This window comes from Chenopodium album, chromosome 17 (genome assembly GCF_948465745.1).
Source record: "Chenopodium album chromosome 17, dcCheAlbu1.1, whole genome shotgun sequence".
NCBI lineage: Eukaryota > Viridiplantae > Streptophyta > Magnoliopsida > Caryophyllales > Amaranthaceae > Chenopodium > Chenopodium album.
This window is the reverse complement of record NC_137850.1, coordinates 30,852,211-30,924,299: the sequence shown is the minus strand read 5'-3', so window position 1 is coordinate 30,924,299 and position 72,089 is coordinate 30,852,211. Positions and strand designations below refer to the sequence as shown.

The 72,089-nt window shown below is 35.0% G+C and overlaps 1 long non-coding RNA gene and 1 pseudogene across 1 annotated transcript; both read left to right on the top strand.

Annotated features, from left to right (window-relative positions):
* The first annotated feature begins 5,946 nt into the window (after positions 1 to 5,946).
* LOC145590388 (small nucleolar RNA R71) lies at positions 5,947 to 6,044 on the top strand (annotated as a pseudogene).
* A 10,148-nt stretch (positions 6,045 to 16,192) lies between these two features.
* Positions 16,193 to 35,806, top strand: LOC145587773 (uncharacterized). Its single transcript, XR_014101429.1, has 4 exons — positions 16,193 to 16,824; positions 16,968 to 17,141; positions 17,792 to 17,976; positions 35,422 to 35,806. It is a non-coding gene; the product is annotated as an uncharacterized LOC145587773 (long non-coding RNA).
* The last annotated feature ends 36,283 nt before the right edge of the window (positions 35,807 to 72,089 follow it).

Genomic DNA, 72,089 nt, shown 5'->3' with positions numbered 1-72,089 from the left:
ATTCCATCAGTACTTAAAATAACCCTCTAGATTATTCTAGAAGATTAAAGTTAATCCTAATAACTTTAGGAATAACAATTAATAAGCCCTCCACTTGATCATTGGGCCATATAAAATCATTTTGGGCCCATTTTGGTATTTTGGCAATAACTTCCTCATTATTCATTGGAATTGGGCTTATAATTTATCGTTGGAAAGCTCTTTTCAAGCCCCATCCAACTACACTATTATTGAACCCATATTATGGACCAAACTAAATTGGACTGGACATTTTCCATAAATAAGGTGCGAAAAGAAATATTTTCGAAAATAGAAAGAAATATTTTTTATTAAAAACAGATGCACACGAGACTTTTTCACATTTCACCTCGTTCGATAATCAATGACATTAAAGATAATCATCACTGGATTTCATTTTTGGGGAGAAACAATCCGGTGTCTACAGCTGCGCACCCGCGCCAGCCCTGTGCGCGCCCGTGCAGGCCTCACACGCGGCCACGCAACTCGAGGTTGCTCATGCTCTTTTCAATTTTCGTGCGCACACCAGTGCACACAACACCTATGATGATAAACACGAATATAGGCAGTTTCTATACCCCTTGGCAATGGGCTCAACATCCACATTTCATGAACCCACCATCTTGCACCCACCAAACTTCAATTCTTACTTAAAACTTCAAATAAGCACAAAAACACTTCACCTTCAAAATTTGTTACCAAGATTGTTGGCAAACTAACCTCCATCATATTAAAACTACCTAAAATAACAACAAACAAAGAAAATTGGTTAGTCCATAAACATCAAGAAGAAAGATAAAATCAAAAGAAAAATGACAAGAAGGTTAGAAAGTCGGGTTCCCTCCCGAGAAGCGCTTGTTTAACGTCATTAGCTTGACGTTCTCCACCCTTTCTTGAGATCATAAAGAGTCATTTTGTGAATAAGGCCAACAAAAACTCCATCGAATAACTTCTTGAGCCGATGACCATTGACTTTGAAAGGAGATGATGAATCCAACGAAGAAATTTCCACAACTCCATTAGGAAAAACACCATGCACCATGAAAGAACCACTCCATCTAGACATGAGTTTTCCGGGGAACAACTTCATCTTGGAATTGTAGAGGAGGACCTTGTCACCAACACAAAACTCCTTTTTTTCGATAAGCTTGTCATGAGCTTCAATAGAACGCGCCTTGTAAGTGCTAGCACAATCATATGCATCAAGCCTAAGCTCCTCTAACTCATTAAGATCTAGCCACCTTTGCTCTCCCGCACTTGCTAAATCAAAATTAATCTTCTTGATCACCCAAGAGCATGGTGCTCAAGTTCCACCGGAAGATGGCATGATTTGCCATAGACAAGACGATAGGGAGTGGTGCTGATAGGAGTCTTAAAAACCGTTCGATATGCCCACAAGGCATCATCAAGCTTTTTCGCCCAATTTTTCCTATTTCTAGCAACCGTTTTCTCAAGAATTAACTTGATTTGACGATTTGACACCTCAACTTGTCCACTTGTTTGAGGATGATAAGGAAGGCCAAAATTTTAATGAACCCCATGCTTTTTCAACATCTTTCGAAAGGCATTATGCACAAAATGTGAGCCGTTGTCGCTTATCACCGCCTTGGGAACACCGAATCTTGGGAAAATGATCTTTTTGAACAATTTCCTCACCACCTTTTGGTCATTTGTTGGGGAGGCAATGGCTTGAACCCACTTCGACACATAATTCACCGCCACAAGAATGTATTGGTTCCCAAAAGAAGAAGGAAACGGTCCCATGAAATCAATTCCCCATACATCAAATACTTTCAACTCAAGGATGGGTTGTTGAGGCATCTCATTTCGCTTTGAGATGTTCCCGGTTTGTTGACATCGATCACATGACTTGACAAAACCCCACGTATCCTTGAAGAGATAAGGCCACCATAAACCACTTTGAACAATGTTAGTAACGGTTTAAGAAACACCCATATGACCACCACTAGGATTTGAGTGGCACATCTTCAAAACATTTGGCACCTCCTCATTTGGAACATAATGCCTTAGTAAGCCATCAACTCCTCGTTTGTACAAGATGGGATCATCCCACAAATAGTGCCTATACTCTCTCTTGAGCTTCTTTCTTTGATTCTTGGAGAATGAAGCTGGAAACTCCCCACATGCAAGGTCATTTACCAAATCGGCAAACCATGGAAGCTCCTTCACATCGATAGCATACAAGGAGTCATCAAGCATCTTATCCTCAATTGGAGAACTATCATCATGGATTTAGGAATCTTCAAGGCGAGAAAGATGGACCGCCACAACATTTTTCGCTCCTTTTTTATCTATAATCTCTATATCAAAAGTTTGAAGCTCGAGCACCCAACGGATCAACCTAGGCTTGGATTCCTTTTTGGCAAAAAGGTATTTGAGAGCCGCATGATTCGTGAAGACAATGGTCTTAGAACCTTAAAAGTAACAATGGAACTTTTCAAAAGCATGCACAATTGCCAAGAATTCCTTTTCCGTTGTTGTGTAGTTCTTTTGAGCTCCATTTAGGGTTTTTGACATGTAGTAGATGACATGGAGCTTTTTATCCACCCTTTGACCTAGCACTCCCCCAATGGCCTTGTCACTAGTATCGCACATCAACTCAAAAGGCAAATCCCATCTTGGGGATTGGACAATGGGAGTAGAAATCAAAGCTTTTTTCAACCTATTAAAAGCTTTCAATTATCTATCATCAAATACAAATACGGCATCTTTTTAAAAAAGATCATTGAGAGGTTTTGCAATAAGAGAGAAATCCTTAATAAATCGTCTATAGAACCCGGCATGCCCTAAGAAAGACCTCAATCCTTTCACATTAACCGAGGTGGAAGCTTTTCAGTCACTTCAATCTTTGCCTTGTCCACCTTTATGCCTTTGTGAGAGATCTTGTGACCAAGGACAATGCCCTCCTTAACCATGAAATGACATTTCTCCTAATTCAAAACCAAATTCCCCCTCTCACATCAAGCCAAACATTTCTCAAGATTCTATAGGCAAGCTTCAAATGAAACACTACCTACCGAAAAATCATCCATGAACACCTCCATTTCTTCCAACATATCTCCAAATATGCTCATCATACATCGTTGGAAAGTGGTGGGGGCATTGCAAAGCCCAAATGGCATTCTCCTATAGGAAAAAGTTCCATATGGACAAGTAAAAGTTGTTTTCTCTTGGTCATCTAGGTGAATAGGAATTTGGAAAAACCCAAAATATCCATTATGAAAACAATAATACTTTGCCTTGTTAGTCTTTCAAGCATTTGATCAATGAAGGGAAGGGGAAAATGATACCTTTTGGTGGATGTGTTTAGACGTCGATAACCTATACACATTCGCCATCACGTGACCGTCCTTGTAGGAATGAGCTCACCTCTCTCATTCTCTACAACGGTTATGCCTCATTTCATTGGGATAACGTGATCCGGGGAGACCCATCTAGAGCTAGAGATGGGGAATATGATTCCTGCATCCAATAGTTTAGTGATTTCCTTCTTAACTACCTCCCCCATTTAAAGGTGTAGCTTTCGTTGCCTTTCAATGCTAGGTAAGGCGCCCTCCTCAAGAGTGACATGGTGTGAACATAAAGTCGGGCTTATACCTTTGAGGTCATCAATTGTATAACCCAAAGCACCTTGGTGCCTTCTCAAAACACCACATAGCTCTTGATCTTGACTCTCACTCAAGGAGGAGCTAACAATAACGGGATAAGTAGTATTGGGGCCCAAGAATTCATACCTAAGGTGTGATGGTAGAGGTTTAAGCTCTACAATTGGAACACCTTTACCTTCCTTGGTTGAGGCCACTTGCAATGTCTCTTGACTTGAAATTCCTATGAAAATGTGAGCATCACTCTCTTCCATGCTCTCATCAATGACTCTTTCGAAGAAAGCCATTTCCTTGTCGTGCTCACCTATCTTTTTTCTTATTCAAAAAAACACACTCAAGTGGATCATTAAAAGTGAGCAAGTGCTCATGCATAGAATTCACAATATCATACAAGATTTCAACTCTCATGCAATTTTCAAGTGAAGAAGAAGGATATTTCATGCTTTCATTCAAATCAAATCCAATGACTTCTACTCCAACTTTGAGAGAAATCTTAGCACTTTTAACATTAATCATGGCACCCGAGGTAGCAAGGAAAGGTCTACCAAGTATGATAGGAATATTGGCATCCTCATCCATTTCCAGAACAACAAAATCAACCGAAATTACAAACTTTCCTACCCTCAAAGGAACATCTTCTACCTTACCTTTTGGAATCTTAATTGATCTACCGGGTAGTTGCAAGGTAATATTGTTAGACGAAAGTTCCCCTAACTCAAGTCTTTGATAAACCGAATATGGCATAAGGCTAACACTAGCTCCTAAGTCACACAAGGCATTATAAATTTGCATCTTATAGATAGCACAAGGGATAGAAAAGTTTATGGGGTCCTTCAACTTGGGCGACATCTTGTTCATAATGATAGCACTACAGTTCTCGGTCAAGCTAACCGTTTCTGCCATATCACAAGTTCTTTTTCCACTAAAGATGTCCTTAAGTAATTTTGCATAATTCGGCATTTGGTCAATGACATCGGTAAATGGAAGGGTAAGATGAAGTTGCCTAAGCATCTCTATGAATTTACCAAATTATTCATCTAGTTTGTGCCTATTGAACCTTTAGGGATATGTGAGCTTAGGTTTGATAACTTCTCTTACTTTCTATTTTTCTTTTTTAATTGGTTTCTCACCTACATCCTCACTCAAAGAGCTTTTTCCTTCCTCATTTCCAACCAAAACTTCCTTAGGATTCTCCTTAGCCTCAATCTTCTTAAGCACTACATTCTCAAGAATCCTACCACTCCTTGTCACTATGGCATTAATTGGTCTCTCGGAATTTAAACCTTGAGATCGTAGAGAAGAAGGGCTAGCATACTCTTTCAAAACATTTGCCAATTGAGAAATTTGATTCTCCAACATCTTACTATGAGCCATCATGTCATTAAACTTCTTGTCACTAGATGACATGTAAGTGTTCAACACCTTGATTTGATTTTCAATGACATCCTCCAAACTACCTCTAGAAGAAGATGGTTGGGCATAAGAGCTATCATTTTGACCTTGAGCCTTTGGAGTGAAACCGGTTGGGGACCCCTTTGATTGTTATTTTGAAAATTTCCCCGATTTTGGTTACTCCAATTGCCCCGACCTTGATTTTTGCCACTTTGGTTATGATTACCATAATTTTGATTATGGTTCCCATATCCTTGGCCTTTGTTTTGACCGGCTATAGTCACCTTGGAAACCTTGGTTTCTATAACCCCCATTGTGGTTATAATTATCAAAATTCCTATTATGATAGTTCCTATTCCCATTATATCTTTGATTATCAAATCTAGGTCCAACATTGTTATTAGACACATAATTCACATGTTTATTCTCATTGCCAACATAGTCATCACATCCATCAAAAGAAGTATTATGACAATTTGAGCATCATGATCATATGAATCACACAAATCACAAAACATATAGCCACTAGACATGTTGCTAGAAGGAAGGGGATTTGAATTAGGAAATGTACCTCTCCCCTTATTTTGGGAGGGAAGAATCAGTGCTTCTGATGAAGCACTGTCAAGTTTGGCTTTAATAGAGGTAATTTCCTTTCCTAATTCCGAGATTTGTGAGACAAGTTGTTGATGGCATTTATATGATCAACCGAGTACACCGAAGCACCACTTTTTCTTGTTGTTTCACGCTCTTCATCTTGCCAATCCATATATGCCTCACTACATCTTCAATGACGTCCACCACTTCCTCCTCCGTCTTGTTCATTATTGGTCCTTCGGCTCCCGCATCAAGGCAAGATTTTCCTCTAGGGCTTAGACCACCATAGAAGATTTGGATGATTTGATAGGTAGGAATCCCATGGTGTGGGCACACTATTTGGTATTCCTTATACCTCTCCCATGCCTCAAAAAGACTTTCATTGAGCTTTTGCTTGAAGCTTTGAATGAGAGCTCTTGCTTCGACCATCTTCTTTTTATGGGTAGAACCGAGATAGAAACTCCTTAGTCACTTCATCCCATGTCCTTAAGGAGTTTGTTTCACCTCTTTGTCCAACCACTTCAATGCACATCCAATGAGAGAAAAATGGAAAAGCTTAAGGCGAATAAACTCTTGAGAAACCCCACTCACTTTGATAGTGTTGCAATACTTCTCGAAATCGTTAAGATGGCTGAGAGGACTCTCATGCTTTGCACCACTAAATTGATGCCTCTCTATCAAAGTAATCATGGCCGGTCTAATCTCAAAGTCATTTGCCGGTGTCATAGGTAGAGCAATCCCACTCTCATACCTATAGGCTTTCGGAACTTCCAACTCCTTTAATGCCACTCTATTGTTATATCCCATGATGACTTGCTATTCTTCTTGGCTTGGAGAACGTCTAGCAACTCTCAACTTTGTAATTGTCGTTTCATTTTCTGGGTCGAAAGGCAATAGAGAACGAGCACAAGATCTACGCATACAATCTCAAAGAAAAGGTTAGTAGCACGGCTACAAATGTAGCCTAAACGAAAGAAAATCTTTTTGTATTTTTCAAATAAAATGGATTAGACTTAATCAACAATAGCAAATAACCATGTTTTTCCCGGCAACGGTGCCATTTTTGACGCGGGGAAAACCTAGGTTATTGATTTCTATGTATCCCCCGATCAAAACCAAATTTATAACCAAACCCAACCCTAAGTATAGGGGTAAGTCCAGGTCGAACCCAAGCTAAGGGAATGAGGTATAAGTTAAAGTCTCAAGTTAAGCTATCCCGAAATCTATGTAAGGGTTGGTCTAAACAAACTAAATAACGCTACTAAATGAATAAAAGAATGATATTAAGGATGCTAGGGAATTAGGATCCACATGCACTCATGACAATCGTACTGATTGGGAAAGAATTCAACCAATCAAACAATGTGAAAAAAGGTAGGAAATGCAATCAAAATCACTTAAAAAGCTATTTGGTAGGGTCAAGCTAGATGTCTCTACAAATGACTTCAAAGGAAAATCGCAAAACAAGATCAATCGATAATAATAGCTTCCAAATCAATTTTTCGTATCAATGAAAACTATTATGCAATCTAGCTTGATAGTTAAGGTTGATCACTCCTCAAGATATCAAACACATGCACAAATTTCACCAACCAATTTAATCACAATGTTGATCAACCAAAATCCCCCAATTAGCCATGAATTATTACTTATACATGCTTCACCATATCCCTAACAAGCAATCTACTCACTACACATTGCAAAATTGAATAGCAAAACTAAACTAATCACAAATTTCATCATCAACATTGTATTCAAAATATACTCAAACTATCAAAAATCAAATCAAACAAACAACAAGTAATTCAATCAAATATTAAGAATTAAAAACTAAAATTGCATTAAAGAGTAAAGAATTCTTACAAAACTTTGATCAAAATCAAAGAGGAAGAAGATTGAAAGTAGCATTCATCAAAATCACCAAGTTTGTCTCTCTAGAATCTAAGAACGAAAGTTTCCCCAATTTTTGAGCTTCTCTCTCTAAAAATCTAATCTATTACAAATTCTAATCTAATTCTCAATTGATTCCCTCTCAAGAAATAAAGAAATTCAATATATAGTAAAACTAACAAAGGAGGAGTTAGTTAAACGTCTAAAAAGAACCCTAATAGGAGCGCCCTCTCCTCTACATGCACGGCCGCAATGAAATGGGTACGGAACAGGGGGATAAAGGTTGTGCGGCCGCTCCCCTCTCTTGCGCGGCCGTACCACAGCTCTGTTTGCCCACGCCACCCTCGTGCGCGCCCGCGCCTGGGAGAAGGGCACCTCCTTCTCGTGCGTCCGTTGATACTTATGTGCGCTCCACTTGATGCATGTTGGGGGTGGCAGTCTCTAAAGGTCTTCACGGTGGGTTCAACACTAATTTTAATGCCCATGCAGCTTGAGAGTACGACCTTGAAGACTTGGTTTTTGCACTCCTTCACATTTGAGCTTCAAATGGAGGGATCGGCTTGCATCTTGGGCCTTGCAAATCCTAAGAAAAGGTCATTTAGCTCCTTGGACATCACCAAACTCCTGAAATCAAAGAAAAGCAAACAAATAATAGGGAAAAGGCAAAATAAACCTAAGAAATGCAAGAAAATGGGAAGAACAAAAAAGAAAGCAGAAACTAGAGAAAAAGTCATATAAAGCTAAAGAAAAAGGGACAAAAGAGCTACAAAAACAATTGAAATTCATCCTAAAAGAGGCTAAATGAGTGCCATAAATGACACTCATCACATCCTGACCTTAGTGTCACTCTCACACACATTGAAAAGAATGGTACGGTGTCCTTCAAATAGTTGTATTATTCAGACAGAGGGTTCGGAATATATTAGGAAAGTTAATTATTCAGTGAGGTTAAGTGATCGGAATGCCTAGATGGTGGCCACTTTCGATCGGTAAAATTAATATTACAGCTTGCTCTTGACTGAACCCTTCTATTAATGTATAATTAATATTAATATATTAATAATATTATTAGGAAAGCTAATTATTCAGTGAGGTCAAGTGTGAGAAAGCCTTGAGTTCGTAAAACTCTAGTAATTTTGTTTTAGCCCCGTGTAAGCTACGGGGCTAGTAACACCTCTCATGATAGCTTTAAAAATATTTGATACACTACTCATATCAACACGATGCATCTTCCTTTTAAAGAGCTCATATGCTAAGATACTCCACAGTTAAGGACGCTTGGCTGGGAGTAGTCTTGGGAAGATTTCTCGGGGTGCACATGAGTAAGGACAAAATGTACCGGAAGGACTTGTGTTGGTCTGTGAGGACGATTGTTGGCCCTTGATGCACATTTCGTAAAAATAGGCCCCTCCCTAATTTGTTTGGGGTCAAGGTGTTAAACTCAATGGCAATTACGATGGACTTGTATTTGACGTGACAAGGTCACTCTAAAACATGAAGATAAATCCACCGAAAGAGGGTTTCCTAGCAAAGGAGAGGTACCAAGAATGGACCAAAGTCTACAAGGTTAGACTTAAACTTGATATGCCCCTTCAACCTCATGTGCTTTAAGTGACTAGGCCCTTTAAGCTTATGGAGCTTCTTGGCATGCCATTGCAAGATGAAAGAGCAGCTCACTTGCTACTAAGCTCACTCCACTAAGATGAAAGAATTCACTTGGTGGCCAAAAAGGAGAAGAAGCGATGTTTATATTATGGTTGGCAAGGCCACTACAAAAGGGAATGCAAGGTCTTTCGAGAAGATGAGGAAAAGGGGAATGTACTTTTCACCTATGGCATCTTCATTATGACCTAACACATGGGTATAAGCAACTCATAGGTATTGGATACCATATATGACTCACTGTATGCTCTCCTATTTCAGGGACCAAGTGAGAAGGCTTCATAAGTAGATGTGCAACTACGAGCGGACGATGAAGATTGTCTTTTCATCGTGTTTGTAGGCACATTAATTGTCTTTGGCTTGTAATAGAACTAATTCTCGTTTTATTAAGTTTTTCTTACCAATGAACATATTCTGATCTTTGGCTTCGAACGAAGGGTAGTTTTTTTTTATCACCAGACAATAACAATGGTTGTTTTGAATGTCTTGCTTATATGCTTTATGGCATTACACGTTTTCCAAATGTGATTAGACAAAAAGGTTTATAATATAAATGATACCACCAAAAGGGCTAAGACCAGCGAGTCGAATCAAACCTACATGTGGCATTTTCGTCTAGGCCATATAAACATCAAACGCATCAAGAAACTTCTTCAAGAACAGATTCTTGATTCATTCGAAGTAGAGTCGTTTGAAAACTGCAAAGGATGTCTACTTGGCAAGATGATAAAACAACCATTCTCCAAGTTAGGAGAATGGGCTACTGCGCAAATCTGAATCCTTTGAAAAGTTTAATGAATTTCAGAGTGAAGTGGAAAATTAGCTCAATAATAAAAGCAAAGCCCTTCGATTGGATCGAGGTGGCGAGTATTTGAGCTACGAATTCGACGACCATTTGAAAGAACATGATATTCTTGCAAAATTAACATCTCTCGGGACTCCACAATGGAACAAAGTGTCCGAGAAGAGAAATCAAACTCTGTTAGACATGCTTCAATCCATGATGGGTCGTACTGAATCACACTCCACCTAAAGCTGTTGAAAAGACTCCATATGAATCATGGAAGATGAAACCTCCATGGTTGTCTTCTCTTAAAATTTGGGGTTGCGAAGCATACGTCAAAGGACTCATACCCGACAAGCTTGCACCAAATTTGACAAATGTTTCTTTGTGGGACATACAAAAAAACAAAAGAGGTGTTACATCTACAACCAATCTAAGAACAAAGTATTTGTTGCTTGAGATGGAGTCTCTTTGGAAAAGCATTATCTTTCCAAAATGACAAGTGGGAGGAAAATCGAACTTGATGAAGTTCGAGAAGATGAGCAACAAAGTCAACCTAACAAAATGGATTTTCAAGGTGAAAACCGACAAATATGGAAATGTTTATGTATACAAAGCTAGACTAGTGGCAAAAGGTGGCTGGAAAATTCACGGCATTGATTATGATGAAACCTTTTCACCAGTTGCCACACTTAAGTCCATTCAGATTATCCTAGCAATTGCCGCATATTATGATTATGAAATATGGCATATGGACGTCAAAACCGCCTTCCTAAATGGCATTTTGGAAGAAATTGTGTACATGACACAGACCGAAGGTTTTGTAGATCCAAACAATGATGGGAAGGTATACAAGCTTAAGAAATCCATTTATGGACTAAAGTAAGCAAGCAGGAGTTAGAATCTGCGATTCAATGAAGCCATTAGTAAGTTTGGTTGTATCAAGAATCCAGACGAGTCTTGTGTTTACATGAAGGTTAGTGGGGTGACATCGCATTCCTTGTCTTATATGTCGATGACATATTTCTCATTGAAAATAGTATTCCAATGTTGGAGTCTGTCAAGACTTGGCTTGGAAAGTGTTTTTCAGTGAAGGACTTAGGAGAGGCACTGTACATATTGAGCATTGAATATCATATTAAAACTATCCCTAATCAAGATCATTTGAAAGTTGGACGATTAATGACCGCATGAGATCTCAAAACCATCCCCAATCGTGTAACCCAACCAAGGCGACAAATTAAATAAAAATGAAATAATAAATTAACAATCCCTAATCGTGTAATCGAACCAAGGAGACAAATCATTTATTTATGAATGTTGAATTAACTAAGGTGAATCATTTATTTAGTAATTTAAATTTTTCTCAATTGATTATTTCATTTTTATTTAATTATGGTTTAAATTTAAATAATTAGTCCGTTCGATTTGAGAATATTCAAAATAGGGTAACAAGACAATGTCTTGGAAAAAAGAAACACCTATTACGTGAACATTGAATATCATATTGAAACTATACCTAATCAAGATCGTTTGAAAGTTAGACGAGTAATGACCGCGCGAGATTAGTGTGTAGTGTGATTTATAACACCGTTTCTCATGCTATGAGGACAAAAATGTCATAAATCATTTGCACAGGTATTAGTTTGAAACTGTATCGGATCGACCTATGAGTATACTTTAAAAGATTTAACAATATATCGTCATAAGTACATTACTCATTATGGCTATCAAGACTTCTATCCTCAACCATGAGTATTGTAAGTTCTCTTGTTTAAGTACTACTTTGTTTTGAAGTTGTCAAACGTCTGCCGTACAAGGGGATTATAAAGGCAACACTTGGGCAGCTAGGTCCTCTTAGTAAGGGAAGCTAACAATGCAAGACTGGAAATTTCCCCCTATTAACATTAGGGAACATGTCTTTGTTGTTTACAAGGCCTCTCGAAGAGCAAGACTGTGAAAATGCATGTTCATGCTCAGATGGATTTTAGAAATCATGTGATTATTGACAATCAAACATGAAAATCGAGAAACACTTCTTGACGTAATAAGAATGACGAAGAATATTATCTTATAGTTCATGAAAAGGCAATAAGTGACATAGAAAATAGACTTTACACAAACAACATAATTGTCTGTGGGAGATTGAAAGGAATGGTGTCTTCCGAACAATTGTATTATTCAGTGAGGTCAAGTGATCAGAATGCCTAGTTGGAGGTCTCTTCCGATTAGTAATGTTAATATTATAGGTTGCTCTTGACTAAACCCTTCGGCTCACACCCAATCGTGTAATCGAACCAAGGCGACAAATTAATCCGGAGGATTAAATAAGTCGATATAGAATTTACGAACTAAGAAGTCGGATTCCAAGCTTAGAGCGTTGCAGCAAAGTGTCGAACATTGAGTAATTTTACGTAATCAACGAGACAGGGAATTAGTCAAACATAAATCAATACGTTAGAAAATCCTAGCCTTGTAATGGCTAGGTTGGCTAGCATGGCTAGCCGAGGTCCTTGCTGCAATGCAAGGCTTGGCCGTAAGCCCAAGATGCATCGCAGGCATTAGCTGGGCGAGCAAGTCAAGAAGCCACGCGGGCAAGGTAGGCCAGCATGGTCGAGCATGCATGCGGGCATGGTGCGCTAGCAAGGCGTGCTGGGCCTCGCTGGCAGGTGCAGCGCCCAACGCTGTAGCTCGCATTACGTGCGAGGCTTGCTGGCTGGGTTGCGCGCATATGACGGCTGGCTGGCAAGCCTAGTCGAGCACTAGGCCCACTACTAGAAAACAGCCAAATTACGACGGACACATTATTCTATCGGAAAAATCGAAATTTTCAACGGAATTTAATTCCGTCGGATAATTCCGACGAATTCTACAAATCCGTCGGAAAATTCCGACGGAATAAAAATCCGTCGTAATACATATGTTTTCCGACAGATATTTTCATCGTAAATTAATTTTTCCGACGGATTTATAGTCCGTCGGAAATTTCCGACAGAATTTTCCGTCGGAATATAATTTAAGAAAAAAAATATAAACCTCTAGAAACCCTAACACCCATATTCTATTTCCGCCTCTTCTCCCTTTGTCCTTCTCTTTGTCTTTCCTCTTCTCTCTCCTCTCCTCTCCTTCTCTCGTGTTCTCCGTTCTCACTTCTTCTCTCTCGTGTTCTCCTTCCTCTTCTCTATCGTTCTCTTGCTCATTCTCTCTCTCTCGTTCTCCTTCTTCTTTCCTCTCCTCTCCTCTTCTTTCTATCTCGTTCTCCTGCTCCATCTCTCTCGTTCTTCTTCTCTATCGCTCCTTTACATTCCCCTCTTTCGACCACCTCAAATCGCCCACCATCACCACCGACATCAACAACAACACCATCAACACTGTCACCAACAAGACCCTCACCGGCATCAACATCAACAACAATTTTCATTTTTTTCGCCCTTTCTCTATTTTCTAATGTTGAAAACAAAGGGTTTTAGGTCAAATTCGACCATTAAAACTCTAGATCTAGAGTTTTCATGGTCGAATTTAGCCTCTTAAACCCAATTTTGAGATTATTGTAGTTGAATTAAGGTATATATCTTTTTTTTTTCAATTTGATTTTATTTTGTTGTTTTATTAGATTTTATTTTGTTGTTTTACTGGATTAGGTGGGGAGTCTGATCTTTTAGGGTTCTGGTAGAGGTTTTAGTAATTGGGTAGTTGGTGGTGGTACATGTCAGGTGGGCTGGTGTGGGGCTGGTGATGTGCGCTGGTTGCTGGTGGTGGGGGTAGGTTTTTTTTTCTTTTTTTTTAAGCATTTTCCGACGGAATATCCGTCGAAAATTTCTGGCGGAATACAGTCCGTCAGAAATATTCAACGGACTTTCCCAGGCTTGAAAACCTCTTTAGAGAGAATGTTTTCCGACAAACAGTATAACGACAACCAATTCCGACGGAAATTCCGTCAGAAACGGGTTTTCCAACGGAAAACGAGGTGTTTCTAACGGAAAATTTCCATCGTAATTTGGTTGTTTTCTAGTAGTGGCCGCTAGCAAGGCGCACCTTGGTGCCCAAGGCTAGGCACTAGCTGGTCGTAGCTCATTGGACCTAGTTTTTGAAGGGTCTTGCTTGGGGAGCTTGTAGTACTCATCTACTCCCTTGCTCTCCTTATCACAATTGGTGTTTGCTAATTGAATTACTATTTTAATTTAATTTAGAATTAAATTAATTTATTCATTTTCACATTTCACCAAACTCTCCCACATGGAAAGTAGTTGATGGAAACTCTTGGGAACATTTCCCTATAAACACCCACCTTGGGTAATGGGATTGGTAACTTGAGTAGAATTCAAAAGGAATCTCCCAAAGTGTGAGAAAACCTTAAGTTCGTAAAACTCTAGTAATTTTGGTCTAGCCCCGTCTAAGCTATGGAGTAGGGGTCGGTTCGGTGTTCAAGGGTGTGAGACATTGGCGGTCTTGTATTTGCGGGGCTTGAATTTTTCCAAGTCCGAGTTTGAGTTACGAGAGAAGCACATGTCAAGGGTGAGCTTCTTTCTCTCTCTTCTCTTTAGTGTTTATGTTTTCCTTAATTTCATGCTATTTTGTTATGTTGTAATCATTATGCATGCTATCCATTTTTCGTGTTTCGTTTCCGCGCGGTGTCGGTCACTGCAAAACCCAACATTATGAACATGGAGGTAATTTTTCCTTCAACTTGTGTAATTATAGCCTTAAACTTTATCTCTCAATTACAAGAAAGGATTTGCATTTTGTCTCATATATATATGTTCATCTATTCATTTCTTTAGCAATCTAACTTGTTTAACTTTTTTATGGATAATTTCCTAACTATTTAGTTGTGTTATGTTAGCGAGGTTATCAATCTTTTGAAATCAGTAATAATATAGGCAACCTCTAATACTCTAGAACAAGATAGGATATTTGACTAGTTGGTAAAGAACAATATTTACCTCATCATCAACAATATCGATTGAGTGCAAAAGAGGAATATTAAGGCGTCGCAAACATTGTCTCTGAGGCTTGTTGGTTTCGTAATCACCGACTTAAGCTACATTGTCCTTGGCATCAAGCTACTATATATTGTTTATATATTGTGATAATGTCAGAGCCATCTATCATTCTAGCAACCCAGTTCAACACCAACAACACCAATCAAACATGTGTATGTAGAGATTTTAATGCATTTTGTTCAAGCTAGAAAAGGTTGACATTGGTCATATATTGTGGTTCTACATGTTGCTAACAAGTATTAGTTTACAGACATCTTCTCGAATGGCCTTTCACGAGACTTGTTTTTGGAATTCAAATCATGTCTTAATGTAAATCCCCTTTCGCCTAAAAATGCAGGCATTTGATATACATTATAGAAAGATAATATATGTCGTAGATTTAAAACATAATCATAATGAATGGCGGATCCAGGATTTGAGGAATAGGGGCACAAAATTGAAATTAATAAGAAATACAAAATAATTATGTGAGATATTATCATTTTTTTCCTACTAAATTTTGAGTTATTATTTCATTTCATGATTGTATAAGTCTTTGCGTGTATGAAGTACTCATCCTCCAACAACGAGTTCTATAAAAGAGTAACTTAATATATTAATGTGTGAAATAGCCTCTAAGAGACCACGTTTACTAATGACAGGTCTCTTTAGATTTGGTTTGGCGGGTTTGGTTTGTCTATATAACGGTACTTAAGGGACCTGTTTTATTTGCAGGCAATCTCTTTTCTATCAATTTTGTATTTTTTTTTTCTTTTTCTTTTTTTTTTGGAGGGGGGGGGGGGGATGGGGTTACAACTGTACTTCCGTGTACCCCTAGATCCGCCACTAACATAATGTAGATATTTTGTATACTTATCACTTAACCCTATATATATTGTCATATTGATTAAAGGTAATCACTCACGAGTTTTTTCCAAAAACTAACAGGGAGTATGATATATTCTATTGTTATTAATGACCTTTAATTTTGAACCTAGAAAAAATATTAAGCCACAATTCTGAAAGTTGTTGTCATCAAAATACTTTGGCATGATGGCAAAGCACGAACAATGAATTTACCAATGTCTATCTTTTTACTTTTCGTGCGAGGTAGCTGCATAATGAATACAATGCTGAGCAATATAACATAATTGTCAGCCAGAAATTGAATTGACTTTTGTTCTTCTCACTATTAGTGTACAACCCACTACCTGCCCAAAAGTGCATGGCCCAATTTTCAACACCTACTTCAAATATAATAACTCATAATTCCTTACAAAAACTACTACCAAATAAAAATATTCTAATTTTATTTATTATGGAGTTGAATTCCTTCGTAGTACCACATGGAAACTTTGTTCCATTGGTAGTTTTCTTGGATGCTTGATTGTTCTCTTTCTTTATAACCAAAGTTACCAAAGTTTAAGCTTTTTTGCTGCTACAAACACCGTGTTTGTTCCATTCGATGCGGTGGCACCAATGCCGGCCATGATTTTCAAGCCTCCCACAAGATACATGAGTACGACCAATAAAACCCCCTCGGTCTATAATAAAAGTCTTGTGTCCATGAACAACCTTATCCAAGCTAATAAAATCGTTTAAGTCTAATTGAGAAACGACCGTTGTCAACTTTATCAAACAATATAACGAAGCCAATTGTCTCTATGGAGAAGTTAAAAAATCCAGCAAACAAGACTAGTGTACAAAATTGCAATATGTTCGATGGTAGATGGGTTTACAAGCCAGATGAGAGTCCGGATTATGATACCAATAGTTGTCCATTCGTTGAGGAAAAGATGAGTTGCCAAAAGAACGGAAGGCCTGATTTCGAGTATGAGAAATGGAGATGGGAAGCTAAAGACTGCCACATACCATTGTAAGTGTTTATACTACGTATAATATATGGAATTAAGGTTAAGTACTTGTAACTAAAGTTTACTTGTACTAATATATTTGTAATCGTACAAATATGCATGCTGTTCATTATTTAATCATTATTTACTATGTCATTATTCATAGGTTTAATGGAAGAGACATGCTAGAAAGGCTAAGAAATAAAAGGGTAATTATTGTTGGTGACTCTCTAAACAGAAACATGTGGCAGTCCCTCTCGTGCCTTTATATACATCCGTTCCTTCTTCTAGAGCTGAAGTTCATGCTGAGAGTCCATTGTATAAGGTTATGAAGGCTAAGGTAAACACAAATCGCGCTTACTGTAAAATGGTCTAGGCGGTCTGTTAAGCCTTAATATTGTATCTAGATTTGGGCCCTTGTTTACGCCCTAATATGTTTTAGGTTGTATATAAATCTTGTCATACAGAAATACAAACCAAGGAAAATCAATTCCTGATATGGTATCAGAGCCAGGTTGCGGGTCTCTTTTCAATTGGGTATTTAATCGCTACTGGATAAGAATTTACCTCGACGGGATGTCCAGCCCCTAGGAGGATTATTGATCTGGCCTTATCCAGTTAGCTCTGAATTTCTAAGGACACTTACAAGTGAGGGGGAGTGTTGAAATCCATTGTTGCCAACTTGTGAGTGTCCCATATTGGAGAAAGAGGAGAGATAATTTCAGTTTATAAGGTAGAAGAGTAACTCCAACTATTGCCAATTGGTTTTAGTATGAAAGCTCCTAACTCTTGTTTGTGAACTAAACTCTCCTCCTCCTTGTTCGGATTGGCCAGATCAATTTCATATTGTTTCGAAATTTAACATATATTAAATGTATAATATAGTGGCCTATTTGGTTAGATCTCTTTTACGCCTCTATAGTAGTTAAATTTTTCATAAAGGAGAAATGGTCATGCAAGTTTGTTTATTTATGTCGCGTTTGATTGCAGGACTATAATACCATTATCGAGTTCCATTGGAGCCCATTTCTAATTGAGTTCGACGAAAATCATAAGAGTAGGAAGAAGGTCCTTGTGTTGGACAAGGTTTCATCCAATTCAAAACAATGGCGAGGGGCTGATGTTATGGTGTTTAATTCAGGACATTGGTGGAGTCATACAGGAAAATTCAAAATGTGAGTAGCAAATATTATCTTTTTAATGGCTTATTTTAGTCATTTTTTATGGCTTATTTTGTCTTATGTAAACATTATATTGATATTGTTTTTATTTTTGTGAGTGATGATGAAAAGTAGAGTAATTGAAATTTTTTTTATATATAAAAGTAAATACTCTTTCTAACAACTAACGTATGGCAACAACACTATTCAATCTTAAGCTATTTTCACTTAAACATAACTTAATTATTTGTAAATGTTTTTAAACTTGTTAGGGATGTTGCAAAACTTATAGTTGCCACATGCAATGGCATAAATTAACATCCTATATTATTAGGGGATGTAAAATCGATTGTTTTATGTTTTCTTGGTATTTTATGGCCTCATATATACAAGTAAATAGAGATGTGATTAATTCTTGGGAACAATATATAAGTAATGATGCAAGCTTCGCATTATTCATTCTAGCAAACTCTTTAGTATACATACACTCCACCCGTACGTGCCTAAAGTTATCTTAACCCTTGATCTAGCTTCCACTCACTTTATTTATTACTTTTTTTTATAAAAAAAAAAAAAAAAAAAAAAAAAAAAAAAAAAAAAAAAAAACTCACTTTATTACATTTTCTGTGTTTAGGTATGCTTGAAAAATCAAATAGATGGAAGAAAAAAAGTGGATAAAGTAAAAAACATGGGTGGCTATTTAAAAAACAATGTGACTAATATAGACAATGTGAGTGAAAGTTCTTATGTGAGAGACCTAGTCAATGTGACCTAAAACTGTAAATAGTGTGGGGTAAATGTTTCAATAAGTTTTATATAAGACGAGCTTACGTTAATTTTATTTTAACACGGTCAATTTAAAGTTAATTTTAACAATTATTATGGTAAATTTAACCCCGTTAAGAGTAGCTTTTAATTTTTTTAAGATTAATTGTATTTTATTGTGTAATTTCTAATATATACATTATATGAATGCTAATATGATTAATCTAAGATATTATAAATATTTATTGAAGGGTAAAATTTTTGTTATGAAAATGCATGGTAACTTTTGTATTATAAAAGGGTAAATTTAAATATTTTAGGGTAACCTTAATCCTTATTATTGTCTTACTATAACTTAATGTAAGTCCATTTGGAATTTAATTTGTGTAAATATTTTGAGTTATCAAATATGTTTGCCTACGATAGAATAAAATAAAAGTGACTAAATTTTTAATAGACTCCAAAGCAGAAAGCAAGGTAAACTTTCAAAAAATATGAGAACATAATTTATCTACATTCCTGGTATGCTTGCTTCCCATTTATTCCTCTCTTACAATATCAACTTTTTATAGTTTTGCTGAGAGTATAAAAATTTCCTGCCTTAAAAAAAATAAAATAAAATAAAATAAACAATAAATAAATCCTAAAAAGAGTACCTTATCACAAATTCACAATACTACTACAATATGCTCACTTTCCTTTTCATGCTCCCTTTCACCCTTTCTTATTATATAATACGTACTCCCTCCGTCCCTATTTAATAGTCACTTATTCTATTTTTGGTGCCCCAAAATGTTAGTCACATTTGCTTTTTTCAAGTACCATTAATATTAATTTTTTACCAAAAATTCTCTCCAATTTTCAAAAATATTTGTGCAAATTTAACTTTCTAATGTAAATTTTGTCTTTTCATGTACTTTAATTACTTTCTCTCTCGATTTTTTAGCATACCTAATGTAAATTTACTTTTTCAATGTACTTTTATTACTTCTTATTCATGTTTATTAATTCTCGTAAAAATTGTCCAAAAGTGACTATCAAATAGGGACGGAGGGAATATTATATTCCATCTTTACTTGTATCTACCACCTTTATACAATATATCTCCTATTTACATTTTTTTTTAATGTAAAATAATAAGTGTACAAAAGTTATAATACAGTTGCAATATATATTCTATAATTAAAATATTTGATAATGCATGCATAAATTAAAATATAAAAAGCTACAGGCTAAAATTAAAGTAGCTAGCTTATTGTTCCATTAACTGGGTTAAAAAATTATGATGTGAAACCTTATTTTGGGCGGATATATATTTATATGGAGTATACACATTCTTTCATTAATTATCCGTACTAAGTGTGTCGTATTTTGCTAGTTGCCGGCACAGTACAGTTAACGTCGTCCTCATTACACTTTGTAAACATCTTTAATCATTAGCAAAGTCTATATATTCCTTGAATCTTCTGTAGAATGCATGTAAATTATAAAGACAAATAAATCCTCTGTATTATTTATATCTTACGTAAAAGTTTGTGGTAGAAAGCAAAAATGTTTAAAAGAAATACTAGTGGCCAAGTTGGGACCAAAATTTTGTAACATATATGTAGTAGTATTTATGTTAATAATTGATGTAACCACTAAAAATTTATCCTACTATCGGACTCGCACTAGTACATTATTATTTTATTATTATGAAGTATTAGTATAATTGAGATGCTTTCCTATTTCTAAGAATCGCAATCCTTATCTTATTAATCTACTTTAAGGGGCCGTTTGGTTGGGTATTTATCACAGGGAAAGGGAATCAACAACCCTAATTCCCTTTGTTGCTGTTGGTTAGCCTTTTTTTCCCATTCCCTTTACCCCCTCCATTCTCCCAAATCCGTTCAAGTTGATTCCCCACCCCCCTTAGATATTTCCATTTCCATTCCCATTCCCTAGCCTCCACCACATCACCACCTTCCTACCTACCCACACCGCTAGAAAACCCAACCACCGCACTACCTGACCCTCGCCGCCTCTACCCCGACCCCCGCCGCCCCTCCCCTCCCCCTGACGTAGGGAAAATGTAGGTCGTTATCTAATCTTCCCTAGAGCCAAACAAATTTATAAACACTTAACAAACCTAAATACGAGTATAGAGGTAAGTCAAGGGTCGAACCCAAAGGAACGGTAATGTTCAAGCACTCTCAATTATGTGCCTAAGCTAGGTCAAAGTCGAAGGTGAAGAAGGAACACTAACAACTAACAAACTAACAACCAAACAAATAAAACACTAGGAATGGAGATCAACAAGTAATCATGATAATTGCAACAACTTGGGAAGATCATGTCAATCAAAGGTTGTGAAGACTAATGATAAGAGCTATCAATTGGAATCAAAGAGCTTTCTCATTATTGTTAAGCTAGGGTTTACTATGAATAACAAACTAAGAGAATCACAATCTAAACCAATCAATAATTGCAATTCCTAAATCAATTGGTCGTGTCATTAGCAATTACAATGCAATCTAGCATAATTCTCAAGGCCTAATCGAATTACACACATGCAAACCTTCATGAATCCCTTTAATCTCAACAATCAATCAACACAATTACCAAATTAATCACAATCAATCAATCATACAAGTTTCACCCAATTCCTAGCCAAACAACTACTTAAGAATCATCATCTATCAACAATCAACTAAAAAAATCAAGAATCAACAAAATATAAAGAACAATTCCACTATCAAGAATCAAACATCAAAATTAAACCAAACAAACATGAAATTAAACAAAGCAATAAGATGAGATAGAGTGAGAAATGCTCATTGATTGATTAAGAAGATGTTCAATACAATTGTCACCATTGAATCTTCAATCTCTCAAACCACCATTGAAATCCCTTACTTTCTCTCTCTAAAACTACTCCTAAACTATCCTAAAACTAGAGAGAGAAGCTCTCAACCTAAGCTAAGATATGAGGTAGAAAGTCTAAGCTAAACTTAAAAATCGTCCTCTAAAATAGAAAGGTCAAGGCTATTTTATAATAAAACGAGCGAAGGAAAGAAGAGCAGGCTGTGAGCACGCAGCACCTCCCCGTGCGCACGCACAACAGGGGGGCAGAGCATTCCGTGCGCACGCACCAGCCACCCTGTGCGCACGCACAGCAGGGTGTGTGCGCACGCACAGAAGGGACTGCGCGCACGCACCCCTACTGTAATGCACGAGGCTTAGCTCCCCTTGCTTGCTCGATCGATCTTCGCGCTCCCGAGCATCCCTATCATCGGTGCACTCGAGGAGATGCCCGTGAGGAGGGAAACCTTTATTCTTCAAGCACTTGTACACTCTGAACCAAAACATTGCTTCCATGGTGCTTGTGTTTGCGGAGCTAGCTTGGTTTGCTTGAGTTGCATGCTTGGATTCCTGAACTTAGCTCCATTGACTTCCTTGAATGCGCTCGAGCTTCCTCCTCGATAATTAAATCCCGGGAAACTCGGCACACTTACAAAACAAGTCAAAAAAACGGAGAAGCGAGAGAAATATCCGAGAAATGAATAAAATAATAAGATAACCATCAAAAGCACACATTTCTCTAAACTTATACACAAACACGCAAAACAAGCATTATTATGTAAAAACACGACATAAAAGACTAAAAACGGTCATAAAAATAAGAAGAAAACCTACCCTAAGAGTGCCATTAATGGCACGCATCACCCCCGCAAACGTAAAACCCTAGAAACCCCTCCCTATCCCCGTAAAACCGTCGCCCGCCCATCCCTCCACCCTCAAAACCCTAGCCGCTAGGGTTTCGAGGTAGAGGGATAGGGAGGGGTTTCTAGGGTTTTACGAGGTTGGGGGATGATTTTCAGGGTAGGGGAGAGCTTTGCAGGGGAGTGATAGGCCGTCGTCGAGCATACCAAAGATAAAAACCTAACTTGGTCTCTCTAATGGGTAGAAAGGGCAAGTAAGGGTCGATCACACAAGGACTAAGGGGAGCACTAACAAATATCGATTTGTGATAAGCTAAGTCAAGTCTTTTTCGGTTTTGAGTTATAAAGAAAAACTACAAACAGTAAAATAAAATAAAAAAAGGATCTTGGGAAGGTATCCACCAATTAAGTCATTCATAAACTACAATTTAACATAAAAAAAAAAACATACCAATTTGAGGATAAATTAAATTAGGGGAAGTCATCTAAGGCACCCAACTACTCTCTCGAGCTAGAGGGATTACTTGAATCATGAATACAACCTACTCTCGTGGTTACAAAGCATAAAATAAGTGTTAAAGCATACTCACAATAACATGAACATTCCCTTGACTGGAAATTCCTATTCTCATGGAATTTCAATTTAATTAAGCATAAGGGAGCTAACTCAAGTTCATCTCTCGATCCTTCGTTGAGAAAGCTTAGATAAATAGTTCTAACAATGACCACTTATAAGATCTAACAATGAAACCACTTAAGCTCAACTAATTAACACCTAACAATTACCAAATTAGCACATGCAACAAATATTTGTGAATTCATCAATGGTTGCAACCATCCCAAGTAAAAGAACTACTCACAAATCATTATAAATTGCAAAACTAAAGGAGTTAAACACTAAGAACATGAAATCAAACACTAATTTAACATAAATAAGTAATAAAACTAGAAAAGATACAAAAATAAGAAATTAAAGCAATAAAATTAGAGAGAGGGTAAGAAATTCTCATTGATATTACAAGAAATAATCAAATCGTCAAGTCTCCTTCCTTCAATTCATCATATTCCAAGCTTTCAACAAGCTTTTCCCACTTTCTCTCTCTAGAAAATGAGAGTTTCTCTCTCTAAAAACCCTAACCTAAGCTAAAACTATAATAAGATGTCCCCCCCCCCTCTTAATTCGGAGCTAAGAAGGTATTTATATTACCCCCAAATAGAAAGGATAGAGAAAACAAGAATAAAGCCCGAAAACAGTCTTACACGGACGTGCCAACTTTGGCACGGACGTGCAAGAGAGGTAAAAATGAGGCAGACCTACTGCCAAGTCTAGGGCAGGTCTGCACGGACGTGCATATTTTGGCACGGATGTGCAGCCTTGCACGGACGTGCCATTTTGTTGCACCTCCGTGTAGAAACCTTGGCCCTGCATGAACAGCTTAACTTTGAAAGGCTGTAACTTTGTTTCTCGCCGGAAATGGACTTGTGACCAATCGTTGGAAAGCTCTTGAGACGAACTTTAGTCTCCAATTTTAATCACTTTAAAATGTTGAATATAACAAAAGTTATGGTTAGTTGAAGTTGACCCTTGTGTAAACAACCCTTCAAGGCTTTTCAAAAGCTTTTCATTTCTCTTTAAGGTACTCATCCTTCTTCCTCTATTACTCTATCAACCAAGCTTGCCCTTCTCCTTGCTCACTCATGCTTGATCACATCCATAGTGCTAAAAACAGCTACATTACATTAAAAACACAAACAACCCTTGAAGCATGAATGATACAAAATTTGCATAAAAATAGGATAAATAATGAACTTTGATGCAGAATAATAACGAAAACAAGGTTCAAAAGTACCCTAAATCATACCAAATAACAAGTTATCAAATCCCCCCAAGCTAAGCTTTTGCTCGTACTCCAGCAAAACAATAATATCAAACCAAAGAAGAAAAATAACTTGCTAAAATTAAAACAAGGAGGGGGTCATGCACATAAACACAAATCTGCATGGTAACAACCATGATTACTTTTAGCCAAGTGAGAAGCAATTTAAACCTCTAAGTCGCTCTTGAGGACGAGTTATTATCTGTGAGGGTTTCCAATGAGCTTACCCCACAACTCACACAATCCACAACACATCATCAAAAATCATACGATTTCAATTTTTTTCGCCTAACTCAACTAATCGGGATATGAGGCACAAGCAAGACAAGTGAGCAACTTTCAAGAATTACCAATTATACAAATGTACACATGAGTTGGGGGTAAAGAGGAGAGCTAAGCAAGGTTGCATTAGGATACTTCCTTAGACCGTTTACTAGTTCATTAGAGCACACTTAGATATTCCAAAGTTGTAACAAGCCCTCTTTTGGTTATAAAATCTCAAAATGCTAGTCTACCTCCCAAAATGCACACCCAAGGCCCCTTAACTACACTCTAACTCGAGAATTTCATAAGAAACATCAATGCAAGTAAGGTGTGGGAGGTATCCACGAGTTGACCTCTAAAGAAGATGTTTTTTTTTTTTGAGAAGTTTTAGGGGAGTTTTTTTCTCCCTATTTTTCTATGTTGTTCTTATTTTTCCTTTTTTTTTCAATTTTTCAATGCCCTCGCCTCTTTTAACTATGAGCGGCTCTTTCTTTATTGAGAACGCCTAGCTTATTATGATACTTATTACACATGATACAAGTAGAACCAATTCCCTAATAGAGTTTCATTTTTGGGAGGAAAGGGGGCACATCAAGGCCATAAGGGACCGCAAATTAATTCAAACATATCCTACTTGAGCAAATTAGAAAATATCTTATACTAGGCGTGCAATTGAGCATTCATTGACTTTCATTTCATATACACTAATGCAATCAAGATTAATAAGCCTCTAATTGACCCCAACTCTTACATATACCCTCCTAAAAGAACTAGTACTCATCACTCAAGATTCAAGCAAGCAAAACATATAAGCATCTATCGTCATTTGAGTTTCATCCTTGGGCAATTTTTTTTTATTATTTTCATTTTTTTTAAAAGTTATAATAAAGAAAAAAGAAAAAGAAAAGAAAAGGCATGATTATCCAAATGTATAACTATGAACAAATTCAAGCATCAAACTAACAATCAAACCCCTTCGTGAAAGCGTGAAGTTACCCCCCCCCCCCCAAGCTTAGACGAAGCATTGTCCTCAATGCTTTGAAGAGATAATCAAGGGGGAGGGAGGGAATGGAACACAATCAATCTCAACAAGTACATCTAATCCAACATCCATAACTACAACGAAAAACCACAACATACAATAAAATCTAGCCCCAAGCCAAACTCTTTAACAAGCAACCAATGAATGGAAAAAATAATTATAAAATCAATAGCTTGAGAAGGGATGAAGAGAGAAAGAGATATTACACAATTTGATGTAAAATTCTTCATAAATTCTTCAAAACTTGGTAGAGTATGTTGTGTCTTTCCAATGTAGCAAAAACCCCAAAATTCATGTAATTTGAGACTATAGGATGTAGTTTGGAATGGATTAATAAAGAGTACCTAATTGAGAATCATTTCATAAAGCTCGTTAGTTAAAATCATCATACAATTAAATTCCATGCACATCATTATTCAAAAAAATAAATAAATAAACAAAACAAAAAAAAAAGGAAAAGAAAAATTGTCTTTCTTTTCGATCTTTGGCTAGACCTTAGCTAGTAAGTAATTTGACAAACTCCTAAGGAGCTTATCATATGCACTTGAGCACATTTCATAAATTAAAACCATAAAAATAAGAAGAAAATCTAATGAAAAGAAGAAAAGGATATACATTAATCTACAAAGCTTCCTAAAATAAAAATGAAAACATCTAAAAAAGGTCCTAGATTGAAAAGAAGAAGGAAAAATAAAAGTATAACTATCAACAAAACACTTTGGAGATTCATTTGGTAAATCAAAAACCATATTAACATCAAATTCACCAAATTGGGCATCATTGGTTGGAAAATGGTCATACAAATGATAGAATGAAGTACAAAGAGGCTCATGTGAAGTGAACTTGGGAAGAGGAGGGGGCAGAGGTTTGGAAATGAGACAATAATATCAAGAGTTATTTAGAAAGGGACATGAGGCTCGAAAAAAAATGTTCAATTGGTAAAGACTCAATAATTACCTCACTCTCAACTCTATGATCCTCAAAAGAGAGATTTTCCTCCACTTCATACCTTTTATCCTTACTTTCCCAAAATTCATCATGAATATCTAGGCTACTCTTTCCAAATTGATAGTTATCCTCAACACCTCTTGAATAATCATCAATATAATCAAATTGAAGAATACCATTAATATTATATTTGGATTTTAGTAGACTTATATCATTAGTGGAATTCAACAAACAATCATCAACTTTGTCATAATTCATAATTAATGGTACATTAGGCTCATTATGCAAATTGATGATATTTGGAAAAATAGGGTCATCAACCAAAGGTTTTTCAAGAAGAGGCTTCTCATAATTTTCATTTTTATTCATTTGAACCCTAGAAGCTTCACTATGATGATTCATGGATGTACAAGTGCTCTTTATGTCCATTAGATTCTTAATCTCTTCATAACCCTCCAAAAAAGGTTCTAGAACAAGCTCTGAAGAAGACTTGGGTTCTTGAGAATGGGATAAATTTTGAAAATCACACTGGGAAGAGGTGTCAACATTATGCACATTAGCCATATCATAAGGAGTACATGACATAAAATTGGAATCCAAGAAAAAATTTGGAGAATTTTGACAATTTGCATCACCAAAACTCGAAACATTAGAATCCAAAACATTATCACCACATTCTTCAAATGAGTATGCAACATTAAAATGGTCATGCGTCTCGTGATTAGCCATTTCCCAATCATAAGTATCTTTAGCTAGCCACTCAAACATACTCCAATTCTCATTAATAGTTTTAGACATATATTGACCTTCGGACATAGATTCAACAACAACTCGCATTTCATCATTTAAACCTTCAAAAATTACTTCACAAATATCCACTTTTAAAAATCTATGACCATACTTATAACCAATATAATCATTAACCCTATGAAAATATCTCCAAAAAGTTTCATTCTCATATTGGGGAAGGGAAAAAATTGCCATTTATTTCAATGGAAGAAACCCAAAATAAAATTAAAAACAAATAAATAATAAGAGAAGAAATTAAAAAAATATGTACAAAGACCTAGACTCATCTAATCAATACTTAGCCAATGTCAACCGAATTCCTCGGCAACGGCGCTAAAATTTGATAGGCTGTATTCGAGCCTACCAGAGATAAAAACCTAACTTGGTCTCTTTAATGGGTAGAAAGGGCAAGTAAGGGTCTATCCCACAAGGACTAAGGGGATCACTAACAAATATCGATTTGTGATAAGCTAAGTCAAGTCTTTTTAGGTTTTGAGTTATAAAGAAAAACTACAAACAATAAAAAAAAAGGATCTTGGGAAGGTATCCACAAATTAAGTCATTCATAAACTACAATTTAACATACAAAACATAGCAATTTGGGGATAAGTTAGGGGAAGTCATCTAAGGCACCCAACTACTCTATCAAGTTAGAGGGATTACTTGAGTCATGAATACAACCTACTCTTGTGATTACAAAGCATAAAACAAGTGTTAAAGCATAATCACAATGACATGAACATTCCCTTGACTTGAAATTCCTATTCTCATGGCATTTCAAGTCAATTAAGCATAAGGGAGCTAACTCAACTTCATCTCTCGATCCTTCGTTGAGAAAGCATAGATAAATAGTTCTAACAATGGCCACTTACAAGAACTAACAATGAAACCACTTAACCTCAACTAATTAACACCCAACAATTACCAAATTAGCACATGTAACAAATATTTGTGAATTCATCAATGGTTTCAACCATCCCAAGTAAAAGAACTACTCACAAATAATTATAAATTGCAAAACTAAAGGAGTTAACAACTAAGAACATGAAATCAAACACTAATTTAACATAAACAAGTAATAAAACTAGAAAAGATACAAAAATAAGTAATTAAAGCAATAAAATAAGAAAGATAGTAAGAAATTCTCATTGATATTGCAAGAAATAATCAAATCATCAGGTCTCCATCCTTCAATTCTTCATATTCCAAGCTTTCAACAAGTTTTTCCTACTTTCTCTCTCTAGAAAATGAGAGTTTCTCTCTCTAAAAACCCTAACCTAAGCTAAAACTACACTAACATGTCCCCCCCCCCTTTCAATTCGGAGCTAAGAAGGTAATTATATTACCCATAAATAGAAAGGACGGAGAAAACAAGAAAAAGCCCGAAAACAGGGCACGGACGTGCCAACTTTGGCACGGACGTGCAAGAGAGGTAAAAATGAGGCAGACCCTACTGCCAATTCTGGAGTAGGTCTGCACGGACGTGCCATTTTGTTGCACGTCCGTGCTGAAACCCCTGCATGAATAGCTTGATTTCAAGAGGCTGTAACTGCTTTGTTTCTCACCGGAAATGGACTTGTGAACCACTCGTTGGAAAGCTCTTGAGACGAACTTTAATCTCCAATTTTAATCACTTCAAAATGTTGAGTAGAACAAAAGTTATGGTTAGTTGAAGTTGACCCTTGTGCAAACAACCCTTCAAGGCTTTTCAAAAGCTTTTCATTTCTCTTTAAGGTACTCATCCTTCTTCATCTATTACTCTATCAACCAAGTTTGCCCTTCTCCTTGCTCACTCATGCTTGAGCACATCCATAGTGCCAAAAACAGCTACATTACATCAAAAACACAAATAACCCGTGAATCATGAATGATACATAATTTGCTTAAAAATAGGATAAATAATGAACTTTGATGCCGAATAATAACGAAAAGAAGACTCAAAAGTACCCTAAAATCATACCAAATAACAAGTTATCAGGGAGGGAAGGGGCCGCGAGGGCATGGGGAGAGGCGGCGAAGCGCAGCGGTGGTGGGGGAGGTGCGGTGCATGGTGGGTGGCTAAATGGTGGTTGGAAAAAGTAGGAAGTGAAGAAGATAGGTTGTTGTGTGGTGGTGGTATGGTGTTGGGAATGGTGGCTTGATTCCCTTTGTTTTTAAAACAAACAACTTGGGAAATTTGAGGGATTTTCATTCCATTGTCTTTCTTTCCCTTTGTTTATTCCATTACGTTTGCCCCATTTCAACGAAACGGCCCCTAAATACATACTTTTATCAATACCTATTCTATTCTTCTCGTTGCTTTAAGATTTTTTTACATGAAATCTAGACATTTTTAACAGTTTCAGACAATATTCTAGATTATTCTTTTACATAAAAAAAAAACAATAAAATAAAATAAAATTTAGAAGATTCTAGTTTAATTTGTATCAATGATTAATTTTAAAGTATTCCATTATTATAATTTTAACTGACATAAGATGATAACAATTTACTCATCAGTAAAACATATATTTATATACATGTCAAAAAAAAATGATAAGGTTTTAATTGAATGAAGGGTATTGCAGTATCGATCAATGGATGCAAGAAAAATTAACCTTGATTAGTTGATTGTTTAGTTTAAAATCTAAGAGAGTTAATATTAACCTTGATTGTTTAGATTAAAGTCTTAGAGAGTTTATATTATACTCCCATATAGTATATTCTAACAAATAATGTTTCTATAGGAGAGAGAAAACGAGAGGGGTGATATCTATATATTCATCTCACCTAGATTGATAAGGCTAGAAACATGAAAAAAATGAAATTTTGTAAGTAACAACCTTGTAATTAAAAACAAAAGTTGTGAGAAGCTACCTTTAAAAAGAGTATTGTAGTAAACGATCTTATAAATTTACTTATTTTATTTTTTATTTATTTATTTATTTTGCAATGTGTACCTCCTATAACCACAATAAATGTTTCTTCATGCATAGGCGGAGCCATGTTTAAGATAATAAAAAGATAAGACAATTAAATTACTTTTCTTGGAGAAACAATCTACGAGTTCGATCGAAAAATTTAAGGTACTCAAAATAATTAAATGAATCAATTAACGCGCATAAAGGCTGGGTTGTTTTTTTGTTAAAATTATGTGGAAGTTGGGTTGATGTTACTTATTTAAGCATAAAGGCTGAACAAAAATAAATGAATGCATTATATGATGATCATCAAACATTAAGGGGTGTGGAAGATGAGGTAATGATATTACTTATTTAAGGATATAATAATACATTACTCTAAAAAGAGTTTTGTTCAAATGTTTTGTGCATCATTTTTTTTTTTTTTTTTTTTTTTTTGAAATAAGATGTTCTGTGCATCATTTAGTTCTAGTAATATCTAGTTTCTAGTATTTTCACTATTTCTGAAAGTTTGACTCACTTTGCATTTGTGCGGTATCCAATGAACATCTTTAACCATGAATACCTTTGGCTATGTATTTTTGAAAATTATTAAAAATTGATATTAAAAAAAGTTATAATAAGGGGAATCTAATAAGATCCTATATGCTAATTTATTTACATTGTATAAGTCATTAAATGTGGTCAAATTTATTTTAATTTAATTCCATAAATAGTAAGTGAGTCGAACTTTCAGAAATTGAGGTATTACATTACTCTAATAGAGTTTTGTTCATTGCATCATTTAAATCTAATAATATATCAAGGGCTTGTTTGGTAAATGGCTTTTGCTTGGGTTTTTGGTTGGCTTTTGGCTTTTGGTTTTTCAACTTGGTCAATTAGCCAAAAAACGTATTTGGTAAATGGCTTTTTTGTTGGCTAAAAACCTGGTTTTTCCGCCAAAAATAAAAAGCTAGTCTTACAAGCTTTTTGGTATTGTCTTTTGGTTTTTTACCATTAAAATAAATTTTCTATTTATAATTATAATTAATAATTTTTATTAATAATCAATTATTTATTATTAATAATTACTAATTTGTAATCAATTCTTAATAATTAGTAATTAATTATTGATAAATAGTAATTAATTATTACTCCCTCCGTTCCTAAATTTAAAGCCTCTTTCTCTTTATTATGTGAGTAATAAATGCTAGAAAGAGGCTTTGTAATAAGGGATGGAGTGAGTAATAAATAGTAAATAATAATTATAATTACATAATTAGTAATTAATAACTGGTAATTTATTATAAATAATTAGTAATTTGTAATCAATTATTAATAATTAGTAATTAAATTAATATTAACAAATATTAGTAATTGGTAATCAATTATTAATTATTATTAATTAATTATATCTATTAATAATGATATATAGTTAACTATCAGTAACTAATAATAATTAATAAATAATTATTAATTATTAATTATTAAAAACTAAAATTTAATAATTAACAACTATTAATTATTAATTAGTAAAAAATAATATACTACCTCTGTGCCCAAAAGTTCAATTCACTTACTATTCAAGTGGTCAAAATAAAATAGCTTTGACCATATTTTATGATTTATACAATCAAAATAAATTAACAAGTTTGATCTGATTAGATTCCCCTTAAGATAAAATTTTCAATTATCAACTTTCTAAATTTTTTTTGGTACATTGCCAAAGTTATTAATGGTAAAAATTGTTCATTGGAGACCGTGCAAATGCAAAGTGAGTCAAACTTTCAGGAACAGAGGGAGTATTATTAATATAAATAATTAGTAATTTAAATAATTATTATTATTTATTAATAATTAACATTAATAATAATAATAATAATAATAATAATAATTAGTATTATTATTATTATTATTATTATTTGCAATGTATATTACAAAGATAATAAAATATCTAACAACCAAATTTTGCCAAACATATTTACAACCAACAATCAAACAGCCAACAAAAAAAAGCCAATATAAATACCTGGTCACACTAGCCAAGAAAAATAGCCCGCAGCCAACAACCAATTGCCAAACAAGGCTCCAGTCTCTAGTACATACATTACTCTATATAGATCGCATAATCTTTACGACTGTGGAATTTGTAGTCAACGCAGAGACGGTTTCTAGAGATTCCTTGTACGAAACAAGGTGACATGGTCAATTGGAGGACAATGTCAAAGAAAGCTAATGGAGAGATGTGCTCCATTGAATGTAAGTTGGTGAAAATGTTCATCAACAAGATCGAGTTATATTGATGAGAAGTGCATCAATAAAAAATGTCAAGGTTTGGTTGTGCAGAAAAAAGTGCTCAGAGAATATTATGTTGGTGATAATTATGTGTAGGTGATGAAATGTGCATCATAAATTTAAACGTCTAGCTAGATGTTGTGAACTTTGAAGAGGAAAATTGTAGGCTCTTCTAAAGTCGAGTGTGAGGTTACGTGTTTGTGTTGAGATGATTTAAAGTGTGTTGAGTTCAAGTCGATATCCATTGTCACAATATGGTAGTTGATGTTTAGCAATTGTATGTGACTTAGAAGCAAGGGGGTGTGTTGGGTTGTGCTATGCAATGCCCGATTGTTTATTGAATTTTAAAATAAAACAATTTATCTAAAATATATATGTTATATGAATTTTCTACTCATGGATTAATAATTACTTGACAATCATACTTGTCCGTTTATGAGTATTAATAATGTACAACCAAAAAGAACGACCGACTAAAGTTGTGATCTCTTTTAATTTTATCTGAATATCTAGTGAAACGCTAGTTGCAGGTTAAGATTTAAGAAAATAGTTATATATAATTAAATGTGTCTTTGATATTTAATTTTTTCCTTCTATACTTCTATGGATATGTCATTTGTATAGAAGTATTGTTATTTTATTGAAAATAAAATTTTAAACTAAAAGTTTTATTGAAAACAAAACTCTAAAATAACTTTTTTATCCTACTAAATCTATCTAAATTTCAATGAAAATAAAACTCTAAAATAACTTTAATTTTTATCCTACTTTTTTATCATAATTTTACAAAAAAAAAAAAATTCAAATAAATCTTACGTGTCATAATTATAATTAATTATCGCCTACGTGACACGATACTTGGCGAAAAGTTGGAATGTCAAGTGTCGTTATCTCGTGACCTGGCTAAAAGTCTAGCTTTATATATTAATTATATATTAATACTAGTTTTGTGCCCCGTGCGATGCCTGGGTTGTTTATTGAATTTTAAGATAAATTTTCAATCTATATCAAATTTTAAAATATATAATTGATACAAAATTAGTTAGGAATTGATGTGCTTTTTTATGATTTGCTATCTAGTAGGTATGTGACTAATAATAATGTTGGTGGAAATTTTCGATTTAATTTAATACATTAAAAAAAAAAATTAGCAAACAAAAAATAAAATAAAATAAATGTTCAAAGCCCGTTGGTTTGACTCGAACCCAAAACTTTGGGCAAGGGTTGAATATTTCTTGACTCGTAACCTAAAGTGACCTAATCCGAGATGACTCATGGCCCGACCCTAATTGACAGGTTTACATAGTAATAAAATTCTATTAGATTGTGAAGTATATTATTTTAACCGATTTGTATATATTATAAATAGATGTTTTATGCTTTAAACTACTTCCTTGGCTCAAAAAAATATTATGATATAAAACATAAATTTGTATGATAATTATTTAGAATTATAATCTAATATTTTTTTTAAATAAAATTATAATTCAGTTTGTACATCTGAAATATTGGTATTTTATCAAAAATAAAATTCTAAACTAACAATTTAATCCTAAAATTCTATTCAAATAGAATTCTAAATTAATTTTTTTTTATCTTATGAAATTTATTTAAATCTCCAACGTGGCGCGACACTTGGCGAAAAGTTAGAACGCCAAGCCTCGTGACTGGCTAAAAGTTTAGCTTTATATATATATATATATATATATATATATATATATATATATATATATATATATATATATTATATGGGATTCAAGTAGTCTTAGATTTATGATTTGTGCTTGTCAAAAAAATAAATAAATAAATAAAGATTTATGATTCGTGACTATTAGACAAGTTTAGGCATGAAATTTTTTACCTATAACCCCCTTTAGCCAATGCTGCCTACTCCCCCCCATTATACTACGTCGTTTTACTCTGTTTCTGGGTTTTTTTTGTTTCCTTTTTCTTATCTCTCAAGTCATTTATATATATGATTCAAAACCTATTTTTCTGTTTTACGTTCGATTTTTTTTTTTTTTTTGCATTTTCTCTCTCTTCTTCAACATTATTTCTCTTTCAATCAAGTTTTTTTTCCTCTTATTCATGGATGAATCATTAATTGGAGCTGTTGATAGTGATAATGAAGTGTTGCATTCTTCAATTGCCGAATTTGATCGTGATTGTGAAGTTATTTTTCGTAATGAAGTGCTGCATTCTTCGATTGCCAAATTTGATTGTGATTGTGAAGTTATTTTTCCTACTTCTGGTCGATTGCTTGATTCATTCGTTGATCAGTGTGAGTTATTTTAGAATTTTGATTAATGTTTGTTGTTACTATTCAATTTAATTTAAGTTCAATTTTAATCAATTTCGTCTTTGATTTCGATTAATGCTTGCTGGTCGATTGTTTGATTCAATTTTGGTAGTTTTTTTGTTTTAAATTGTTTGCTGATTTTATTCGATTTTTCAAAATTTTTTTAATCAATTTAGCCTCTGTTTTTGTTCAATTTGGTCTGCTGTTATATTCAACTGAATTGAAGTTTTATTTTAATTAATTTTGTCTCCTATTTCGATCAGTATGATTTATAATTCAATTATGTTTGCTGTTTTTAGTTTAATGATTGCTGATTGTGATTAAGTAGATGTTTTCTGTGATTGATTATATTTTTTATATACGTTTTTGTGTTTTTTTAGTAGTTTTATAATTTTGATCAATTTCATAATTCTAAATGATCAATATGATTCAAACTAATGTTCTGTTATAGTTGTTTAAATTATATTTTAAATATTTAGTACTTTATTTTATTTTATTATTTTGATCAAATTGATAATGCTAAATGATCATTTATATATATACTGTTTTGTATTTGTACATATCTGTTATTGATTATGTTCAATTTTAAAAACTTATGCAGTGGGTGCTAGTGACGAAATTCTGTATGAAGAAGCAACTAAATCAGAGTTACTTTTTAATGATTTTAATTCTGAACAAAAAGCTTATGAAAGGTACAATGAATATGCTTTTAAGAAAGAGTTTAGTATTGTCCAAGTGTGTGCTCCAAGAAAAGGCCAAGTTCCTTCAAGTGCTCCAAGTAATGTCCAAGTTTCTTTAAGTGTGCCAAGAAAAAAGGTTCAATTTCGTCTAAGTGTTCCAAGAAATTTTCAAGTTCCTCCAAGTGTTCCAAGAGATGTTCAAAGTGTTCAACGTGGTAGCTAGTCAACATATTTCTTCTAAGTATGATAGGTTGTTAGCTTTTTTTGACACTAATGTAGTGAATAGGTTGGCAAATAATAAAAAGTAAGAATTTGGATTGAAACAATATATATTTGTTCGAGCTTAATTTTTTTTTTCTGATAAGTGATATGTAACTGAACATATTTTGTTTTGACACTTAACATTTGCCTTTTTGGTTATGAACATTTTATTATATTTCGTTATAACTATTACGTAATTGAACATATTTTATCACTACAAGAAAACAGCGTAATTGCGACGGAAAAATTCCGTCGGAAACTATGAAAATCCGTCGGAAATCAAGTTTCCTTTGTAATTCCGTCAGAAGCATTTGTCGGAATACCTTTTGTAGGATATTGACCATATTCCGACGGAAATTACGACGGAAATAATTTTGTCGGAATGTAGTTTGACCTTAATCAAAATTCCGTCGCAATGGAAATTGGTTTTTCCGACGCAAAGTTTCCGTTGCAAATTTGCGAGGGACTTCTCCGTCGTTATCTTTCGACGGATATTGTTTCTGTCGCTCACCAATGCAGTTTGTGACGGAATTATTCCGTCGGAAGGACCTTGAAAACCGTCGGTAATATTTGACAAAAAATTCAGTTCCAAATCTGAATTTTTGTTTTTAATAAACTTGCATAAGTTGCTGTTTTAAAAAAATTAATTAACGACCTAAGAAATTATATTTATTTACATATTTATTTACAAAAGATAGTCCGAACTAATTTGGTATCCATACCAAACAAAAGCTATGCTAGAGTGAAGCTAAGCTAAACAATCGTCGGGGTACCCTGGCCTGCTCCACCAATACCCGGGTCGTCCCTATGGTCTCGATGCTGAGTATGAATGGTGGAACATGTGTCATTGTTGGTGAAATAACTCATCATCTCATCCATACTCTCCTTGTATCTCCTCTCCATTTCAGCAATTTTGGAGTCAATTCGGCTTTGCATCTCAACTTCCATTTGTGTTTGGAGAGCTTGCACCCTATGTTCCATCTGATCTTGCATCTGAGAAATGATAGACGGCGTGTATTTCTTTGAAGAATTGGAAACTCGACCCATCCGGTTGCCATAGTAGAGCTCTGCACTTTGGCCAAGTCCCTTCACACGACCCTTCTTATTGCGCCCACCCACCGTCTCCCAGTACAACTCATTTGGACTCTTCCGAATCCCCTGACTCCTTGCTTCTTCGAGCTTCTCCTAGTAGGTCTCCTACAAAATATACATGATATTAAAAAAAATTGTTAAAAAAACAACCAACAATATAAAGTAACGGTTCTTATTTTTAAACATTCAAGCAAATTTAGCCAACAATGTTTTCTACCTTGCCTATTTTCTATGTTTATAATCAAATGAGCTCATTCTTTCTTCTAACATGTAAATATCAAATAATTTTAGGTGTCTATGGCTAGAAATCAAGAGAAATGAGCGAATAAGTCACTTTATGACCCATATTCATCCAAATTCAATTAATTTTTGCCTATATCGCTTCTACCATGCCCATTTTCTATGTTTTCAATCAAATGAACTCATTATTTCTTCTAACATGTCAATGTAAAATACTTTTAGGTGTATATGGCTAGAAATAAAGAGAAATGAGCACATAAGTCACTTTACGACCCTTATTCATCCAAATTCAATCAATTTTGGCCTATATGGTTTTTACCGTGCCTATTTTCTATGTTTTCAATCAAATGAACTCATTATTTCTTCTAACATGTCAATATCAAATAATTTTAAGTTTCTATGGCTAGAAATCAAGAGAAATGAGTACATAAGTCACTTTACGACCCATATTCATCCAAATTCAATCAATTTTGGCCTATATCGCTTTTACCTTGCCCATTTTCTAAGTTTTCAATCAAATGAACTCAAATTCTTCTAACATGTCAATATCAAATACTTTTTGGTGTCTATGGCTAGAAATCAAGAGAAATGGGCACATAAGTCACTTTACGACCCATATTCATCCAAATTCACTCAATTTTGGCCTATATGGCTTCTACCTTGCCTATTTTCTATGTTTTCAATCAAATGAACTCATTCTTGCTTCTAACATGTGAATATCAAATACTTTTAGGTGTCTATGGATAGAAATCAAGAGAAATGAGCACATATGTCACTTTACAACCCTTATTCATCTAAATTCAATCAATTTTGGCCTATATGGCTTTTACCTTGCGTATTTTCTATGTTTTCAATCAAATGAACTCATTCTTTCTTCTAACATGTCAATATCAAATACATTTATGTGTCTATGGATAGAAATCAAGAGAAATGAGCACATAGGTCACTTTACGACCCATATTCATCTAAATTCAATCAATTTTGGCCTATATCGCTTCTACCTTGCCCATTTTCTATGTTTTCAATCAAATGAACTCATTATTTCTTCTAACATGTCAATATCAAATAATTTTAGGTGTCTATGTCTAGAAATCAAGAGAAATGAGCACATAAGTCACTTTACGACCCATATTCATCCAAATTCATTCAATTTTGGCCTATATGGCTTCTACCTTGCCTATTTTCTATGTTTTCAATCAAATGAACTCATTTTTTCTTCTAACATGTCAATATCAAAAACTTTTAGGTGTATAAGGATAGAAATCAAGAGAAATGAGCACAGAAGTTACGTTACGACCCTTATTCCTCCAAATTCAATCAATTTTGGCCTATATGGCTTTTACCTTGCCTATTTTCTATGTTTTCAATCAAATGAACTCATTTATTCTTCTAACTTGTCAATATCAAATACTTTTAGGTTTCTATGGCTAGAAATCAAGAGAAATGAGCACATAAGTGACTTTACGATCCATATTCATCCAAATTCAATCAATTTTGGCCTATATGGCTTCTACCTTGCCTATTTTCTATGTTTTCAATCAAATGAACTCATTGTTTCTTCTAACATGTCAATATGACTTCTTGATAATGAACATTTACATTCCTGTAATATATATATATATATATGTGTGTGTGTGTGTGTGTGTGTGTGTGTTTGTGTGTGTGTGTGTGTGTGTATAACAAGCACTAATGAAATAAAAAAATAAGAATATTAATGTTCTTGATCATTTAGAAATCCATAAATGATCAAATATCCGAAAGAATAATATTTTTAGTAATCTAAGCTTCCATAAATCTTCTTGCTCCTTTTCTATTGCCTCTGGCTTCTATTTAATCCAAATAGCATCAATTGAGCAATGTATTGTATTCTCAACTTCTTGATTTGGTTTATCTGTAATTCAAACAAATTACAATGTCAATGTGTGTATTCATTGTTATGAAAATAAACATTATGCTATATGTCAAATTAACGTACTTGTGGTTCAACATGTTTCTATCAAAATATGATTCCCGCCAATTACTATGTTGTTCATTTCTATCTTTCAATATAATTGATGGCATTATCTCCTGTATAAATATAAGCTCAGAGTTTCCATCTCTAAATTATTGCAACGTGTATTTCACTCTATATAGAACATCACTACAGTATATATTGTGTTTGTATATCAATATATATGCATAAACATTATACTGATATTACAAATTTAATAAATGTTCAATTGGAAAAACAAAAATGTACATTCTGTTTTATATAAATGAACAAATTATCACAAATAACATGAACATATATATTCTAACAAAAATTCAAAATATACATGTTCAAGAAGATATATATAAATGAACATAATCTTTCAATTATGTTACATGAAACTAAAGAATCTATATCAAAGTGTTAGTGAAATGAACATTTTTGTATACTTAAATGAACAATCATAAACATATATATATATATATATATATATATATATATATATATATATATATATATATATATATATATATATATATATATATATATATATATGTATCAAAAGAATTTCAAAAAAAAAATATGTCAAAATGAACATATAATCTATTATAAATGATTATTATACTTTGTAATTGCAGACATGTATTTTTTAACAGGGACACTTGTTGTTATTATATCTTTTAAGAGTTGAGAATCAATTGTATTTTATTCACTCTTGATTGAATAGGTATATCATCGTCATCACTATTTTATACACATTTTAAAAAAAAAAATTCAATTAAGAATTATATAACTCCATAATGTAAGTGACAATATGTGAACATTTTTTAAAACTGAATCATATTTTAAAATAGAATCATCAAAGGTTTATGATGAATGAACAATATGTGATTTATTTTTGAACATTTTTTGACATGTGAATGAACATACATTAATATATGTGTGAGTATACACATATCCAAATGAACATCTATGTATCAAATTCGAATAAGTATCTATCAATATTAGAGCTAAAATGTATGTAATATAATATTCAAATGACGCTCATGAGCATATAATTTAATATGAAGTTAAACATGTATTATTATAGTCTATGTGGATATTTTCAATATGAGAATGAACATGTACGTATTTACATTCAAATAAATATATGTTTAAATACCAATCAACATTCATTAATATGTAAAGATCATAAACAAAATTAGGGTAATCTTCTCTCAAGAATGAAACCTAGTAGATGTAAGGTAAGAATGTAAATGATCATATACTAATATCATAATGAACACCTATCAAAATGAAAATAAACATTTACCGAAAATGAACATTTGTTCAGCAACCGTCTTCTCCGATGGAACCTTCGAAGTGTTCTTCTCTGTTTCGTTTCTACAAAAATACCACCAAATATAGTAGATTTTAGTTTATTTTGCAAAAAAATAAGTTTAATTATAGTAGATTTTGTTTTAGAATATCAAAACGCAATATATATATATATATATATATATATATATATATATATATAATCTAGGGTTTACACTCAAAATTCTACTTAAATGAACAAATTCTTACTTTTATTTTTTGGAATTTAGTTGCAATTGACGAATTTCATCTCGAATGTCAGACATTTTTAGATGTTTTGATGCAATTTGCAGTAATTTTGAAGCAATTTGTAGTGAGTTTCATGTGAAATTTTTGTTTTGATGAGAGAGAATTTCAGTAAAATGGGTTTGGAATGAAGGTTTTGAAATTTTTTTTTCCTTTTTTGTATATAAATGTGAGGAATGGACGGTTACTTGCATTTGCCGTGGTTAGTGGGTGGTAACTGTAGGTAACTGCATGGTTAGTGGGGTGTGGGTAAGGGTTTTATTATAATTTCAGGGGGGGGGGGGTGGTAGGTAGTTATGGCTACAAGGGGGTGTAGCCATTAGGAATGATGAAAAGTTTTACCTACACCCCCCTTTAGCCATAGCTGCCTACTCACCCCATGAACTACGTCATTTTGATCATTTTCTGGTATTTTTTTTCCTCTTTCCTTCTTCTATTACTTTCCTTACTTATTGTTCAAGCCACATATATATTACAATTTTAACCTAAGTTTTTGTATTTTTGATTCTTTTTTTTTTTTTTTTTTTTTTTTGCATTTTCTCTCTCTAGATCATTAATTTCTATCTCATTTATGGATGAATCATTGATTGTAGATGTTGATCGTGATTGTGAACTTCAGCATTCTTCGATTTTCGAGTGTGATCGTGATTGTGAAGTTGTTTTTCCGTCTTCTATTGGATTGCTTAATTCATTTGTTGATCAATGTGAGTTATTTTAACTATTTTTTCTTCTGTTTTAGTTATTTTATCAATGTGGTTTGTTTGATTAAATTGTCTTTGTTTTAGATCAAATTAGGCTTTGTTTTAGCTCGATTTTGTGTACTCTGATTTTGATTGCTATTTTATGTTTATTTGTTGTAGAATTATTTGATTTTGTCTCTGATTTTGTTTTATTTGTGAACTTTGATTTTGCTATTTTACGATACTGTGTATTACAATTTTATGATGTTTTTGTTTAAGTTTAATTTTAATTCATTAGTTATTGTTTGTTTATTCGAGTTTTTTTTTTATGATATTGTACTTTTTGTTTATTAGTTATTGTTTGTTTCTGTAGTTTTATCATTTTGAACAATTTCATAATTCTAAATGATCATTATTATTCATATTAAATTATATTTTAAATATTTAGTACTTTATTTTATTTTATTATTTTGATGAAGTTGATAATGCTAAATGATCATTTATATGTACTGTTTTGTATTTGCACATATATGTTATTGATTATGTTCATTTTTAAAAACTTATGCAGTGGGTGCTAGTGATGAAATTCTGTATGAAGAAGACACTAAATCAGAGTTACTTTTTAAAGATTTTAATTCTAAACAAGAAGCTTATGATGGTTATAATGAATATGCTTTTAAGCATGGCTTTGGTATTAAAATTGATAAGAGTAAAACTTGAAATGATTCTTCTTTGAAGATGAAAAGATTTGTTTGTTGCAATGAACGTTGGAAGGATGATAAGGCGAACAATAAAAGGTCTGATGAGAGACTTGAAATAAGAACCGGTTGTTTGGCTTTTATTTAGTTTAAGATTGATCGTTCAGGGTTATGGACATGTACAAAGCATTACATGAAACATAATCATCATATGATTCCTCTTGAAAAGAGACAATTGTTAAGGTCTCAAAGGAGTGTTTCTAAAGAAAATTTGCAATTCATGTCTAAATTAAGGTGTAGTGGAGTTAAAGTTTCTGCAGTTTTGAGGGCAATGAAGAAGGATGTTGGTGGTTCTCCTAATTTAGGATTTACGGGACTCGAAGCCTATAATGCTTTATCTGCTGAAAAACAATCTTTAATTGATGGTTGTGACAATCATCAACTAATTAAATACTTTGCTAAAAGACAACTTGATGAAGCTAAATTTTACTATGATTTTGAACAAGATGAGGATGGGTGATTAGTTAACTTTTTTGGCGTGATGGTCGGATGAAGAGAGATTATGAGTATTTTGGAGATTTGCTGGTTTTTGATACTACGTATAGGATGAATAAATACGGAATGATTTATGCTACATTTGTTGGCAGGAATCATCATGCTAATAACATCATGTTTGGTATGGGTTTTATTCTCAATGAACGAACTGAATCTTTTGTGTGGCTCTTTGATACATTCTTAAAATCTATGGGAAACAAAATTCCTATCACTATTATGACAGATCAAGCTCAAGCAATTGCAGCTGGTATTCAGAATGTATTTCCTCCAAGTGTTCATCATCGTCTTTGTGTTTGGCACATTGAGCAAAATTCAAAGAAGTATATTGGGGCTTTGAGAGCTTTGAATGGATTTACAGATTTGTTTGGTTATTTGCTGAAGACTATGAAAACCCTACTGAATTTGAACATTTTTGGAAAAGGTATTTTAAGTTTTTTTTTTCTTTTTTTTTTTTACTATTCTTAAATATAATATCTATTTTCGAATTGTTTATTTACCTTTACTAATATGATCATTTATCTTTACATATATGTACATTTTATTTGGTTGTTTTCTATTTTAAATTTATGTATTGGTCACTTTATTTTTGAATAATATTGATGAATAATGATTGTTAGTAGGATTATTTGTTCATAAAACATCTATTTTTCATTTTAATTATTTATGCTTAGGAATATAATTTTTTTACTTTATATATACGTATATTTTACTTAATGCATATGCTCATATTCACATTATCTAATGATCATTTGTATTATGCAGATTGTTAGTAAAATATAAAATGTGAAAAGGATGATTGGTGGTGTTTTATCATTTCAACGAAGTGAAACTACAAACAAATCTGTTTCGAAAAGGCTAAACAAAACACAAGGTTTGTGTGATTTCTAACATGTTTTCCTTGATGTTATCTCTGAGTGGAGGAGCAAAGAAAATGGAAATGATTATAATACATTGAGGGGAAATCGTCATCTTGCTTTTGCTCACATTAGCATTTTAGTTCATGCTAGATCTTTGTACACCATTCAAGCATATGTTATTTTTGAAGAAGAGTTCATTAAGGGTACTGTACATGATCATTTTGATGTTGGTCTTCATTTTCCTGAATATTCATATTATTTATGGAGATCTGGGAAGGATATGATTAGGCATGAAGTTGTTTTCAACAAGGAAATTAATGAAATATGTTGCACATGCATGTATTTTAGTGAAATGGGATTGTTATGCTCACATTCTCTTCGTGTCTATCATTTACATTGTGTACCTAAGATTCCGGATGAGTATATTGTGAAGCGTTGGACCAAGGCTGCAATGTGTACTCATACTACTGTTAATGAACCTTCTTCAAGAACTAATATTGTATCTACTACAGTTTGGAGGTCACAAACACTAAGGAAGTTTGTGAAATTGGTAACTAGTTGTCAAAATTCTTTGCTTGCAAGAGCAGAAGTTGACTGCTATTTTAATATTTTAAAAGAAAAAGTTGAGAGTGTTAGGGGCACAATTGATTTCAATGAGGCGAGAGTGGAGGTATTGAAATTATTGATCATGAAGTTAATAATCCTCCAAAAAAAAAGGCCTATTGGTGAGAGAAATGTAAGGCCTAAGAGTACTGTAGAAAAGGAGTTTAATAAAGCTAGGGGTAATTGGAGGAAGAGAAAGTCATCATATACACCTTACATGAGGGCTAGAGGTCAAGTAGGAGTTCAGGTAATATTGAACATAAAAGCTTTTTTATTTGATCATTTAGTGTCATACTTATGTACATTTCGGTTTTATAGGAATTGGATGAGAATGGACTTCCAGTTTCTTATGCTAATTCTATGAGTGATTCTAATGAATTGGTTATATTGAAAAATCTACCGTGTAAGGTAATATTATTAAAATAATTTTTTTTTTTAATTTGTTCATTTATGCTTTATGAATTATTAAATTGTACTTTTTTTATATTTTAGGTTGCTAGGAAGGCATTTTCTGTAGAGAATGTTTCTTCTTGTTCTAATGAATCTGATGAAGTTACTTTTGATGGTTTTAATTAGGTATTTGTATTTAATTATTTTGTTAATTATTTTAATTATGTTAATATAATTTTTATATTATTGTTTTGTTGTTGAATTTTATAGGTTACTGTTCAAAGTTCTTTTGCATCCAATATATCTATTGATGAAGATATTTCCTCTTGCTAAGGTTTATAATTTTCAATATGTTCATTTATATTTTTAAATATGTACATTTACATTTATCAATATGTACATTTATATTTTTGATACTGATTTAATATTTTGTATCCAGGTGAAGGATTTAAATCTTTCAAATAATGTTCAGCTTCCTTCAAGAAATGTTCATCTTCCTCTAAGAAATGTACATCTTCCTCGAACAAATGTTCAGTTTCCTCGAACAAATGTTCAAGTTCCTTCAACAAATGTTCAAGTTCCACCAACATCTTCAAGAGTTGAAGTTACCAAAACTGTTAAAGCTCCTTCAAATGTTCAATCTACTTCAAATGATCAATCCGTTTCACGTGTTCAAGGCTTTCAATGAGGTGCTCAACATGTTTTGTATAAGTACGATAGGTTTGTAGCTTTTTTTTTTATACTAATGTAGCTAAGAGGCTTGCAAACAATAACAAGTAAGAATTTGTTTTGGTGAACTATTATGCTCTATGTTGAGTTTAAGTTTTCTGATAAGTGATGTAGATGAACAAATTTGGTTTTGGTAATGAACATTTTAATTACTTTGTTTACATATACATTATTAAAGTTCAACCAGAGGACAAATTTATAAAATTTGCAATTTTTATATAAACTGAATGTAAGAAATATAGAAATGTTGTTTACATAAAAATAATTAAAAGAAGTATCTATAAGTCTATATATGTATATAAACTTATATTCATTCTTATAGAATACTTTGTAAAAGAAAATAAAATCTATAAGTCTATATATGTAAATGAACATATATGCAATCATATATGAACATAAACGAATACTTTTTTGCAAACTTTCTTGCTTTTCTCCTATTTAACCTTGATTCAATGTTTTCTTCAAATAGCATTAGTTCAGCTATGTACTGCATCCTTAGCTTCCTGATTTGGTCCACCTGTTAACACAAAATGAATTAAAAAATGTTAGTTATTATGTATTATTTTATAAATGAACATTATAACTTACATTATTGAACATTTAACACACTCACATTGTTTTCTTTTAAATCGCAAGTCCAACTCTCATTAGGATCAGCAGTGAAGGTCTCCATGTGTTTCATAATATATACTCCATAGTTTGTATAATTAGCACTGCTACGCCATTTCATTTTCTCCAAAACAACTGCATAGTCTTCAATTCTCTTTACATCTTCCTATCCAAGGTTTTTCATGTATTCTGAGATAAATATATTTATCAAAAATTGAACAAATAATTAAACATTAATGATCATTTTACTAAACACAATTGATGATGTTTACTTACTATCATTTTTGGTTGGTTAAGATACTTTGTTTGGACTGTGACATGTTGAGGAAGTTTCCTATTGTCAATCATATGAATTTCGTCTTCTATATGATTGATACACAACAAAAAAAAAATGTTGAGAAGTTGCCACTGGGAAGAAGACCTGAAAATAAAGAGAAAAAACTATTATTGATCATATTGCAAAACATAATTGAACATTTTTATATGAACTTTTCATAGAAATATCTGTTTGTATCCAATAATGCTATCAATCTTATTCAACTTCAGCTCATTGTCAATTCTTTCTATGAAGGCTTTAATTTTTGTCTCCATTGATGAACCTTCTGGAAAAACTCTATTTGTACACATAATTTGCTGTGAAGAAACAACAGTTATATTATAAATATATATTTCAAAATGAACATTACTATACATATAAATGAACATTTAGTATTTCATAAATGATCAAATGTATCCATAGTCAATTTAGTATATCAATCTTATAATAGGGAAATAGAAACTTACTTGTTGTTCAATATGTATCTTTGATAACTACAATCCAATTTATTTTTTCCCTTAACCTTTGTTAGAGATAATGGTTCAGACTTTCCATCTCTAAATTGAAGCAAGTGTTTCACTCTAAATGGTACATCACTACAATATAGAAATGAACATTTTACATTTAGGCATACAAATCAAATGTGTATTATCAATGTTATATGTGCATTATGTTTAAAAGAAATGAACATTTGATATTTAGGCAAAAAAACATATATTTATATTCAAATGAAGTAATATAAACACATATTTAAAAATGAACCTTACTATACATATAAATGATCATTTAGTATATGTGCATAATCATATGATTATTTGTGTATGTCATAAATGTGCATAATGTCTCAACAAAATGAACATCTGTTATTTTGGCATATATAGTCAATTAAACAAAATGAACATATAATTTTCAAGACATGAACATATGTTACCTTGTATCTGTATCATAAGACCTTTTTATTTCATTTAAAAGATTTGGATCTACAACTGGTGACTTTTGTTCGCAGCTTTTTTTTAGGTTTACTACTCTTGTTTGAATAGGTTGATCATCATCATCTCTGTTTTTAACGAATTTGTCAATATTTTTGCTAATAAATCCATTATTTAAGTAGCAATTGCACATTTCCTTTGAAAATGAAACTTACATTTGTTCAGCAATCCTTCTCTCTGACGTATCCTTCAAAATATTCTTCTTTGTTTTGTTTGTAAAAAAATAACACCAAATATAGCAGATTTTAGTCTATTTTGCACAAAAATAAGTGTAATTATAGTAGATTTTGTTTTACAATATCAAAATGCAAAAAAAAAAAAAAGAAAAAAAAACTAGGGTTTACACTCGAAATTCTACTAAAATGAACAAATTCTTCCTTTTCTTTTTTGGAATTTAGTTGCGATTCACGAATTTCATCTCGAATGTTAGACATTTTTAGAAGTTTTGATGCAATTTGAAGTAATTTTGAAGCAAATTATAGTGATTTTCATGCGAGTTTTTGGTTTTTGATGAGAGAGAATTTCAGAAAAATGGCTTTGAAATAATGCTTTTGAATTTTTTTTTTTTTTGGTATATATATGTGAGGAATGGGCGGTTACTTGCATTTACCGTGGTTAGTGGCTGGTAGCTGCAGGTAACTGCGTGGTTAGTGGGGTGCGGGTAAGGGTTTTATTGTAATTTCGGGTGGGGGAGTAGGTAATAATGGTTAAAGGGGGTGTAGCCATTAAGAATTAGTTTAGGCATAAGTATGTTGTGGGTCCATTTTTTAAGCCCAACCCATTTCGGCTCAGCCCACTTTGATCCATTTAAGTAATCCGGTGATACAACCCATACTAGTATACAACACAATAACACACCCAAAAACTCTTAATATACCCAAATTACATGAATCACTTTGCACGCCCAACCTTTAATTAGGTAGCATAATTGAGGGAAATTTGAACATATTATGAGTGATATTGATAAGGGAATCGATCCCAACATTGAGGGAAATTTAAGTGATGAGGTACTTGGATATTGCATTGAGTTTTTGAAAGAGCTTGGATAATTAGACCTCCTCCATTCTTTTGGAAGAGCTTGGATAATCAACCTCCTCCTTTCAAGGTAAAGGCCTACTTAGGCCATTTGTCAATGTTTTACGTTACAAGGGTTATATATGTAATTGATACGGAGTAGATTTTTATTTTAGGAATCAAATTGATGAATATTCATTTCATTTATATAGTTCCTTCATTCCTTTTCTGATGTCACAAAATGTTGTACATACTTAAAACATTTTCTCTTATAGTATTGCACTAACGTTATCCCAACTTTATTCTCAATTTACTTTGAAAATAATTGCATATAACTATTATTAACTAGCCTTCTAACCCGTGCAATGCACGGAATGTTTATAGGTGTATAGTTTAATGTAGAATTTTATTTTATAATATATTTTAAATGGAAAATGAATAGTTTATAATGGAGAGGAAGGGGTGGAAATTAAACGTAATAGTAGAAAATATTAAGTTGGGGAAAAGTGAATCAAATAACATTCATACATGTATTAAATAAAAACTAGTGCTTTTTTTTAAAAAGAAAAAATGAGAAAGGGGATTTATTAACGAAAATGTGAGGTGACATGTGACATGATGGGAATGATGGTTTGTGTTTTTAAAAACTAAGTATAGATATAAATATAGATTAAATAAAAATAATTTTGTAATACCCACACTTATGCATGATTAATTATTTAAAAATTTACAAGATCACATTAATCAATTGATCGTGCTATAATTATTTTAATTTCCATTAAATGAATATTGTACCTATGTGAAAAGGGGGAAAGAAGACTACTTTTTTTTTTTGAGGAAAAGGTAGCGCAAGCATTTTATTAAATCAAATCAATTTCCTCCAGAGATGAAATACTCATATTCATCACTACTACTAGTATCCCATCTAGTCATATAATGGGCTACAGTATTACATGCTCGTCTAACATGAGAAAACTTGCAAAAATCAAAGAAATTACTCTCTAAACTTATGTCATCAAAAATTAGGTGAATAGGAGAGTACCCCCTTTTATATTCTGAACTCCACGAACCACATTAATAGCATCACACTCTATATGAAAGCGCCAGAACCCAAATCTTTTGGCTAGCTGTATACCATACCTTGCGGCAAGGCCTTCAGCAATTTCTGGTGAAGTATATGGAATGCGTCGCTTACCAGCCACCACCCAGCGCATCTCTAATAATCACACCAAGACCCGCATCCCTTCCTTCGCAAACATATGCATCAACATTGACCTTCATCAAGCCTGATCGAGGCCGAGCCCAAGCAGAGTTGCGAGCAGCAGCAGTAGCGAAGGTCCCTCCTCTCCCAGCGACTTTCACATTATACTCACCATACTCCTCCACCATCCTTGCAAAACCAGTAGCCACTATTACAGCATTTGGACTTTCATTGCTAAAAACTTTTTTATTCCCGCAAAACCAAGCAGCCCACATCAAAGCCCCTAGTGACCTCAGTTCGCTAGCCTTGTATTTGCGTCCCAACCAAAGCCATAACTCCACAAACGACTGCGTTGGAGCCCCTTCAATTTTGTGCCTCAACTCACTATGACTTCATATTTCAGTAGCAGCTCGGCAGAAGAACAAAGCATGGCAAATTGACTCAATTTCTTTCCCACAAATTTGACACGACGAGTTATCAACAATGTGGCGATATACAAGCCGTTCTTTTACTGCCATATTACCTTTACACGCATTTTACACGAAGTGTTTCAGCTTTGGGGGCCCTGCCATGTTCCAAATACTCCGCCAAACCTCAGAAAGTCCCTCATCAGTCTGCACAATATCACCCATCCGAGCAAGCCAATAGCCAGATTTCACATAATACACACCCTCCTTTGATTGAGTCCAGAAGAGTGCATCAGCAGGCCTTCTATGCGAAATCGGAGTAGCAAGAATAGCAACGCTAATAGCATTAGGGAATAATGCTCTAACTAGCTCTGAATCCCACTCACTGTAACTATCGACCATGAGTTCACACACACGCATTTCCAGATTCCCGCGGTCGGATCAAGCTGGAGTACTCTGCCATTGTCACAAACCCAAGGGTCAGTCTACGCCTCGATGTCATTACCATTGCCTACTCTCCACGCCAAGCCGTCTCTCAATAGAGATTTTGCCCCCCAAATACTCCTCCACGAAAAACTAGGATCATATCCCCTATTAGCTTCCATAATACTCGAAATCTTGAAATATCTAGCCTTCAATATACTATGTAGCAGGGACTTGTCATCCTTCAATAATCGCCAAGCTTGCTTAGCCAACAAAGCTTGGTTAAAACACTTAAATCACGGAAGCCAAGGCCCCCCATTCCCTTCGGACGACATAATTTTTCCCAATTTTGCCAGTGAAGTTTCCTCACATCCTCTCTGAACCCCACCAAAACTTTGACAACAAAGTTATGGATTTCGTCAATTAAACTACCCGGGATTTTAAAGACAGGGAAAGAAGACTACTTGTTTCATGGAGAATAAAATTTAGATTGAATCAGTTTAATAAAATTGTTGCATTTTTATTGATTATTTTTTTAAAATAAATTTATAAAATAGAAAAAAGGACATCATGTTATGGGACACACGTATATGTTATATAAAATCAATTGTAAATTAAAATTTGAATCGGATCTTCAAATTAAGTTAGCTCGTTGACTTGGTAATTATCAAAAATGCTTTGACTTTGACGAATTCAGGCTTCTAATTCGGAATAATATCATATATGTTCTTAATGACAAAACTTAATTGTCAGTGTACATGTCTTACCATCTACTTCTTCTTGGCTATTCAAGCATCTTCATAATGACAAGTAGATAGTTAGTAGACCAAATTTAAAATTCCACTTTACTAATTAGTATATAAATACAGTGCTTGACTTACTCGTACATATAATACCTTCTTTACCTACTATATAAATCTACAAACCACCCCATCTTTAACAATAGAAAAAAAAAATGATGAATCTTATAGAGTTAAGTACCAATAAAACATGGAAACTGTACATAATTGGGAGCTTATTTGGATGTTTGTTTCTCCTCATTTTTCTAAACCAAAACAACCAAAGTTTTAGCTTTTCCAATGCTCAAAACACCGTGCAATTTCCTTCATATGATGAAGCTTTTGCACCCATGTCTTCCTTCACTTCCGATTCTCCGAAACCGTCTATCCTTGTACCTTACACTCAACCACCTATAGCTAATTTTAGCTCAATTCCACAAGAGCTACAAGTAATGTCGTCAACTAAACTCAATTATGTCGAAAACTCGATTTTTCTTGTAAACGTAACAAAAGACGTAACAAACAAGACTAATATTGGTACGAAAAGTTGCAATATGTTTGAAGGGCGTTGGATGTACAAACCGGATGAGAATCCTAGTTATGATTCGAATTCGTGTCCGTTTATTGAAGAGAAAATGAGTTGCCGTAAGAATGGGAGGCCGGATTTCGAGTATGAGAGGTGGGAATGGGAAGCTAACGATTGTGATACACCATTGTAAGTATGTGAATTTGTTACATTTTGAATCAAATGTTGTTACAAATTACTCTTTTGAAGTCTTATTATAATTATTTTTCAATTGCATGCATGAATGTTAATGTTATTATTATTTATTTATTTATTATTATTATTTTTTTTTTCTAGATTTAATGGAAGAGATATGCTCGAAAGGCTTAGAAACAAGAGGGTGATAATTGTTGGTGATTCACTTAACAGAAATATGTGGGAGTCTCTTGCTTGCCTTCTATATTCATCTGTTCCTTACTCCAGAGCTGAAGTTTATAATAAAAATTCACAATTTTATTGGCTGAAAGCAAAGGTAAACAAGAATCAAATATTTTTATATAATTCAGTACTTAATTTAATTTGTTTCAATTAGCTGAAATATTTTGCATATTTTTTGCTAATAAATGAGACTAGTAATATGAGACGGAGGTATAGGGTTCATTAAAGGTTGATGCTCATGTAATTCAATTTATGTTGTGTTATTGAAGGATTATAACACAATAATCGAGTTCCATTGGAGTCCATTCCTAATCGAATATGATGTAAACCATAGAAGTGGGAAAAGAGTTCTTACACTTGATAAGCTTTCACCCAATTTCAAGCAATGGCAAGGAGCGGATGTTATGGTATTCAATTCTGGGCATTGGTGGACTCACAAAGGAAAATTTCAAAAGTATGTAACCATAACCTTTCTTACATTCATAGTTTATTTTACTATAAGCCTCATTGAATTCTAAATTTATCCATATTGCTTTGTTTTATAAATATAAATATAAATATTATTGTTGGTAGTGGTGTTAAAAACGGTCCTGGTTAACTTAATCTGAATCGACCCAATTACAATCTTATTAAGAATTCAACTCAGATAGATACAATAACTTAGAATCACTAAAATTTGAAATAGGTCCGACGTGACCCAACCTAATTGAACTTGAATTGACAGCTTTAATTATAATATTACCGTGAAAACTATTTGTTATATTTTGTAACCAAATCTTGTGATGTAGGAAGATGGAGGAGTTGATGCATTCTACTATGCTAGGACAAATAGCCCTAGATAAACGTAAATGGATTATATTAATATGTTTGGATAACCAAACTTGTGATGTAGGAAGATGGAGAGAGTTGATGCATTCTACTATGATAGGACAAATAGCCCTAGATAAACGTAAATGGATTATATTAATATGTTTGGATAGTTAATAAATAAAGAGAGAGAAATTTATAGTTCATGCTATCAATTCAATAAAACTTTGGAATTGTCACCGCCTTCATTTTACACAAGCAAATGTCATTATGTGAGTGTGAAAAAATTATGTAGGTGGAGGCAATAAATATGATGTTGGTGCTTAGCTTTTTCAAAGTTAATAAAAGAAAGGCTTGGCTTTTGAATATTCAAATTGGGAATAAAATTGAACAACTTTATACAAAAGAGTATCATTTTATCAACCTAAAAAGTTGACTGTCAAGAATAATGTACTTAATGTAGATATTCCTTAAATTACCTAAAGACAATTATATATACTCCGAGTAATATATAGGTGAGTTGAGTAGGATGGAGTACCACTTTTTCTACATAATTCAAAGAAACTACAATTCTAAAATGGATGAATATTTTAATTAATGTATGTGGTTTAATAAGAGTTTCATGTGACAAAAACACATGTAATTAATTTTTGATTATGTTAGAGACATATTCGATCTGTAATATATATATATTCCATAAATTGTAGTTCAAAAAATATTTAAGAAGATATCGTAATGTCGTGCAGTATGTAATAAATTGGAGCATTGTCTGAGCCTTATAACTAATTTATGCCTCAAATTTCGTCGCACATACTCCTCCGTAGTATCATCGTCCATAAATATAGGTAAAGGCTACACATACAATTATTGTATGTGGGTTCTACATACAACAACAATTATGTTACTAAAAAAATCTACAACGTTACTAAAAAAGTATATTAGGTCATCAATAAATATAAGTTGGGTTTTTCTACGCAGTAACCCTATTTTTTTCACTTTTCTACGTTGTGCCCCAACATATATGACTTTCTACACGATAACCCCAATATACTTTTTGTTTCCATACGATAACCTTGCCGTTATCCTACCGTTAAAAAATTCCGTTAGTGGGGCCCACTCTCCATTTATTAATATTATTTTTATCGAATTGATATTCCGTCAAAGGTTTCGGGGGCTATTTTGGTTCTTAGGGGTCCAAATTGAGTTCATATTTGGCAAAAAAATAACGTAGATGCCTCGTTTTGCTTATTAAGAAATGTCTCGATTTACGTGTTAACATTTAAACACACAAACGAGGCATCTACGTTATTTTTTTGCCAAATCTGAGCTCAATTTGGTTCCCTAAGGACCAAAATAGCCCCCAAAACCTTTGACGGAATACCAATTCGATAAAAATAATATTAATAAATGGAGAGTGGGCCCCACTAACGGAATTTTTTAACGGCAAGGTTACCGTATGGAAACAAAAGGTATATTGGGGTTACCGTGTAGAAAGTCATATATGTTGGGGCACAACGTAGAAAAGTGAAAAAAAACAGGGTTACTGTGTAGAAAAACCCATATAAGTTTATTACTAGAGATAATAACGCCCTATTCAATGATACTAATTAATGAAGAGAAATGTTATTTTGTATACAAATTGAATAATGTATAATTTGCTAATGAAAAGCTTTTATTATACAAATATACATTATTATACTATGAGATTTCGTGAAATTATATATTACTCAATTTGTATAAAAAAAAAGATGTCCTCACTAAATAATGACGTTGACTAGGGCCTTATTATTTCTAGACTTAAACTTATATTTATTAATTAATGACCTAATATATTTTTTTAGTAACGTTGTAGATTTATTTGGTAACATAATTGTTGTTGTATGTGGGACCCACATACAACAATTGTATGTGTATCATTTCCCGTAAGTTATTAACTGTTTTCAGAAAATGATTGTTATTTAAAAAATATCTTTTTTAAAAAGATTTATCTGAAGCATCTATAAAATAACTTTTAACTATTTTTCAACAGCAACTTTTTGTGTGGCTGGCCACACCATGTGGCAGGGGTTACTTATTCAGGGGTTGATTTTATGGGTTACTTATTCAAAGGTTAATTGTAGGGGTTAATATTTAGTGGTTACTTGTAAGGGTTACTTACTCAAGGGTTAGTTGTAGGGGTTGCTTATTCAGGGGTTACTTGTAGGCCGAGGTTACTTACTCAGTCGGTTAGTGCGTTTTCTGTGTGAGAATAACCCTTGACTGACTGAGTAATCCTTAATTGAATAAGTAACCCCTATAATTTAGCTTTGACCAAACGAGTAACCCCTGAATAAGTAACCCCTAACTAAACGAGTAACCGCTGAATAAGTAACCCCATAATAAGTAACCTCTACAAGTATCCCCTGACTAGATGAGTAACAATTTATAAGTAATGTTGGCCACACAATATTGCTAGCCACATATAAAAATTTGTAATTTTTCTAAACTTGCGTTTCAGTATGTTTCAAAGGGTCTTGCCCCATAACTTGGAAGAGTTCTCAATGTAGTTGGGAATGTGGTCTAAGTTTTAGGGCACGTCTTGGCTAAGAGCACTTGTAGATGTAGTGGCATTGAAATGCTGAAGTTAATGACCTTTATACAAGCTAAACTTGTTTATAATAAACAGCTTAGAATTTTTATGAAAAACTAACCTTGTTCAAACTACACAATCTTATCTTTCTTAGTCTAAGAGTCAAGAGTCAAGAGTCACATTTCACTCTAAGTTATGTTTCTTAAGGTGTGATTTGAATCTCGGGACTGTGGGGAGTTTAATTGAAATCTATTACCTTTGAATGATTTAAGTGAGAAGAGAAAAGAAAAAGGAAGAGAAGAGCACGCAGCAAGTCCCGGCTTGTTGGTAGGAACTTTTAATTCGTTGAGGAACTTAGAGAAAGAGTCACCTTTGAATTAGCTTGTCAAATGTTGTTGCCAAATTTTAGTAAAGAGTCTTTGTTTAAAATTTCTAGGGGTCATCGTTTTTTTTTTCCTTGTTTAGGGCCTAGTAGTTTTCCGTGCAAAAGTCTTCTTTTGTTTGAGTTCGGTAAGCTTTTGTTTGAATTTCCACAAAAAACTAGTTAAACTTGCGCGAATTGGTTTATTACAATTCATCCCCTTCTTATAGTATTGATAAGAGTAACAACAAGGAAATTTTATGATACATACTTTCTTTTTTTTGACAAATGATACATACTTTCAAAATAATAGTATATGTCATTGTTAATTGAACCTTTCAATTCAATGTTTACAATCATGAACATAAGTATCAAATACAAACATCAAAAAATTTCTACATAGTATAAGTTACCTTTACCTTGTGCCAATATACTAAACTGCTTAATATTAGTCCCAACTATAACATTTTGCTCCTAATTAGTATCCCCATCACATCTCCCCTAAGTCAGCAAGAGTCCTATTAATCAATCGTAACTCCTAGATTATCAAAAAATATCAATGTATACAATAACCTATTCCAAGTATCCGGAACTCTAGGAAGGCACCAATGTGTACAATATGCATAATTCTTGAGATTATTGTCATACTTTTCGGTAAGGGTATTCGAGTTCTTGAACCTGTATAAGGATGGATGTGCATCAATTCTATAATCGGTCAACTTAGTTATGTTCAAGTACTTCACCTGTATTTTACTTATCTGGCTTAACACGTTCTCGACTACATTGACCATAGACTTTGGGAAAACCGGTACGTATGATTCATCCATTATTAGTTCGGTCTTGTTATAGCACCATTGATCATATTGTGGAAATTTGTGTGGAGCCGAAATGATCCTAAACAACACTGTTGTTTTCTTTGAATCAACATTTTTCTCAATCCATTTTGGCCATTGTAGACACCCAAATGTGTCTCCCCGAAACCAAACCCAGTAATGAATACCATTTGCATCGAATGAGGTGAAAGTGTGGAAAATCTAGTGTTGCGGTTGGTTTTTATTAAAATTCTTTCTTTCTGTTTTCGAAAACAATTTTATTTTATGAAAACAGCCAAGCCAGTTTAGTTTGGTCCACGACAAGGGTCCAATAATAGTGTAGTTGGATGGGGCTTGCAAAGAGCTTTCCAACGATATATTATAAGCCCAATTCTGATGAATAATGAGGAAGTTATGGCCAAAATATTAAACTGGGCCCGGTTTGATCTTTACATGCGGCCCAATGATCTAGGGGAGGGCCCAATGTTAATTATTATTCCTAAAGTTATTAGAATTAATTATAGTCTTCTAGAATTCTCTAGAGGGTTCTCTTTAATCCTAATAGAATTAGAATTAATAACTATATTTTGATAAAGTTTTATTTGGAATAAAATATTATTTTATGAAAAATACGATTTCAGTTTTCATACGGACTTTGCAAATCGATTTTGATTCATATGTGGACTCCGTGTTGAAAGCGCAAAGAAATCCAGGCTGTCGCCACGCGACAGATCCTGTCGCCTGGCGACAAGGTCGGTTTTGCAGCAACAGAGTGGAGTTTTATTCCTTATCAAATTCTACTTGTTTTCGGACTGTTTTCTTATAAATAGGGTCATGTACCTCCGTTTTTATCATCAACAATCAACAATCATCAATCATCATCTCTCTAAAGCTAGAAGTTTTCTCTCTCTATTCTTTTTCTAAACCTTTTCTCTTACAAAATTCCGCATTCACGAGCACTAGACACACCTAGCCAAGTTCGAAGTTGCCTTCGCCCTAGATGTAAAAGGTTATAATTTCTGAGGGTTTGGTCCCAAATCTCTATTTCAATTATTTGATTTAATTGTTTGATTTTATATTTTCCTTGAAGTTACTAACGCGTGTATTTTGTTATTAGAAAGAGATACGAGGCATCAAAGTATGTAATCTTATTGCTCTATTCCTATAGAAAGCATGTTTAAATTTGTTTAATTCCTAGTATCATGTTAGGATGTTATTATTTCTTTCTAGTATCATGTTTAGGGAAAAGGTTATAATATCAAATATGCTTATTATGATTCCTGCGATGCTTCCTATTTTCTTTTCTAATAGCATGTTAGTATCATGTTAGGGATAAAGCTTTGATCTTTATTGGTTAGTGACATGCTAGGGTTTGTTATTAATCTTGTTAGTATCATGCCTAGGATCTTGCTATTATTATTCTTTAGCTTTAACATAATTATGATTGTTATTATGATTATGATATTGTGATTGTTATTATGTTGCTTGATATATTTTATTTGTTATTGCTTGATCACGCCCTCTCTTGCAGGTTTAAAGGGAATTTGTACTTGTAATCACGCTTAATAAGATAATTAATAATCTTGTTTAGGGATAATATGATTATAATTCATGTGATCGCCATTAATAGTTTTATTTGTGCATTAAATTCAACCAACATAGATAAACAGGTTTAGGGTTAATCAGTTGTTTGAATGTTAGTCAGAAAGCGCACATGAATACGAGAAGAATAAAGTAGAGGCCTATTTAGGGTAGGTTCAATCTCTTTTAGGTTGGATTTGTACCTTCATCCCCGAACCCTATTTTGTTCAAGACCTTTTGGAGTTGATGATCTCCTGGATCGTTAAGAGGTGTAATCTTCACCTTGTGAATGGTTTACAAGTTCCTAAAACTTGTTGGCGACTCTTTTGCTCTAGCTTCCTTCCCTTTGGACGCCACCATGCTTAAGTGTATGATCACAGTGGGGTTCAAGTTTGGGGTTAATGGCTTGAAATATTCCCTACAGTTTTTGGCGACTCCGCTGGGGAGGATTTCTTTTTTAATTCTTGAAATTTATTTCGGCAATGATTTAGAATGAGTGGCTGAGACTCGAAAATTTCTAAGTATTTCATGTGCGTAATTTTGATTAGCATTATTGTCATATGCATAAAAAAGGTCCTCATTGGATAGACCATCCGAAATGAGTAAAAAACATAGGATTTTTACACGTAGGAAATTTGAGAAATATCTTTCACAACTAGAATTGAAATAATACTGCGAAATTTGGAAAATTCTAAGAACGTAGATACCTGCTGAGGCATGTAGGAACTAGCGCCAAGAAAACAGTGCTTGTCGCCTGTAAAGTGCTTTAGTCGCTTGGCGACAGTTCTGTCGCTTGGCGACAGGGGCACTTTTGCGGCGACAGTCCCTGTAGTCTGGCACCAAGTTCTTCCAATACCGAGCAAGAACTCTGCCTTCTTGTTTTGACCATTTCTAGCACTGTTGGCTCGATTCTACTTCCTAATTGAGTTTTTCTCACTTTTCTGAAACCCATATGTGTTCTACATATGGACATAATCCTCTGGGGGTTCACGCTCCATCTACCCAATCGAACGCTCCTGGCAACGACGGGTACATCCGAGTTTGTGAATCTACCAAACCATGGAATCAAGTTTTTTTTAACTTGCGGGGTCCCATCCACTCGCGCCAACCCTTCCAAAGGTAAGGCTTCCACGCGGTGTATCCGGACTCATAACCATGGACCCTCTTTGAATAACCCATATCCTTGAACTTTAGAGAACTAGAGCCATGGTTAGGTAGCAAAGTCATTGCATCATGTTGTGACTACTTGACTATTTGTGCATTCTTTGCTTGTGCATACTTTATATGTGCTAACCGTTGTTTGACTTGTGTTTAAGTCTAAATAAACCAATTAATGACTAAAAAGGACTTTGTCTAATTAATGAATTAATTAATTAATTTGACTAATTAAAGACTAATGAAGTAATTAATCTGACTTAGTACGACTTTAGGCATGTCCCCTTAAAGTAAGCTTACTGGAAACAATCCCATATTAATGTTCCCGCAATGGCGCAGGAGTTTGGGCTGTGGCGCCACAGTTTACTGCCTGTCGCCTGGTGACAGGTTTGTCGTCTGGCGACAAGCTTTAAATTGTGGCGACAGTTCTGTTGTTCCGGCGACAGTCCAGATTCTTACTCGAGTCATCACGACGAGTCTAATTAACCAGTTTGCTAATCAGTTTAATCAATTTGTTAAGTCCTTAGTTGAGTCTAGGCACCTAGTCCCATGGTCATAGACAAGAGTCAAAGCATGTCACTTGCACTCACTTATAAAACACACACCTAACATGTATGTCACACCTTGACCATGTCTAGAGAGTCTTGAATGCGCGTTTTCCGTCAGTTTTTTAGGGGGGTAAGTCGGATATTCATCCTCCAATTAAACCACTTGTTTGAACCCATTCCCAAAAAAATATACACCCTATCTTTTTTTTAATCATAAAGTCGAAATCAATTTGAGTCAAGTCATTAAAACAAATATGGTTTAATCTACAGCGCGTGGTTAAGAAAGGAAGGGCGTTTAATCAAGGATAACACTTTCGTTCAAGGCTCACTTTTTGATAAGCCAATCAATCGAAGAAGGAAAGCTAAGAAGACGATGGCGAGTCAGGAAGAAGTCAACGAACTCAGGGGACATGTAGCTAACATGGCTAAAATGTTGAAGAGTCTGACTCTTCAAATCAATGACCCTGCAAGACAACAATAGATGGAGCTCATCCAGGAAAGCTTGAGCAGATTATCTAATGACTATAGATTGCAAGGCATTAGCTCACAAGGGGTCTCGGTGGACAAGGATCTTCTTCCGCAGAAGTTCAATGCCAATGACATCCTGAAATTCAAAGCAATGGATAACCCTGATTTTCATTTAAGAGCTTTTGAAACTATAACTAATATTAAGGGAATAGACAAAAAAAGCTTTTCATTCTGTATTTTCTCTATCTTTAGAAACCGTTTGTCAGCAATGGTACTTCTCTCTTGATAAAGAGAAAACCTCTAGTTGGGAGTCAATTGTAAACGCTTTCATTGATAGATATAAATGCAATATTCAAGTTGAAACTGATCATAGGGAACTTGAAATACTCAAGCAGAAAGAGAATGAAGGCTTTACTTCTTTCTTTAATAAATGGAGGGAAACTTCTGCAAAGATGGTTGAGGTGCCTAGTGAGAAAGAATCTGTGAGGATGTTTATCAAGAACCTCCAAGAAAAATATTCCAAGCATCTCAAATACCAAAATAACTTGCACACCTTTAAGGCCGTCTATGACATTGGTATCAATATTGAAGACGACCTAGCTAAACAGAAAGCTGCTAACAGTACTTCTAGTAGTGGCTGGAAAGGCAAGAAGAACGACAATCCTTCTTCTTCCAAAACCACCCACTCAAATAATGTTAGCACCTTCAATTTGAGTGAAGTCCTCGCCATGAATAATCAAGGACAAAAGAAACCACTTCGATGGAACTTTACTCCTATTGGTATGAGTTATGACACCGCATTCGATCGCTTCCATGCAAAAGGTTTTATAACCCCCTTAGGACCGTTTGGGGACCCATGTGTCGAGAAGAGAACGGCTAGCTGGAACCCCAATGCACATTGCAAATATCATCAGGGTAGGGTCCATCTTATAGAAAATTGTTGGAAGCTAAAGGAAGCAATCCAAGATTTAATTGATAACAACAAACTTCCATTACCCCCTGCAAGCAAGAAGACAAGTATTAATAACGCACCACTGTCAGATTCCTTGGCTATTTCCGATGAGGAAAATCAGGTTGACCCCTCAAACCTCATCAAACCTGTCGAAGCTATTGAAGAAGAGGAGGAAATCTTCGAAGATGCCGAGGATCATTTTCCTTGTGGACAAGAACCTGCGACAAAACAAGAAGTGTGTATCCTTATTTAGGTTGTGTTGGAAGCAAGAGAATTATTACGCGAGGCCATGGAGGTGGTAAAGGAACGAAATGAACTACTCGAAAGTAGACCTCCACCTAAAGAGAAGAAATCATTCTCCCTCCAAGTAATTAACACACCCAAAAGGAGCAATAGGCCATACACTCCAATTGGAACTTCTTATGCAAACATGTTCAAAATGCTCTCCGAGAATGGTAAAATTCAACCTCTCAAACCGAGACCATTTGAATCACTAAAAAGGACAGATAGGTACTACTGTCCATATCATCAATTAGGAGGACATACTATAGAAAATTGTTTCAAGTTCAAAGACTTGGTCCAAAGATTGATTGATAACAAGAAGCTAGTTCAAATCCCACAAGAACGAGATGCTACCATTAATGGGGTTTGGGATAGTGATGATGAGGATGTTTACCTTAAGGACGTCGAAGAAACTCCACTCTCGACAATATATCCAGTAGGTGACATTTGGAATGACAAGGATTCACCTATAGATGTCCTCACAAGATCCGGGAGAATGCAACCTCCCATTACTACACAACCTATTCCCACTACTCAACAAGTTCCCATACCAATCATAGAAGACAACGATGTTGTCAAACAATTAAAAAAGACTAAGGTCGAAATGAACGTATGGAAACTTCTAGCTACACCCCGAGAACATAGAATTGCAGTCATGGATGCCTTAGCTAAAGTAGGGATAAAATCAGACACCACTCCTGAGGGGTTGGCTAATTTCCTCACAAGTGATCTCCCATGTCCTACTAATTTGATCACTTTTTCCGACAAAGATTTACCGCCGGAAGATGACAAACACAACAAAGCTCTCAACCTCACAGTAATTTGCAAGAGAATGAACGTCCCCATGACTCTTGTAGATAATGGATCGACAATTAACGTTTGCCCACTTAGAACTGCGAGGATGTTGGGGATAAGGGATGAAGATTTATCTCCATCAACACAAGGGATAAGAGCTTACGATAACTCACGTCACCAAGCATTAGGCACAATTACCATGAACATAACGACGGGAGTAATTGAGCATGCCACCACATTCCAAGTGGTAGATATTAAGGCTTCGTTCAACTTACTGTTGGGACGCCCTTGGCTTCATGACCTCAAGGCCATCCCTTCATCTCTTCACCAACAAGTGAAAGCCATAGTTGGAGGAGTACCAATTACAATCGATGCTTCACTCATGAGGATCAAAACAGTAGAAAACCCACTAATCAATGTGGAGCACGATGAGAATGACGAAGATCTGTGGGGCTTTAATGAAGAGGTCTCCTTGATCGAGGAAGACGAAAGGACCCCTCTTCGCTACGACCTCCACTCAAACATGATAACCAATGCTATCCTGAGAAAACAAGGACATTTCCCTGGAATGACCATAGGAAAGAAGAAAGGGATAGAAAAACAGATGGGACTACCTGGCCTCCCTAAATTAGATACTTTCGGACTTGGTTTCGAACCGACTCTCGAAGATCTAAAGCGAGCCCAGGAAAAATCAAAAGCACGTAGAAATGCTCGTGCACAAAAGAAAATAATCCCAATGGTTCAATACCCTCCTACCTTAAATGGACAATTCATAAGAGAGGGAGAAGACTATCCATGTTACGAATTTCCAGAACCCTTCGTTGTAAACGGCATAAGACAACCTGGGTTCGAAATATTTCTGGATTGTTGCTTTTTAGATGAGATTCCAACTCCTATACATAAAGAAAAATCACCCCATGCTTTGACTTTAACGTCATGGGACTTCTCTTTGGGAAAGAAAATAATGAGCCAAGATATATAGAGGATAACTCTTCACTCATTCAAACAGTCCTACAAAGTGAGAACTTTGATCCCTCCAAGCTCATCACTCCAGCAGAGGATTTAGTGCGAGGATGGCGCGAGACAGTAAAAGTGACTACTGCAAACGGAAAGAAGATCTCAATAACTACAGGACAAGGACCAATGTTCGAAGAATCGTCTAAGTCTGAGTCTGAGTCTTCCCCTATCGAGTCCTCTAAGTCTCCAGTTCTAGCACCTCCCTCTAATTCTTCTATTTTATCATCTACTCCTAGGATAGTTAGCAATCAAGTCCCAACGGACATTTCTTTATTCGATGTAATGATTTCTGAGTTTAATAATATGTCTTCTTCCCCTTATTTCTTGTGTTTCTCCTTAGCTCCAGATGACGAGTATTGCTTAACTAACGATGAAAATGACAAAGAAATCATTAAAACAAAGATGAAAGAACCGATTTAATTAATCTACTTAAAGAATTTATCGATGTATTCGCTTAGTCATATGAAGATATGCCAGGCATTAATAGAGAAATAGCTCAACACACTATACCACTAATCCTAGGAATGAAACCTGTAAAAAAAAAGTTGCGTCGAATGAAACCCGATGTAGCTCTTAAAATAAAAGAAGAAGTACAAAATCAAATAACTGCAGGTTTTATCAGGGTATCCAAATATCCCGAATGGGTTGCAAATGTAGTCCCAGTTCCAAAAAAGGATGGTAGGGTTCAAATGTGTGTCGACTATCGAGATCTAAATAAGGCAAGTCCGAAGGATGACTTCCCTTTACCACACATAGATATTTTGATAGATAATACAGCGAATCAAGCACTTCTCTCATTTATGGATGGATACGCAGGGTACAACCAGATCCTCATGGCCGAGGAAGACATGGAGAAAACAACATTTATAACACCTTGGGGTACTTACTGTTACACGGTAATGCCATTCGGGGTTGAAAAACGTGGGTGCCACTTACCAACGAGCAGCAACTGCCCTACTCCATGACATGATGCACAAAGAAGTCGAAGTATACGTGGACGACATGATTGTGAAATCTAGAGATCGTCCAGGACATCAAGAGGCCTTAAGAAAATTCTTCGAGAGGCTAAGAAAATACAACATGAGTTTGAATCCATCCAAGTGTACTTTTGGAGTAACCTCAGGCGAACTCTTGGGATACGTCATAAGATCTAGAGGAATAGAGATAGACCCAACCAAGATCAAAGCAATCATGTCAATTCCACCGCCTAAAACCGAGAAGCAAATTCGAGGATTTATTGGCCGGTTGCAATATATAAGTAGGTTCATATCTAAGCTAACAACAATATGTGAACCAATATTCAAGAAGCTTAAGAAAAATGTGCCAGTAATATGGGACGACGAGTGTCAAAAAGCCTTTGAGAAGATCAAAGCCTATCTCGCCAATCCTCCAGTATTAGCCCCAGCGCTCCCAGGAATTCCTCTAAGGTTGTACTTAATAGTCACCAAAGAAACAATGAAAGCTTTACTCGCACAAGAGGTAGAAGGAAAAGAGAACGCCATCTACTACCTAAGCAAAAAGATGCTCGAATATGAAGCACGCTATACACCACTTGAGAAATTGTGCCTCACATTGGTGTGGGCCGCAACCAAGTTAAGACATTACATGCTTGTTCACGCAGTCTTTGTAGTGTCACGAATGGATCCTCTCAGGTACTTATTCGAGAAATCCACGCTTCACGGACGCATCTCAAGGTGGATAGTCAACCTAGCCCAGTTTGATGTAAGGTTCATGCCTCAAAAGGCTATTAAAGGATCTGTAGTCTCGGACTTCTTAGCGGACTTTCCAATAGAAGATTTGACACCAATACATGACAATGAATTTCCTGATGAAGACTTAATGGTCAAGGAAGATGATACTTGGACTTTATACTTCGATGGAGCCTCGAACCAAAAGGGATGCGGCGTAGGAGTCCTATTAGTATCACCTAAAGAAGAGCATGTTCCAATTTCAATAAAGTTAGATTTCAATGTTACCAACAACGCTGCAGAGTATGAAGCATGCATGGTAGGCCTCGAAACAGCTTTAGCATTGGGTGTAAAGAAACTTCGAATATTTGGAGATTCTTCCTTGATCATCAACCAAATCTCCAAAAGATGGAAAGTAAGGAGCGAAAGCTTAGCCCCTTACCAAACCTATCTGGAAACTCTCACCGATCAATTGGAAAAGGTGGAATACACATATCTACCTAGAGAAGAAAACCAATTTGCCGATGCCTTGGCAAGACTAGCCTCAATGGTTAGGATTCCTAAGGAAATTGAGCAAATGCCTCTAACGATAGAGAAAAGACACAAACCATCATATATTCAAGTTATAGAGGATGATGAAACAATCCAAGAAGAAGAAGAAGAAGAAGAAGAAGAACCATGGTATGCCGACATACTCAATTATGTCACCAAAGGAGAATACCCTCCTCATGCTGACAAAAGAGAAAAACGAGCTTTGAGACTTTTAGCTTCCCAATACGTACTCATAAATGATGAGCTACACAAAAGGGTACCTAAAGGTTGAGCCCTATAATGTGTAGGTAAGAAGGACGCTCAAAGAACTATAAGAATAGTCCACGAAGGAGTATGTGGAACACATGTTAATGGAAAAATGCTAGTCCAAAAGATAATGCGAGAAAGATATTATTGGACTACCATGAATAGGGATTGTCATCAATATGTAAACAGATGCCCTAAGAGCCAAATTTATGCAAACTTGCAGCATATTCCTCCATCCCTCCTCTACACCTACACCTCACCATGGCCATTCTCAACATGGGGAATCGATATAATTGGAAAAATCACACCTTCAGGAACAGGAGGTCACGAATACATCTTGGTAGCAATCGATTACTTCACAAAGTGGGTAGAAGCACAATTATATGCTAAACTCACTGCAAAACATGTAGCACTCTTTATCGAAAGGAACATAATTTGTCGATATGGGGTCCCACATGAGATAATAACTGACAATGGAACTCACTTTCAAGCCGAATGTGAAGAATTGTTACAAAAGTATGGTATTCAACATCACCATTCTTCCCTTTACAGACCTCAAGCAAATGGAGCAGTTGAAGCAGCTAAAAAAAATTTAAAAACTATCATCGAGAAAATGACAGAAAATTACAAGGATTGGCCTGACAAACTCCAATTTGCACTTTGGGGTTATCGCACGTCATTTCGAACGTCAATAGGAAACACGCCATTTGCCTTAGTCTATGGGATGGATGCCGTACACCCTGTAGAACTAGAAATACCTTCTCTACGCATTGCGTTAGAAAGTAAACTCGATGAAGTTGAATGGACTAGAGAACGGTATGAAGAGTTAATTCTACTTAATTAAAAACGACCAGAAGCTCTACATCATACCCGATGCTACCAAACTCGTATGGCTAGACACTTCAACAAAAAGGTCAAGACAAGAAACATCAAGGTTGGAGACTTGGTACTAAAAGCACTAAAGAAGAATGTGTTGGATCCAAGAGGCAAATTCAGGCCCAATTGATCCGGACCATACATTGTCAAAACAATCCCGTCAGGAGGTGCAGCTTAGTTAACCGACATGGACGACAATGAATTCTCAAACATAACCAATCTTGACCAACTTAAGAAGTACTACCCATAATTACTTGAGTAGGACACTCAAGAGAGCTACGTTTGGCCTGATTCCTTAAGAAAGGATACGTAGGCAACCCTTTAAAGGGTGCGACCACTTTAATTATCAAGCATTTCGCGTCCCAGCATCGACAAAAAAAAAAAAATTGTCGCCAGACGACAAGAGCGTCGCCATGGGACAAGGCAAAAAGTTTGGCGACAGACTCGTATGAGCGACGCCAATTTTCAGCGTATATTTAGACAACTTCGGTGCATTCTTGAAATTTTTTCGACTTCCGTACTTGAAGAAATTTTTCGGAAAAAATATTTTAAGTTGTTTTCATTGCTTTAAATGAACAAATGTAAAGTTAATTTAATTAAAAAGCTGAAATTGCATTAATAAGTAAAAGAATTACATCATTGATGGAATTTAAATAAAGCTTAAAAAATTAAAATTAACTTAACATGTCTAATAAATCGAAGGAAAAGCAATATTCTAATCTTTCTTTTCTTTCTTCATCCTTTTCCAATTTTCGTCAGATGCTTCTTCTTCATCCATCACTTTTGCTAAGAGACATCCATTAGAGGCTCTACATTAAATTTTAGTATAGATAGTCTCTCCCACAGCTAAAACTCCATGTTTCTTCTGTACCCAAACCTTCTTTTCTGAAGAGTCCACCTTTCTTTTCCCTTTGTCTTTTTTAGCACTCTTCTTTTTAGGCGTCACAGGAGTATTAAACTCAACTCTTTCACCTAGGCGTTCCTTCGCAGGCATTTTCTTGTCACCAAGGCAAGTCTTCACATTGGTCTTCTCTATTTTGGTTCGGTCCTTTTGAGATCTACCAGTCAACCATTTCTTCACATCATTGGACAAAGAAGGTGGAGCCTTTTGGGTAATCACTTTCCATAATGGCCTAGCACACCAATACTCGTCAAAACGTTCAACTTCTTGTGAAACCGGGAATTCATAAGGGCGACGAAGATCTCCCGTAGGAATGGTTTGAGCAATCCCATATTGCCTCTTTACTCTGCAGGGATAATAAAAGGTCAATTTTGACAAACTAGGAAGACGGCAAAAGGGTTGAGTATTACAACCAATCATCTTTTCAAGTTTTCCACCAGGAAATGACCCATTTAATGGAGAAGTCACAACAGGCAAACACTTTGCTCCACTCATGGCGACCCATCTTCAAGGAGAAACGCTTCTTTCGTCGAGCAAAGCGATTGGGGGTATATTTGTCAATATTATCAGGTGGACTAATCAATTCTAGTCTCTCCATGAGCCATATCTGTAAAAACCAATGCACATAATCAGTATTGCTATACAAAAGTATATTTTTAATTTCTGTAATTAAGAATATTATTTTTCTACGTGTAATAAAATTGGAGAGCCTCGAAGAGGTGCTTCTTGATTCTTTTTTAATTCACCAAGACTAAGCATAGTCTCTCCAACGATTAATGGCATTGGATTTCTCCCAAATTCGATTTGTTCTAGCACAGATATTATAATTGCTTGACCATCAATATTTTTACCATTAGTAAGAAAATAGTGGCTAAGCATGCAAAAGAGGAAAGCTCTTCTCCTATAAACATGAAAAGATTCGGAGCGTGGTCTATCAAAATAAAAACGTGCAAATTCTTTTAAATCAACATTATTAAAATGCACTATGTTTTTTAGATCTTTACCCCTAAGGTCAAGGAAACGCTCATAATCTTTGTAATAATACTCACTCACCGAAGGCATTACCACGAGATTTAATGGAGGAAAGCCTAGAATGGCACCAAACTCCTCTGGTAAAGGGAAAATTTCATCATAGCCTAATATAAAACAATGAGTATTAGGATCCCAATATTCTAAGGCGGTATGAATGAAGTCTATATCAAGATCTACCCCCTTTATGCCATAATAAACCCCCATATGAAAAAGTCGATTTCTTTTCTCTCCTTAGCAGTTAAAGAACGACACCACTCACGATTGAAATCACAGAAACTCTTTTTAATTAAAGCCATGATTAATTTTTTGAGTTAATCTGTTCGACTTATACTGAAATCAACAGATTTGGGGGCTATTTATAAACAATATTTTGGCAGATTTCGAATTCTGTAAGGATTTGGAAAACCAACTTTGTCGCCAAACGACAAGTCTGTCGCCTGACGACAACGTCTGTCGCTTGGCGACAAAGCTTGTCGCCTGGCGACAAAAGGATACGCGTGGTGAGAACGCGTCTGAGCAAGCGACAATTACGCGCTATGCAACCCGCGTTTTTCTGACTTCGATTCGACTTTGATTTTGCACATTACACCCTGCTATTCAATACTCTCATACAAATCCATTCCATATTGCCTTTTTTCTTTTTGATTAAATTGAGCTTAGGCTTATTTTTAGTCGACATCATTTTATTTTTCATTTTTTCTTTTGGGGGAGAAAGTCGGATACCCTCCATTGATAATAAAAATGACGGAAACTTTTGCGCAAAAATTAAGTCAGAGATGCACACACTCACATGCACATAAAATGAAAAATAAAATGCAAAGATAAAATACGCTTAATATAAAAGGTTTGTATATACAATATGAGGCATATAAAACGAAAGACAAAGTCCTATGAAGTCAAAAATAAGTACAGGTACAAATTATGGCGCCGGAGGCCGTAAATGATGAGGTACGCCCATCATATCAAAGAACACTGTAGTCCGAGGAGTATGCTCCTCACCATCTCCTGACCCGTCAGTCGGTGGAAACCTTAGCTCAGGGCCAGTCCACCCAGGCTCACCCATCGACAACGGATGAGGCTGCAAGGGCTGCTGCGACGACGAGCCGACCTCGTACGTCCCACCACCCATCGAAGGAGCCGATGTCGCACCTCCTTGGCCCGTCGGCCCAGAAAAGACATCTTCAGGTGAAGAAGCCGAGCCCTCGGTCGGAGCAGCCTCAGACCGGCCACCTCGGTCGCTATCGGAAGTGCGGCGATGCCTTGAGCCAAATCTACTCGGCTCTTTCCTAGCCTCGGGTCTCTACCGAGTGCGGGGTGAAGGAATAGGTTGTCCTTGCAAAGGTAAATCAAGTCAGACACTAAGGAAATAATATAATGAAAGGTGATACAAAAGAAAGACAAGAGAGATACCTCCTCAACGTCGTTCCTCCGACAGGTAGCTTGGTCCCGTAACCTCACGAGCTGGCTACGAAAGGCGTCTATATACCTCGCCATAGCTGTCACCACCTCGCGAGAAAACTGTCAAAGGAATAAAGTCAGTGATAATACAGAACATATACAAAATCAAGAAAATAGATAAGCTCACCCGAGTCTGGTGACGAGGAATGGAGCGCTCCACAAAACGCTGATCCTCGGGGGCTGGAGGAATCATCTCCTCGATCGGTCCGAACGTGCCCTGGTAATAGATAGACATCCTCGGAGGGACGAACTCCCTAGGCCCAGCCTGATAAAATAAAATTCAAAAGATCAGAATTCACTTGGGGGCTACCTAAAGGGAAATAAAAACTAAAGCATACCGCTACCTCCTCAGACAAAACAGGGGCTGGCGCTAGCAAAGGCAGCAAGTCATCCTCGTAACTCTACCCTAAATGAACATGAGACCGACAGGGAGTGCCAAGAGACGACCGACTCGCGCAGTCACGCATCAACGCCTCGTGAAACATATGTTGAGGCGGGCAAGCGGGACCGACGAAAACATCCGAGGAGTGCTGAATAGCTACCCTCTCGCCAAGCTACACTGTAGCGTCATACGTCCCCTGAAAGTAACGACACTCTGCAGTATACCGCATGGCCAGCGCAGGTATAACCAAATCAGCCCATGGTCGGTATACCACGTCAGGCTTCTATGAAACAGTTATGTAAGATCAATGCAGTAATATAAAAAAACAAATGTTCACGAGGACCTACCGAGAGGACAAGATCTCGAATGCGTGCAATCTCGACCTGGCCAGTACGACCTCCCTAACCAGCGCCAACGGGAAGCTCGCAAGGTGAAGGTCTCACCAGTGCAAGCGAGGGGAAGTACTCGTAGAACCAAATCTACATTGATAAAGAAAAGTAAGCAAATGCTTGCACAAGTCTAGAGCTAATTTCAAAAGGATGGAAATATACCTCTACGACCCTCCAGAAACAGGAAAGTGCGACCTCTCCAAACAAGGCCCTATGATGGCAGGAACGTCGCAGGCCCAGAAGAAAGTCGGCATAGGCCAAGCTGGCCCAGTCATACGTCCCGACCAGAGAAAGGTCGCGAACAGCTCTCAGGTAGTAGAGAAGTACTCGACTACCCTTGTCAGGAGAAATGGTCCCTGATAGCAAAATAAGAACAAAGATGTGCACCCGTTGCTCGCGAGTGGTCGCATCATCCTCAAAAGCCGCTACTAGGGTAGAACGGCGGATGCACCGGGAACTAAGCTGTCCCGGCTGAGCCTCGGCACGCGCCCGAACAGCAATCGGACCCAATAACTCCGAAACCATCGGTGAGTAGACAGTAATATCACTGTCAAATGGCAGTAGAGAAGAACAAAACTCCAAACCTGTGATGAGACTGAAGTCGGCAAGAGTGACCGTCATCTCACCCCAGGGAAAGTGAAAGGTGTTGGTGGTGTCCCAAAAGGACTCCCAGAGCTGTCGCAACACCTCGTTTCTGCTGAAATACACTTTATATAGCGTACCGATGACGTTGTTGCCAGAACCATGACTGTGAGTCCTCCCGCTGATAAGCCCGCGTCGCACCCGCTCGGAAATGTGCTGCTCAGGAGAAAAGAAAAGAGTGTGCTCATCCCACTCTGGAAGGGCTCCAAGTCTAGTAGAGAGGTCCTCACCCTCGCCGACGGGCTCGTCCTCCCGGCGTACATCCCTCGACTGAGAACAAGAGCCGCGTTGCCTAACCATGCTAAATTATGCAAATAATAAAGAATGAGGCTCTATGGTATTCAAGCTCCGCCTAGCCGCATGATACTATGTTTGCAAAAATGGAGTAATGTAGGGAATATTTCAAGCATTAACCCCAAGCTTGAACCCCACTGTGATCATACACTTAAGCATGGTGGCGTCCAAAGGGAAGGAAGCTAGATCAAAAGAGTCGCCAACAAGTTTTAGGAACTTGTAAACCGTTCACATGGAGAAGATTACACCCCTTAACGATCCAGGAGATCGTCAACTCCAAAAGGTCTTAAACCAAATAGGATTCGGGGATGAAGGTACAAATCCAACCTAAAAGAGATTGAACCTGCCCTAATAATAGGCCTCTACTTTATTCTTCTCGTATTCATGTGCGCTTTCTGACTAACATGCAATCAACAGTTTAACCC